Here is a 63,696-nt window from a genome sequence, read left to right as displayed (position 1 = left end):
ATCACCAGAGACGGAGGCTCGAAGCTAGAAGAAACCTGTGCAGAGCCTGATAAAATAATTCCTACCTATTTTTAGTCCCCCTAAATATTTTAATCTTCTACAATAGCCACTATTTTTTCCATTTATTTTATTATCTTTTTAATTTTTGGTATTTATTTACTTTTGAGAGGGCAAGACACACAGAGAGAGACATGAGTAGGGAGAGGCAGAGAGAGGTGGAGACACAGAATCCGAAGCAGGCTCCAGGCTCTGAGCTGTCAGCAAAGAGCCTGATGCGGGGCTCGAACTCACAGGGCGTGAGATCGTGACCTGAGCTGAAGTCAGACACTCAGCCAACTGAGCCAACCAGACTCCTTGCCACTATGTTTTTTAATGTTTATTTATTTTGAGAGAGAGAGAGAGAGAGAGAGAGAGAAGATCCCAAGCAGACTCCGCACTGTCAGTGTGCAGCCTCATGCCGGGCTCAAATCCACAAACCATTGATCATGAAACCAAGAGTCAGACCAACTGAGCCACCCAGGTACCTGCCCCTACAAATGCCACTCTTTGTTCAACTTAGTAGATAAATACTTGATCCTGCCAGTTCGCTGGGTTTTCATACTTCTTGTGAAGACTCCCACATACATGTAAAAATTTACTAAACAAAATCTGCATGCTTGTGTCCTATTATCTCTTGTGTCAGTTAGATCTCAGGCCAAGGTGGAAACGTTAAGGTGGTAAACGAGAAATTTTTCTTCCCCTTTAGTTTTTAAGTTTTGTTTGTAATGGCCTCAAACTAGAAACAAGCCAAATGTCCATGAGAATGGACTGTAGGATATCCAAGCAAGTGAATGCCACTCTCAGTGAAGAGAAGGAGGGAAAGAAACCACAAGAGACTCTTTTTTTTTTTTTTTTATAATTTTTTTTTTCAACGTTTATTTATTTTTGGGACAGAGAGAGACAGAGCATGAACGGGGGGAGGGGCAGAGAGAGAGGGAGACACAGAATCGGAAACAGGCTCCAGGCTCCGAGCCATCAGCCCAGAGCCTGACGCGGGGCTCGAACTCCCGGACCGCGAGATCGTGACCTGGCTGAAGTCGGACGCTTAACCGACTGCGCCACCCAGGCGCCCCCACAAGAGACTCTTAAAAATAGAGAACAAACTAAGAATTGATGGCGAGGGGAGGGGGGAGGCTGGAGATGGGCTAGATGAGGGATGGGAATTAAGGAGAGCACTTGTTGTGATGAGTACTGGGTATTGTGTGTAAGAGATGAATCACTGAATTTGACTCCTGAAACCAATATTGCACTGTGTGCTAACATTTAAATTTTTTTTAAAAAGTAATAAATTATTGGTACATCCAAAAATGTGGATGATCTCAGAATACTTCTGCTGAGTAAAAGATGGCAAAACAAAAAGGCTAAATAATTTACAATTACGTTTACCAAAAAAAAAATCTAAAAATGCAAAATCACCTATATTTACATAAAGCAGATCAAACAATTCCCAGAAAGTGCAAGAAAAACACATAGAATATTTACAACTTGGAAATCAAAACAACAAAAAAAAAAATGAAATGATCCTTACATGCAAATGATATGTTATCTAATGAAAAAAATCTCCACGAATCTGAAAAACAAAAGTTTAAAACAATTGTGAGTTCAGTAAGGTAACATGATATATGATTAATGAACAAATATTATATATAATATTATATGATATATTATATAATACTATATATTATATACAATAAGTATTATAATTTACATATATTCCAAACAAATAAAAAATAAAACATTCAAAATTCATCACGTATACTGAAATATGTAATTAGAAACAAGCAAATCATGTACAAGATCTATATGCAGAAAAGTACAAAGTAGTAATTAAAGAAATCAAAAAAAGATCTGAATAAATTAGAAGGCACATTGAGTTCAGAGATTAGAAGACTCAATACAGTAAAAATATCAATTCTTTACAAACCAATCTATAGATTAAATGTAAACTTAGCAAGATTTTTGTAGTAGCAACTTATACTGAAATGTACATGACAGTTCAAGGACCTAGCGGAGATGAAACACATTTTAAAACGGAGCATAATGAGGGTCTTCTGCGTGGCTTAGTCAGTTAAGAAACCAACTCTTGATTTTGGCTCAGGTCATGATCTCATGGTTTGTGAGATAGAGCCCTGCGATGAGCTTTGCCCTGGCAGCATGGAGCCTGCTTAGGATTCTCTCTCCCTCCTTCTCCCCCCTCTCGCTTTTTCTGAAAATAAGTAACCTTTAAAAAATAACAATAAAATAAAATAAAATGCAGCATAATGAGAAAGAAAACAATCCACTCCATGTCGAGATTTACTACGCAGCCACAATAATCAAGTCTGTGTGACTTTGGTGGAGATACCACCACATAAATGAATCTCACATAAATGGACAGAACTAGACCTCTATTCTGTCAACTAAACAGTTCAACTAAAATTTTATAAAGATGCAAAAGTTCAGCTAAAATTTTATAAAGATACAAAGGTTGTTCAAAAGAAGTGAATAGCCTTAAAAAAATAGTGGTGCTGTATTTGGGAATACAGAGGCAAAAAATAAACAAATAATGTTAACTTAAACCTTATACAAAAATTTAACAACAAAATGAATAGCAAGTTAAATGGAAAATGGCAAACTATAAAACATTTAGATAAAAATGTAGGGGAAAACCTGTATTAGGGACCTCAGGCCAGTGAAGAGCTTATAGACATGACATCAAAAGCATAAACTATAAAGACAGTAAAGCCTTGGTTTGCAAGCATAATTCTTTCTGGAAACATGCTTGTATTCCAGAGCACTTGTATATCAAAGTGAATTTCCCCATAAGAAATAATGGAAACTCAGATGACTCATTCCAGAACCCAAAAATATTCATATAAAAATGATTACCATACTGTAACATAATACAAAATAATAAAATACAAAATGTAAAGAAAAATAAACAAATTAACCTGTACTTACTTTTGAAAACCTTTGTGGCTGGTGTGAGGGAGACAAGGGAGGGGAAGGTTATTGTGCAGGATGACATTTCCTATCACTGATGGAATCCCTGCTGTATATTGGCTCAATGGAATCTTTTTCTTTTTGTGCAACTTTAACAATGAACCTATGCAATGACACTTGCTTTTGCCTCCTTTTGAGGATTTCACGGAAATATGGCATTGCCCTGTCATTAAACACATCCATCACTTGCACTGCTACAGCCTCATTCAGGTGGTGCTTTTCTACAAAATTTTGAAGCCTTTCCCACATTTTACAAGTCTCCCTAATCTCATTAGAAGCAAGGGATTCCTCCACCTTTTTCTCCTCCTCCTCTGCAGACGAGATCTCCTCTGTAACCTCTTCTGGTTGCTCCCAGTGCAGATCCATCAGTTCGTCGGTGGTCAGCTCCTGGCCATGTTCCTCCACCAGCTCCTGAATATCGTCCTCATTCACCTCCAGTCCCCTGGTCTTCTCCAAGGACACAATTTCACTGACAACAGGTGGCTCTTATCCATGAGCAAGACCCCTCTAAGACATATCCGAGAACACAATCAGGCCAGTTTTCTCCAAGTAGAACTGAGGGTTCTTGGTGGCCCCATCCCAGGCTTTTTCAATGATCTTGAGGCAGTTCGCAATGTGGAAATGATTTTTCCAAAACTCTCAGAGGGTGAGGTTTGTTCCTTGGGTTGCCTCAAAGCACTGCTGAAATAGTGCTTTGGTATAAAGCTTTTTAAAGTTCAAAATGACCTGCTGATCCATGGGCTGGAGGACTGGAGTGGGGTTGGGAGGAAGGAACTTGACATTAATGAATTGAATTCCTCCAGTAAGACATCATCCAAGTCTGGAGAATGAGCAGGAGCATTATCCATAACCAGCAAGGCTTTGAGCAGCAGATTCATTTCTAAAAGGTATTTCTTCCCTGAAGGACTGAAGACCTCATTGATCCACTCAGCAAACAAGATGGCAATGACCCAAGCCTTGCTGTTGGACCTCCACATCACGTTTAACTGGCTCTTCTGCACCTTGCATTTCTTGAAGCTTCATGGATTCTCAGAATGATACATGAGTCGGGGGTTGACTTTGAAATCCCTGCTTGCCTTAGCACAGAACAAGAGGGTGAGATGGTCTTCCATGGGCTTGTGACCAGGCACTGTATTTTCTTCTTCTGTAAGGTCGGTCCTCTTTGGCATCTTTTTCCAAAAAAGCCCCATCTCATTGCAGTTAAAAACTTGCCCCGGCAGGTAACACTCAGAAACTATGAACTTGTGGAATTCAGTAGCAAACACCTCAGCTGCCTTAGCATCTGAACTGACAGCCTGTCCATGCTTCACAACAATATGGATGCCACCTCTCTAAAATTACCAAACCATCCCCTGCTTGCCTTGAAGTCTTCTTTGTTTTCTGTTGATGTGCGTGGCAGTTTACTCATGAGGTTGGTGCACAAGGCCTTTGCCTTCCTGCAGATAAAGTTCTCAGTCATAGTATCACTTGCCAGTTGCTTCTTGTTCATCCAAACCAGGAGCGACTTTTCTACATCTTCCAGAACACATCAACATTGCTTTAATATTCTCATGACTCCTTTTGTGGCATCTAGCCCCCTTGTTTCTTCTTTCTTCTTTAATATTGTGCAAGTGGTCAACATAGATTTCTTATAAAATCTTGTAATTTCGGCCACTCACATACCTCATTTGTACTTCTCCATGATTTTCTTCTTAACTTCCACCTTGATCTTCTCCTTCTTCTCACCACCTTTCTTTTCAACTTTTTCTGCATGGGGACTATTGTATACTCTTGCACAATTATTGACTACAGTACAGTATTAATAAACTCTTGTCATATACTGTATCTAATATAACTGTCAACAAGGCAGCAGAGGAAAGGGTCTGCAGTCAGCCTGACTTAGAAGGAAGCAAAGCATTCCTAAGCTTACGCTTGTATGGAAAAGCAAAGAACTTCCCATAGGTTCTTTGAAGTGAGAATAAATGCACTAGAGCCAGTTGTGGGCACCTTCCAATGTTCTGAAAAATCACCAATGTTCTGCCAACACCACGGCCTGAGATTGAACATCCAAGCATGGAAGGCGATCACCCACAATCCTACAGCAAGAGATAAAGATAGAGATAGAGATAGAGAGAGAGAGAGACAGGAACCATTGGCTCAATTGTGATCATGTGATGTGTGGCATCACGTACTACTTGTTATGCAAGACATCACTCATTTATCAAGTTAAAATTTATTTAAAATGTTTGCTCTTCTTGGAGAACACTCGCAGAACAGGTTACTTGAAATCCAAGGTTTTACTGTACTGGTAAACTGGACTTGATCCAAATTAAAACAACCTATAAATCTCACTCTTGGATACCCATCCCAAGGGAATGAAAATCTGTGTTCACATAATCATGTTTAAGTGAACATTTACAGATGTTTTACTCTTAATAGTTGAAAACTGGAAAGAACTCAAATGCCTTTCAGTGAATGAATGATTAAATTAATCAATACTGTGCAATACTGCTCAGTAACAAGAAAGGAACAAATGATTTATATACACAAAATACAAGTGAATCTCAAGAGAATACTGGTGAGTTAAAAAATTCATCTAAAAAGATTAAAAATGGTAAGGGCACCTGGGGGTCTCAGTTTGTTGAGCATCCAACTTTGACTCAGGTCATGATCTCACAGTTGGTGGGTTTGAGCACTGCCTCCAGCTTGCTGCTGTCAGCTCAGAGCCTGCCTTGGATCCTCTGCCCCCTCTTTTTCTGCCCCCTTCACATATTCTCTCTCTCTCTCTCCCTCTCTCTCTCTCTCTAAAAAATGAATGAACATTTTTTTTACAAAATTACAAATGGATTTTTTTTTATTTTAGAGAAGGAGCATGAGAGTGTGCATGAGTGGGAGAGGGGCAGAGGGAGAGAGAGAATCTTAAAGCAGACTTCACGCCCAGGGCAGAGCCCCACGCAGGGCTCCCTCCCATGACCCAAAGATCATGACCTGAGCCAGAATCAAGAATGGAACCCTTAACAGATTGAGACCCTCAGGCACCCCACAAATGGTATATTATTTATAAAACATTTTTATAAAAGATAAAAATATAATGATGGAAAAGAGATCATTGGTTACCAGGAATTAGTAACAGTGGCAGAAGTGGAGGTGGGAGGTGTCACTATAAGGGGACAGCTGAATGGAATTTTGTGGCAAGGGAATAGATCTATTTAAGGTTGAGGGTTAACAGAATGGAATCACTGAAATGGTGCAATATGCAGTAAAAGGAAAAAAAGCAAAAATACAAGAGAACGATGAACAGACAGTTGGAAATTTGCAATAAAGTGAGGAATAACAGTAACTAATTTCTCTCCCTTTGGGAAAAGTAAAAACAATAAGAGCCACCAATCAAAGAAGCAGCATCTCATATTTGCATAATGTATTCTTTTGATTCCCTAAAAACTTAAAAATAAGGTCATAGGACGGTGTGTAAACACTTCTCCGCTGCGCTATTCATTTCAAGAGACCATTGTGAAAATGCAGATTCCTGTTGGGATGCCCTATAGATATGATATTTTAATCAAGAGTCCCATGTATACAAAAGGAAAGGTAACCAAGAGTAAAAAAATGGAAGGAAGGAAGGAAGGAAGGAAGGAAGGAAGGAAGGAAGGAAGGAGAAAGGAAGGAAGGAATTCAGAAAGGAAGTCAAAAAGAAAGAAAAGAAAGAGAGAGAGAAAAGACAATAAATACACATTTTCTCTGATAATTAAAGAACAACCTCCAGACATTTTGTTATGCTCACAAATACTTTTGGGATAATCTCCTCAGGGAGAGTCTCAAAAGCTGAAAAAAAAAAGCCATAAATTGCTCTCAATATGCCATGTAAGAAACACAGGAGGGAGTCAAGACAGAGGCTTCATTCCAGGTAAAATGATAGAAGATTTCATGGGGCATCTTATGTTACCAACACCAACAATGATCAAGTGACGTAGGAAAAGTTCGGCTTTAATTCAATAGCAAAGCTGTAGCAACAAGTTGCCGTTTATGTTTTAGTATTTTTTGTTTGGTTGGGGGGATTTTGTTTTGTTCTGTTTTCATTTTTGCTTTTATTACTCCATAATGCCTAAGCAGGAATAGGATGCCTACCCTTTTCTCTTCCTACTGTGCGAGTATTTTTACCTGGATCGACAAACTATTCATGGAAACATCACGCTATTGCTTACAAAATATTCATTTTACAGAATTAATTATATCTCCAATGCAAACCAAAACAGAGATCAAGTGAAGCGTAACTAAAGAGATACTCGTTTTTAAAACTGGACAAAATTAAGAGGCCGCAGGTGCTCCGTCTTTCGTTTTGAGGTCCTTCCAAACTCTTATTTAGTGACCCCAGGCTCTTTTTTGTGACCCTTTCCATACAACTTAAGATTTAGTGATTATTTAAAGAAAAATATAAATATGATTCTTTCCAGATCTCTTGATGAGACAGGAAAGGGAGAGAGGGTATTCTACCTCACGCTGACATGTGAAAAGCATTATTTGGAGACTTGCAGACTTTCAGGTACCCCATTTTATGGTAATGATACGGTGTTCAGCATGTGCTTCAATGTGAATGGAATTTAATGGGAAGCAGATATCATTATCTCAAAGAATACAGTTTAAAAAAATAACAATTGGTATTCAACAAAAATGTTACACTGTGAACAATTTGGTCCTTTCCCTAGAACTCTAAAACTTAGAGAAAAACAAAACAAAATGAAACAAAACGTGTTGATCTTTCCTTACCTTAGAGAAAACTTGGAACATACCAAGTATGCTTTTTCTTAGTCTTTCATATTTTTAAAACGAAACAAAACAAACAAAAGTTAAGATTGATACCACGCCTTATTGAATTTGCAGAAGATATTTTTCTAAAATTACTATCGACTGATACATGCTTCCGTCTTTATGATGGAAGAAAGGTGTGTGCATCAGGGCAAAGCAGGTTATCAGGATGTCACAATATTAGCAGCAATATTTTAAATGAGTTAAGTGCAAATTTTATGTACCCATTTTTTATCTAATGTTTTATTTACACTTGTATGTTTTTATTTTCGTATAGATCAGAGACTGCTGTAAGTATGTAATGTAACTACATTATAATGTATCGATTATGTCACAATGTATGTTTCATTATATCTAGTATCATTTCTATTTTTTTTTCTTAAGGAAGTATTCATACTGGCAATATTTTAAATTTAATACTTCTCTTGCCTTAATCTGCCATCCCCTTCTTACTGTTATATTCCTAATCTGTATATTGTTAGGGATATTTAGTTACATTTTTATTTGGTTAAAACGTATATCTGTGTTTTGTGTTATATTATAGTTTGGAGAAGTTCCTGTGGCCTTAAGGTCTAGAAGAACTTAAAGGAATATCAAAGAATCCATGTATATCTCATCTTTAGTGCATTTAATTCACCTCCATGGGAACTTTAAACAGTTTTTTAAAGTGCAGTGTCTCTTTATCCAAGGGAGTTTTTTTTTATGAATCTTTATTATATGAAAACAATGCCCACGGCTGCTCATTCTCCCAATGGGCCCAGATTTCCTCATCTCTTTGGGTTCTCGCATGATGAAGTGTATTTGATTTGTCACGTGCATGTTAGTACATGACTGTAATTGACATGAAAATGTTCCTTGGGGAAGATTACTTTTTTTAAGAAAATTTATATCAAAAGAAACTTATTTTTATATTTTGTCAAAACAGTTAAGGAAATTAGAAGACAAGTAATTAAAAGAATAGCACCTTGACTGTCCAATATAGTTATGGAGAAAGGGCTCAGGGTAGGGCCTGCATTAAGCTGCATTTGATCGTACTTGACCTATTCTGCACCTGTTCATCCTCATAGCATGGACAAAGAAGATATTTCATAGTCCAGAAGAGTTTACATACAAATATGTGATGAGACCTGCTTTGAGCTAAGTTAGTGCTACCATTAAAAAAAAAAAAAAAAAAAAAAGAAAGAAAAAAAAAACTGGGGCATCTGGGTGGCTCAGTCGGTTAAGTGTCCAACTGTTGATCTTGGCTCAGGTCATGATCTCATAGTTCATGAGTTTGAGCCCCACACAGAGTTCTAGTCCGATGACATGAAGCTTCCTTGGCATTCTGTCTCTTCTTCTCCCTGTCCCTCCTCTATCTCTTCCTGTCTCAAAATAAATAAATAAACTTAAAAAAATAATACAAGCAAACAAACACGACGTACATGATTTTCAAGTAGCATCAGCACAGTGAATCATTCAATTTTCATTTATCCCTCTCAAGAGCCCTACGCAAGGAAGTATTGTTTTGTATATGAGAATAAAGAGTTTTAGCTAAGTTAGATTACTGGCCCAGAGTAACCCTCATATATGCCATCAGTGGAAGTATAACAGACCTTATCTATATAAATCTACCTCCTATATTTATGCCACAAAGACAAATAATTCTGAGCTGTAATCCATTATAGTTTTTTTTTTAATTTATACACGTGCCCACACACACAGTGCCAATTGTGACAACCGTGTCAGCCTGTATCACCTGTAGGTGTAAAGGATTTTATGGGAATATGTATCGAAGTAGTGGGTTCTGTATATTTTTGAGAATTGGGGATTTTAAATTTTTATTGTATTTATTATATAATTGTATAACATAATTGATTATATATTGACGTGTATATTAAGTTATAGTATTAACTACAATTTATAAATGTCGCTGTGTAATTGCAATTATATCAACGACTAATTGAAAACTTTAAAACATTGTACCGTATGGTTTCTTTTTTTTTTTTTTTTTTTAATTTTTTTTTTCACCCTTTCTTTATTTTTGGGACAGAGAGAGACAGAGCATGAACAGGGGAGGGTCAGAGAGAGAGGGAGACACAGAATCGGAAACAGGCTCCAGGCTCTGAGCCATCAGCCCAGAGCCTGACGCGGGGCTCGAACCCACAGACCGCGAGATTGTGACCTGGCTGAAGTCGGACGCCTAACCGACTGCGCCACCCAGGCGCCCCTGTACCGTATGGTTTCTATGTGTTACAGTCAAATTTTTAACATAGTTTTGATTTAAAAAAATTTTCCTGTGTGTACCTATGTCTATATCTATATCTGTATTTATATACGTATATGTTTTTGTATCTACCTATGTACCTATTTTTCTCTCTCTTATTTATCTACTTATCTATCTATACCATCCTGGTCTCTCAAACTTGGCATTATTGCTATTTCTAACTGAATATTGAATATTGCAGGCTGTTTAGAAACAAAACTGACCTCTAATCATCACAAGCCCATAGAGCCCCACCTTCCAGTTGTGACAACCAAAATGTCTTCTAGATATTGATAAAACGACATTCGGTTACAAAAAAATTGCCTCCAGTTGAGGACCACTGACTGTCTATGTTTATGTTATACTAGCCTTGGGGGAGATGGCTGCATTTTCAAATATCTGAAATTGGAAAGTTTGGATGTATTTTATTTACATGAGTTTTGCATACTAAAATTCACCCAGGTGATAGTACATGAAATCTACTGACCATGCTGATATCTCTATCCAGAATAGGTTTCCTGATAAGTCTGCATGGAAACACATAATCTAACAATGATCAATGAATTCATTCTCATGGGAATCACAGACCGTCCTGAGCTGCAGGCTCCATTATTTGGGCTCTTCCTCATCATCTATATGATCTCAGTGGTGGGCAACCTGGGCATGATCATCCTCACCCAGGTGGACTCCAGGCTACAAACACCCATGTACTTCTTCCTCAGACACCTGGCTCTCACCGATCTGGGTTATTCAACAACTGTAGGACCCAAAATGCTGGTCAATTTTGTTGTGGATCAAAATACAATCTCCTATGATTTTTGTGCTATACAGCTCACTTTCTTTCTTGTGTTCATTGTTAGTGAACTTTTTATTCTAACAGCAATGTCCTACGACCGCTATGTGGCCATCTGTCACCCTCTGCGCTATCCAGTCATCATGTCACAAAGGGTGTGTCAGGTGCTGGTGGCCATCCTCTATCTCTACAGCACATTTGTGTCTCTTATAGTCACCATAAAGATTTTTAGTTCGTCCTTCTGTGGCTACAATGTCATTAGTCATTTCTACTGTGACAGTCTCCCCTTGATATCTTTGCTTTGCTCAAATACACATGAAACTGAAATGATTATTCTGATTTTAGCCGGTTTTGATTTGATTTCATCCCTTTTGATAGTTATTGTGTCTTACCTCCTGATCCTTGTAGCCATCGTCAGGATGAACTCAGCTGAGGGTAGACACAAGGCTTTTTCTACCTGCGGGTCCCACCTGACAGTGGCCACAGTGTTTTATGGGACTCTGATATTTATGTATGTGCAACCCGAGTCCAGTCATTCCTTTGACACTGATAAAGTGGCTTCCATATTTTACACCCTTGTTATCCCCATGTTGAATCCCTTGATCTATAGCTTGAGGAACAAGGATGTAAAATATGCAGGACAAAGGATGTGGAAAAAAATATGTATTTTTTTTTTCTTAAAATGCACTGTCTAACATGATTCCTATAAACTAGCTTATGGACTTTAAATTTTTCTCTCTGTGCCTCCGAAGAAAAGAGGAAACACAAATGCGTTCAACATATTTGAAGACAGTTTATAGATTGTCTTATGTATGCTAGGCACGTCTGACTGTTGTAAATTGATTTGTGAGCAAAATAGTAAAAAACGTTGCCTGCCTTCCAAGAGAAAGGTGGATTGTGTATGTAAATCAAGTAAATATTATAGTACAGTAGAATGTGTTAGATGGATATACACACAGAGAGACACATAAACACAAAACTATCAAGTCTTTCTGTGTCTTTCTCACCTATATATTGTAAAAATGCAGTGCCTATGTGTGTGTGTGTGTGTGTGTGTGTGTGTGTAAGTCCTTTCCTTCTGTGTTAGCCTTCAAACTCTTCCCTGGTATGTTTTGGAATTATTTTAATACTGGTTGTTTCTGTGATATCTGATGATTTGAAGTATTGGGTCATAGTAGTGTGCTCAAACACCTTTATTACAAGCATTGAGATTCCCCTTTCTTCTCCTCAATTTATGAGTCTATTGGCTGAACATACTTGGCAATCCAGCAATCTGAGTGGCCCGTGGTTTGTCTCACAAAGCCCCTTTGGTTGATATCTGAGGATATTCAAATTAAGATAAAGTTTTGAGGGCTCCCTAGTTTGTGCTTTTTCCCTCAACTGGTTGTTCTCAGTAATCTGGCTTGTTGGTTTAGTATATTATAATATTGCCTTATCTTTTTTAAGAAAAGTAATTACCCATGTTTAAAAAATATGTTCCACTTGTTTTTGTATCCTTGAGTAAGAGGACTATTCTACAATGAATTAATTGTATTGCTTCTCTTTTCTTGGATTGATGTTTCCCAAAATTTATCAATACTTTTTATGCACCATATGTTAATGGACTATCACCATTTACCTGCATTGATTGATTCTCTTACATGTGGGAAGCAAAGGGAAATGAACAATCCTGTTTTTGCACTCTGCCGTACTTCCTTTTTTTTAGTATTTATTTATTTTTTGACAGAGAGAGAGAGAAAGAGAGAGAGAGAGACAGAGCATGAGCAGGGGAGGGTCAGAGAGAGAGGGAAACACAGAATCTGAAGCAGGCTCCAGGCTCTGAGCTGTCAGCACAGAGCCTGAAGCGGGCCTCGAACTCACAGACTGTGAGATCATGACCTGAGCCGAAGTTGGCTGCTTAACCAACTGAGCCACCCAGGCGCCCCAAACTCTGTCATACTTCTAAGGTGAATGAGGATGGATACATGGCAAGGACACACAGATCTTGCCTCTCATGCATAGGTAATCTATGTCACTCCACACTTTCCCATGTGCTTATTTTTAATTTCCCCTTTGCCTACTTTTATTCTTCTTAGTATTTCTGGGATTTTACTGAAATTAGGAGTTAATGATAGTTGCTTTGGTCACCATGATGCAATAAAGTCTCTGTTTAGCCAATGGACATTGAATAAAATAATTCATTGGAATAAAATTTAAGAAGTGCATGATCATGGCACTTGCTCTGATAAGCATTGGGTGTTATATGTGAGTGATGAATCACTAAATTCTACTCCTGCAACCAATATTACCCTATATATTAAGTAGCTAGGATTTTAATAAAAACTTGAACCAAAATTTTTAAAAAGTAAAAAAAAAAAGGAAAAGTACATAATGCAAAACAATCAAGATGCCCTTCCGTAAGTATATGGGTAAGTAAACCATGACACATGCAGACAATGGAATATTATTCAGCACTAAAAAGAAATGATCTATCAAGTCACAGAAAGATATGGTGCAACCATAAATGACTGTTGCTAAGTAAAAGAAGCCAATCTGAAAACACTACTTACAGTATGATTCCAGCTCTACGACACTCTGAAAAAAGGCATAACTATGAAGACAGTACAAAGATCAGTGGTTGCCAGGAGTTAGGGAAGAAGAAGGGATGAATAGAGGAAGAGAGAAAAACTTTAGGGCAGTAAAACTATTTTGTATGAAAGTATAATGGCGGATACGAGATGTTATAGATTTGTCTGAAGCAATATAAAAGTACAACCCCAAGGATGATTTGTAATATAAATGATAGAGTTTCAGTGAAAATGATGTATCAGTGTAGGTTCATCAAATGTAACAACTGTACCTCTCTACAGGGGAATGTGGATAATGGGACATGGGGAGGCTATGCATTTGTTGGGACAGAGAATATATGAGAAATCTCTGTACCCTCTTAAGTTTACACTAAACCTAAAACTTCTCATAAAAAATAAAGTCTCAAAATAGAAAAAAACTATATTGCATAATACAGTATCATGTGAGGATCAATTTTATCAAACTGTTGATGTCCTTAAAAGGAATCTTTGTGATGGTCATAAAGACTTGTAGGTAATATTATCTCATCTTTGGGTACTGTATGACAGGCATTCTTCACGTCTTGAATTTTGTCCTCACAACAGCTCTGTGAGATAGATTGTATTAGAATTTTTATTTTTTAATTTATAAAATGGTGATTCAGAGGGGTTAAGTAAGCTGTCAGAGTCCACAACTCATTAGGTGTTAGAACCAGGCTTCAAAGCTGGGTGGTCTAGTTCATTACTAAGGTTTCATGCCCTTAAGACGTACCCTTTATTGTCTCTTAATGTCATTTTTATGTTTCACTGATGTCATCCCAGAGATGACAGAGAGTAAAATTTCCCGTAAGCTGATGTCAGACTAGAAAAGGAGAAATAGCAGAGAGATTCATAAAATAATGGAAGCCACGTCTGCACAGAAAAAGAATTCAAGAACGATAAAATCAGTTAATTATAAATAAATGAACTGACTCACAGTAATTAATTAATTAATTAATCAGGCATTTGGGGTTTTTTTAAATGTTTATTCATTTTGAGAGAGAGAGAGTGAGAGAGAGAAAGAGGGGGGAGGGGCAGAGAGAGGGGAAGTAAAAGAATCCCAAGCAGTCTCCACTGTCAGGCCCAGACCCCAATGCAGGAGTCAATGTCACAAAACCGTGCGATTATGACCTGAGCCAAAATCAAGAGTTGGATGTTTAACTGATTGAGCCACCCAGTCGCTCCTAATCAGGCATCTCGTAAGGGTGATTTTGCTCAAATAGACAGCCATAACAAAGTGAATGCAGGACAAAGCCTGAGCAAATCTCTAATAAATTGGAGGAGGGCAAGAATTAGCATTAAGTTATCAGAAACATCCTGAAAAGAAATAAACAAGGAGGTTTATATTTTTATATTTATGTTCAAAGTTTGACTCCTTTTGAGAAATAAAAGGTAAGGAGAAGCAGAATTACAAAAAAAAAAAAGCCAAATGTCATTGTTAGTGACTTGTAGTAGGAATTCTGCCAGGGACACTATAAGAGATAGATACTCTTTCCAAAAAAAAAAAAAAGTTGGGGGGGGTGGGGGAGGCCTGTAAGGGGACTATTTATTCTCAATCATCTTCTACTCCTTAGGCTTTGCTGAAATTTTATCCAAGCTTCACTCATTTGGAAAATTAACATAAGGTCAAGAGAATATATTGACTCTGATGTTGTTGTGCAACAGAGCTAGTGAAAAGCCATGAAGTTCAACAGTCCATCACTTTTTTTTTTTAATGAAAAACATGGCCCTCTTTCTTGAGCCATGATCTGTTGAGTGACCCATTAAATGCATGGGAAAAACATTCCTAAATGATATAATGGAGAAAGGTAGAGCATTACCTGCAGTTGTGAAGGCTGGGCACCATGTTATTTTAGGGTGTGCCATTCATATAGACTAAGATGTGAAAAACACCTCCCCAATGAAGTAGAATGCATTGGATATTGCCCTGATTCATGTTAACACCCAAAGGCTGTTCAGCACAGTGGTGACGCAGATAAAAAGAACAAGCTATAACTTTATCCACCTCATGAAAAAAAAAAAAAAAAAAACTTTATCAGTCAACCTACACAGTTTGTCATCAAAAGAGCTCCTGAAAATATGAGAAAGAGAGAGAGGGAGAGAGAGAGAGATAACTGAGAATCTTGCGTATGAAAGTTAAATGATATTATATTTGGAATAAGGAACGATCTATGATTCATTAAATATCTAATGACCTACAATAATCATAGTATTCCCAGATGTCAAATTGTATCTGCATATGATTTCTTAATTAGAGGAAGGCACCACTGGGAAAGAAGGATGTGGGAATTGACAACTGGTGCCACGTGTATCTCAGAATTCCCTGGAGAAAGAGGAACCACTTGGAGAGCTGAACAGGAATGCTATGAGGTAGAGAAATCTCAGAAGTCATATTACAGGAGAAACTCTATTCTAATTTCTAGTATGTGTGAGTGACTCCCTGGAAGGCACGAAGGGTGTGCCTTCCTATTCCTTACTGTGTTATATTTCAGCAGAAATTCATATTATATTTACACTCAGTCTTACCTTGATTGTTTCTTTCATGATAAGGATTAAAATACTTTGGATGATATTCTTTAAATCTCAACAAACTTTCATCAAATAGCACATGAAATAAAATAATAACAAAATATACGGTCAGAGGTATCTGCCTATTTATATAATGCACAGCTCAAAATAATAGAAATCAGTCAACCATAGAGTAGACAAAGTAAAAATTCAGATTTTGTTCTGTCATAGAAAATTTTGGCATTATTATTATTGTTGTTGTTATTAATTATTATTATTTAAAGTTTTTTTTATTTATTTTGAGAGAGATTATTAGTATTATTATTATTATTATTTAAAGTTTATTTATTTATTTTGAGAGAGAGAGAGGGAGAGAGAGACCATGAGCAGGGGAGAGACAGAGAGAGAGGGAGAGAGATAATCCCCAGCAAGCTCCACACTGTCAGTGCAGAGCACAACGTGAGACACAAAACCATGAACCATGAGATCATGACCTGATCCAAAATCAAGATTCAGATGTTTAACCAACAGAGCCACCCAAGCACCCCTGAAAATGTTGGTATTTTTAAAAGTTACCTCTTCATAAAATTTTTCCTTGGTCATCACAGTGCACCTTGATTCCATAGAAATTAGAGATTTATTTTCAAAAAATTGATTTAGAAATAGAACATTATAAAGATTTCTTTCAAGTTTTAATTTTTTACAAAGTCATTAAACTTTCACATGTTTTGTCTACCATAAAGAATTTAATACCTATTAGATAAATGTGATTTCTGTCTCTTGCAAGGTGGATTATACATAGATTAACCTCCTGATTTCAGATCTAGTAATAGTCACACAAATGGACTTTCTTCCCCTTGTCGCTATTTTTGTTTTTATAGCAGTCTCATTGAGACATAATTTACAAGCCATACAATTCACCCATTCCAAGTGTACAATTCAATGATTATAGGATATTCACAGAGTTGTACAACCAACACCACAATCAATTTTAGGACATTTTCATTACCCCAGAAAGAGACCTCGTGCCTGTTAGTACTTAGTAGTTACTCCTCATTCTTCATCAACACCTCCAAACCCCAGCCTCAAGCAACCAACAATCTCTTTCCTGCCTCCCTGATTTCATCCATTGGGGCATTTCCTGTAAGTGTATTTATACAATATGTGTACCTTTGGGTCTGATGTCTTTCACAGATCTGAAACTTGAACAGTTTTATATTATAAGTCAACGAATCATCTTTTATCTTGTCTGTTTAATAACCTTTCTCTGATAGTGCTTAGCAGAGGAAGGAGGAACTGCCTCATGACTGCCAGAGGGAAAAAAGAAGCCCAGATTCCCCACTCGGTCTCTGTTGACGTCTCTGGTTTTCAGTAGCTCTTTCGATGACAAACTGTATAGGTTGATCTGTGAAGGTTCTTTTCATGGGGTTGATAGATATTCCTGAGTTGTACCGTGTTCCTTTTATTTGTCTAATCACTGCGGTCAGCAGCCTTTGGATGTTTACATGAATCGGGACAACACTCAATATATTGTACGGGCATACCTTGGAGATAGTGCAGATTACTGCCACATTAAAGCCAGTGTTACAATAAAGCTGTATCACACTAAATCGAGAGAAACAAATGTTTTGATTCCCCAGTGCCTATATAAGTTGTGTTTACACTATACTAGTAAGTATGCAATAGCATTATGTCTAAAAAACAATGTACATATCTCAATTTCAAAAAATGCACTAACCATTATCATCTGAGCTTCCAGAAAGTCGTAATCTTTTTGGTAATGGAGAGTGTTGCCTCCATGTTGGTCGCTGCTGACTGATGGGGTGGTGTTGCTGAAGGCTGGAGTGGCTGAGGCAATTTTTTTAAAGCAAGATGACAATGAAATTCACTGCCTCAATTGATTCTTTCTTTCTCAGATGAATTTCTCTGTAGCATGTGATTCTTTTTGGTAGCATTTTACCCACAGTAAAACTACTTTAAAATTGGAGTAGATCCTCTCAAACCCTGACCTGACTTTATCAACTACATTTATCTAATATTCTAAATCCATTGTTGCCCTTCCAATAATCTTCACAACATATTTACCAGGAATAGATGCCATATCAAGAAACCACTTTCTTTGTTCATCCAGAAGAAGCAACTCTTCATCCAATACTGAGGACGGGAGGAGTTGTAGTAGGATGAGGCAATCCAAAAGGAAATGCTGACCGGATACAGTTCCTTGTCCTTCTTCCTTCTGCAGTTAGCCAACATTTCTCTATTCGACCCACCTCACCTCCATTAACTTTTTTTTATGAGATTGCAGCAGTTCAAATATAATGATAATGAAAAAGTCTGAAATATTGTGAGATTACCAAAATGCAACACAGACACAAAATGAGCAGAGGCTGTTGGAAACATAGTGCCAATACACTGCTCAATGCAGGGTTGCCATAAACCTTTGAGTTGTAAAAAAAAAAAAGTAGTATTTGCAAAGTGCAATAAAGTGAAATGCAATAAAATGAGTTATGCATGTTCTGTATAGGCATTGACATTATGCATTATTAATAATATTACAACTATGATAATTATTATTACATTGTTGGAAATAACTTTATAGCATTGGCTTATTATCCCTCTGAATGATTGTAGTATATATTTTAAATTCATAATTCCTGGGGTTTTTCCCTGTTTATGGAGAGAGATTTTTGTTAACTAGTTGAATATGCCTGGCTTGTCAGTTATGAACTAGCAAAAATAAAATCATTGGAATATATTTTCAAATGACTCATGGGCTTTGAGAATCCCAGATTGCATCTACTGACCTTCACAGTAGTAGAACTCAAAAATACATTGAAGAACCTGGGTGGCTTAGTTGGTTAAGCATCCAACGTTGGCTTAGATCATGATCTCAAAATTTATGAGTTTGAACATGGCATTGGGCTCTCTGCTGTCAGCACAGAACATGCCTTGGATCCCTTGTCCCTCTTTTTCCCTGTCCCTCCATCACTTGCACTTTCTTTCTCAAAAATAAATAAACATTGGGGTGCCTGGGTGGCTCAGTCGGTTAAGCATCCGACTTTGGCTCAGGTCATGATCTCATGGTTTGTGAGTTCAAGCCCTGCGTTGGGTTCTGTGCTGACAGCTCAGAGCCTGGAGCCTGCTTCAGATTCTGTGTCTCCTTCTCTCTCTGCCCCTCCCCAACTTGTACTCTGTCTCTCTATGTCTCTCAAAAAATAAATAAATGTAAAAAAATTTTAAATAAAAAAATTAACATTAAAAAGAAATGTTTAAAGAACTCAAAAATACACAAAATTGTACTTAATTTAATGTGAATGCAAATATATTTCCCTCAGATTTATTTTTGTTTGTTAATGGTAAAGGCTGGTATTATTAAATGAAGGAAAACTATCGAATCACTGAGTACTTACCGAACTAAGCCAGTAAGTGCGTGTCAAATTACAGAACCTGATTTTTAAATGTATTCAATGGAATTTTTCTAAATTGTAAGATTCCAGTATGTGAAGTATTTTCTTGGCATTTTCGTTTTGTTTTAAATCTTGAATGAAGAAAAAGAGGATACTTAAAAAGAGAGAAGGTTTTGAATTTACTAAATTACTCTTGTTTAAATTTTTTAATGTTTTATTTATTTTTGAGAGAGATAGAGCATGAGTGGGGGAGGGGCGGAGACAGACAGACAGAGAGAGAGAGAGAGAGAGAGAGAGAGAATCTGAAACAGGCTCCAGGCTCGGAGCTGTCAGTACAGAGCCCGATGAGGAGCTTGAACTCGGGAACAACAAGATCATGACCTAGGCTGAAGTCAAACGCTTAGCCACCTGAGCCACCCAGGCACCCCTACTAAATTAGTCTTTAAATGATCCTATACTGGGGACTAGAACTGAAATACCTGAAGCAGAAATCTTGAGGCTCCTGTTATAATCTCAAAAGTAGTCATTGGGCAGCCAGCTTCCCTCTTCAGAGATTAAGACATAGAAAAGAAAGAAACATGGACCAAATAACAAGCTTTGGAGTGGAAAGTTCTCATTACATTTGTATGGAGGTGCCACTAATTCTGTACCCAAATTCCAGTGTGTGTATGTGTGTGTGTGCACATGTGCACGTGTGTGTGTGTGTGTGTGTGTGTGTGTGTGTGCATGTGGTTTTCCCACATTTTTTTTCCTCAGTTAAATCTTTATGCTATTTCCAGCCAGAACACCACATAGTGTTGGTGAGAACTAACAGCCCCCGGCATTGCACAAACAAGTCTTGGCTGCCTGTTTTCCTCTCTTTTCCTTTTAGCCCTCCTACTGTTCTCTTTATGTTGCAATCCACGCAGCAGCAATGGCCAGCCTAACTCTGTTGATGCTGGTGGCAAGAAATTTCTAACAGCAGAGAGGAGTCCTGCAATTCAACTCAATATTGACTCCCTCTACCCAGAGATAGTGTCAGATCCTCCGGGTTAAGGGTTCAGTCCCACAGACTGCCCGCCCCCCTCCCGTCCCCCACTTCAGATGCCAACTCCATGACCAGGTTGTTTATTGTGACTCTGACCAGCTGAGTCCAAATCAGAGGTTCCAATGACCCCATTCCTCACGGTTAATACATTTGTTAGGGCGGCTCAGGGAACTCAGGAAACCGGTTTATTCACTCCAGAGAAAGTTAAGGCATAGAAGCAAGCCTTCATGAGTATAAAGAAAGAAAACATATAATATATATGGATTTAGGTCAATAACAGTTTCAGATATTTGAATAAGCATATATACATAGGACAAAATATACATGAATAAATGCAAAAACTAAAATTAATTTATTAATTATTTAGGGAAAGCTCATTATTGCATGTTGATGATTGTAACTATCATTTTCTCAAAATGAGGTCACTCATATCTAAGAAGAACAGTAGACAAGTAGCTGCTGTTTGGAAAATATCACTTGAAATAACACCTGTCTTTTTAGTCACCAGGGAGATTTTCCCAGATTTAAAATTTAATGCAAGTTTTGGGGTGCCTGGGTGGCTCAGTCAGCTGAACCTCTTGGCTTCCACCCGGGTTATGATGTCATGGTTTGTGAGTTCAAGCCTAGCATTGGGCTCACTGCTGTCAACAGAGAACCCACTTCAGATCCTCTGCCCCCCTCTTTCTCTGTTCCTCCCCTACTTATGCTGTCTCGCTCTAAATGAAAAAAAAAAATACATACATACATACATACATACATACATACATTTAATGCAAGTTTTACAAATAAAAGAAAAATGTATGCAGTTACCTTTCTGGGCAAATAATTTTTAAGTATCTTAGAAGAACCCCTAATTCTTTATATCTCCAACAGTATATGTCTATTTTTTTCTTTCCGTTTTCCAAACATCAGAAAATACGCAATTCTAGGAAGTGATGAAATAAATTTTGTTGAATTAATTTTATTAAAATTGATGCAGATACATATCTCACATGAGCTAAGCTTTGTTATCTGTTCTAAAATGCAGTTATGAATTCAATCACTTTCTACAAAAGTAGAAATACTTTTGTTTTCTCATGTGAAAATGAGTATGTAGAATATATGGTTTGTACTAAGAAACTACAGTTAATTAAATTCATGCAAAAGTTAGTTAAGTAAAGAAGGGACTGGTGGACTGTTGTACAATTCACAGGGACTTGAAATTAACAGGGGAAATGTTTCATCTCTATGGCCCTTTTCACAGCATCCTTTACCTCTTTGTTCCTCAGACTGTAAATAAGTGGGTTTAACATGGGAATCACTAGTGTATAGAACACAGAAACCACCTTCTCCTGCTCCACAGAATACTGGGAACTTGGCTGAATGTAACTAAAGCTTAAGGTACCATAGAATATGGTCACAGAAGTCAGGTGAGAGGCACAGGTGGAGAAGGCTTTCTGTCTACCTGCTGCTGAACTGATCCTCAGGATAGTGATAAAAATGAAAATGTAGGAAATGACCACAATCAAAAAAGTAGCCATGGCAATGACTCCAGAAAAAGTTAAGAGCAGCAACTCATTCTTGGATGTATCAGAACACGACAGCTTTAGCAGTGGCGGAACATCACAGAAGAAGTGGCTAACAACACTGGACCCACAAAAGGACAGTCTTCCCAAGCTTATTGTGTGTATCAATGAGTTGAGCACTCCACCTACGAATGACCCAGTGACCAGCCCTACACACTTCCTTTTAGACATGACTACACTGTAAAGCAAAGGGTTGGCAATGGCCACATAGCGGTCGTAGGCCATCAATGACAGCAAGAAGCCTTCTGTGGTGATAAACACCCCAAAAAACAAATGCTGCACTATGCAGGCAGAGAATGAAATGGTTTCCCTCACAACCAAGAAGTTGATCAGCATTTTCGGTGCAATAACAGACGAATAGCAGGCATCTATAAATGAAAGGCAGCTTAGGAAAAAGTACATGGGTGTGTGGAGCTTGGGAGTGATTTGGATTAAGAAAATCATGCCCAGATTCCCTGCCAAGGTAATTGCATAAATCACCAAGAACAACACAAAAAACATGATTTTCAGGTCAGCATTATCTGTCAATCCCAAAAGAATAAATTCAGTAACAGCTGTGAAATTTTCTTCGGCCATTTGTTAATTCCTTATCTTGAAGTCTGATATGAAAAAAAAATAAAGGAATTAGAATGAACAGGACAGTCTGGCATTTAGTAAAAACAAACAGAAACATGTTTAGAGTTGTGTCTTTAAATAAATCATTTTGCTGAATCTAAGTCTACTCATTTATAATAGCTGGAGCTTTATTAAATTGTTTCTTAATTTTTTCAGGGCTACTTATGATTCTATCCCATAAGAAAATATTGAAAAAGCATTTAGACTCTCAAAAATTTTAGTCTGTTTCTATAGTGCCCACCTCAATAGAAAGAAAGGTGATACCAGAATGAGGGACACTGATGGCAAGTGAAAAGAATTTGCAAAGTTAAATTTAAGCTATGGTCTCAACTCTTCTTATTCAGACATGAAAGAAATAAATTACAAGATCTAAGGCAGGGGTTGACCTTCAAGCTGGTGCCATGATACTTTTCAAAGTGCATGGATCCCTGGCCTCTTGTGATGGCTTCTGATGAGCCCTTGGAAGGACACCCCCAGTGAAATCACCTACTCTGAGACCCAGGAAATCACTTATCACTACTGACTTACTGACTTTGGCAAACTCATTTATCTTTTCTCAGACTGCATATAATTACATCTACGTCACATGATTATTGAAAAGAAAATAGGAGATATTGCAAGCAAGATGCTAAATATTGCTTTGAGTGTGTAATAAGTACTCAAATTACAGAAAAAATAGTAAGATATATATAACAGAAAAATGATAGATGTAGATTAGATAAAAGATAGATGATAGATGATAGATAGATGGATAGATAGATAGATAGATAGATAGATAGATGATAGGTAATAGATGATAGATATGTAGGTAGATAAGCAATATATTGATAGGCAATTGCTATGTGAGTTTCTTTAAGGGAAGATGTGGACAAATATAGATCATGAAAAAAATATTTTAGTCAACCAATTTACCTTTCCCCAATTTTTAATATCTGGCTCATTTTATTTAAAATGGCATTTAAATGTAAATGTAAATGGATGGTTTAACATTTCCTTTGATAAATTACTGGCCCATAAATTTTCACAATTTCTCAAATGTTGCTCAGAAACTATCAATATATTTGCCACAGTGCATGAGTGCTTTCAACAAATGATGTTAGGCCCAGACTTTTCATTACTGAATATAACATTAGTCTATCACGTCCCAAGTATCCTATGCAGTGTGATTTCATGAAAATATTTACACATAAAGTGAAACTGAATTAAATTTAAATTATGTGAACTAGTCCTCATTCAAGTGCTCAAGACCCATATGTGACTGGTAGTCAATACAGAAATTATAGACATTTCCATCACTGCAGAAAGTTGCATTGGTTAGAATTCTCATGGAACTGTCTGCTTCTTCTTTTCAGAACACCAACTAAAAAACATTTCTCAAGGAAAGATTGTCTATTGTAAACAGTTTTCATCATGAGCATACTTAAAAACACAGCACTTCCAAATGGAATTTAGAAATTCAATTATAGGGCTTATTCAGAGATACCCATCCTCTGCAAAATTTAAGATGATACTGAAGCAGAATTGAATAAGGTGTTGAGTTAGATGACATAATCTCTAATATTCTTAGCACTCATATGATTCTACGAGACTTAAAACAAATTTTTTAACTAATCTAATTATGAGGAAATTCAAAGAAAAAGAAAAAAAGCTTACAAAACTAATTGAACTTACCAAAAATATTTTAATCTTTCAGCTTTAGAAACTCTGTGTACTTTTCCATGTTTTTTTATTGGTGAAAAAGAGTTTCCGTTAATAATTATGTGATATACAGAGTTATTATATTAATAGTACGTATCTAAAGATAACTCCAGGTAAAATAATTGAAGGCAAATTTTATCTATTAATGTACAAGGAGCAGAATAACAAACTAATGAACAGTTTTAACATATTTAATACTTTTCCTCTAAGAGGACAAGTTTGTGCAGAAAGGACATCTATATATATACACACACTTGACATTGGCCTCTAAGGAGATCTATGACAGCTTGAATGTTTTACAGTAACTTAGGACACTGTCTCTCAAGGGAATATACACTTTCCCATGATTTCTCTATCTCCATAAAGTGTATAATTAACTAAAATGCTATTAATAATTTAAGAAAACATCAAAAAAAGATGGGGAGATTTTTGAAATTCAGTAGCATATAATAGGAACAATAACTGAAGATAAATCTGTTCAAAAAAAAGTGAATTACCTAAATGATAAATAGAGGTTTCTAGGCTTGTTACAAACTTTGTCTTTTTTCTTTTTTTTTGAAGTTTATTTATTTATTGTGAGGGGGGAGAGGAAGAGAAAGAGAGAGAGAGAGAGAGAGAAAATCCCAAGCAGGTTCTCCACTGTCAGGGCAGAGCCCAGGGCTCTCCATCCCATGACCTATGAGATCATGACCTGGACAGAAATCAAGAGTTGGTTGCTCAACCAACTGAGCCACCCAGGTTCCCCCGAACTTTGTCTTTATGCAGATGTTCAAGACACTGACAAATGTTACTACTTTAAAAGCAATGTACACACACACAGTAAACAAGCAAATTTCTGATGGTTAGGACACCTATCTCTATTCTTGGCTTAACATGCAGAATGATTTGGAAGAAATCCTGCTTGAAATCCGGCTTAGAGTCAGTGCTCACACTCACCAAAGTAATGTTTGCTGATGGATGATACACTCTAGGCATTATGGTACAAACTAGAGATGAGGGGTTATCAAAAATAATGGAATATTCGTTTTAAGAAAGATTGGAGAATAAACATCCTCCCAAAGACACTTACATCAGAGGGGCGCCTGGGTGGCGCAGTCGGTTAAGCGTCCGACTTCAGCCAGGTCACGATCTCGCGGTCCGTGAGTTCGAGCCCCGCGTCGGGCTCTGGGCTGATGGCTCAGAGCCTGGAGCCTGTTTCCGATTCTGTGTCTCCCTCTCTCTCTGCCCCTCCCCCGTTCATGCTCTGTCTCTCTCTGTCCCAAAAATAAATAAACGTTGGAAAAAAAAAAAAAATTAAAAAAAAAAAAAACACTTACATCAGAATATCTAGATATCTGTTCCAAAAAAGTAGATAATCATGGAGGGAAATAGGAGGATGCTAAAAATCAGGCTGATAAGGGAAAATTGGTGGCATGTCTTTCCTGAGCGCTTTCGCCGATCTCTGTAACTGGAATCTGGATTTTAATAAGCCTGCTGCGGAAAACCACTGAAAATTGGAGAACACACATGTGACAGATGTTCTCAGATATTTGATGATTGGCAGCACACTACTGTGATCTGTAAGGGGCACGTTTACTGGTTCCTGACACGGGGTGGTGGTTGGGAACACATGGAGAACACAATAGTCACATTGAAACGAAAAGACAAAATCAGATCAGGAAGGGCTGGGGTGCCTGAAATGTGGGAGCTTAGTCCTGGAGTAGACAGACCTAAGCAAAGTGATTAAGATGTTGACATGACGTTTGAGACTTTGGATGACTTGTGAAGTGCACATATTAAGAGAAGACCCCGTAAGTCCAGATCAGGAACAACCACCAGGGAGAAAGAAATCATCAGGAATCCGTATGATGAAAGCTACTGATTCACACAAGATATATCAGATATATTTAAATTCTGTCAACACTTACTGAGGAAATTTATTGACTATATAGGGCTTCCAGTGGAGATAGCAAAAGAGAAAAGAACTCACCCCAGAGGAAAAGATTCACTATACTCCATTTTAACATAGCTCAATATTAACTTCCAACAGGATTAAGTAGAATGACAAGTAAATAAAAGTAAACAAACTCCTTGCCAAAAGAAACCTCAACACTGTTTAAAGAAAGATGTAAAAATTCTCTACTCAACTGCAGAATGTTTGCAAGGTTTAGGATCTAAAGTTATATTTCTCTGCAGTTTGAAAAAACAGGAAAATGTTATCCATAACCCCAGGAAAAATAAATCATCGGTATTAGACCTAGAAATAACAGAGATAATAGAAATAGCAGATTAGAAATTTAAAACAATTGCAAATATTTGCAAGAATTTAGAGGAAAACATGGATATTAGAAAAAGAAACAGCAATTATGATAGAGGACCTAAATGAGTTACTAGGAGCAGGAGGTAATATCAGTCATAAGCATTTTATTGTTCTTTTTTTAAGTTTATTTATTTATTTTGAGAGAGAGAGAGAGAGACCACAAGCAGAGGAGGGGCAGAGAGAGGGAGAGAGAGAATCTCAAGCAGGAGAGAAAGAACCCCAACCAGGCTCTCAGTACAGAGCCCGACACAGGGCTCAAGCTCATAACCTTTGAGATCATGACCTGAGCTGAAATCAAGCTTCAGGCGCTTAACTGACTGAGCCACTCAGACATTTCTTATTCATTATTTTTTTAACAGCAAACTAGATACTGCATAAAAAACAATTAGTAAATTTGAAAACAAGACAATAGATTTTACTCTTAATGAGTACAGTTCGTGGGAATCAAAGATTGGTAGGATCTCAGCTCAGGAAACATTATACTTGAGGCAATCATTATGGCAACACATTGCATTACAATCATTGTTACAGGTTTGCCATATGAAAGGTCAAGGCATGTATATCAGTCATTTAAAGATGAGGCTTTAATTTCAAGTCTTCTACTTGTCAGCCATGTGACTTTCGGCAAGTTATCTGAGTTTGGTGTCCTTTGAATATGGAAATAGTAATATCTGTCTTACTGAGGTTAAATGATGTATTTTAACCCAGTGCCTACTGATATGCTTGTATTCTAATAATAAATTCCAAGAAAAATTCTTGTCCAATTACGATGCTATTGTCAAATGTATCCATGATTTTTGGAGCTATTCCAGTTTTACTGGGATAAAGCTGATGTCAAACTATTTTCCATTGTTACTTTCATCACTGACTCTGAATGAGTGTATTTATATCATGTAGGTCTCCATGGAGCTGTGCATTATCATTTACGTTGTTTTGTTCCTTTCCTTGAATTGTCCCTTACATTTTTTCACTAGGGAATATGTAGGATATCCTCGATAATTAGTAGGTACCACAAAGCAACTTAAAAATATCTCTCAGATGATTTGGGCACATCATCTGAATGAATTACATGTAACTTCCTCAGGGAGCATTGCAAAGAAGAGGAGAAACATAAATTCTCCCTGCCCAAAGGAAAAGCAAGAGTAATTTAGGAGAAGAAAATCCAGTCTATTAAAGGTGAGTAGTAGATAGGACTTGTTAATTTTGATTATCACTTGGATGCTGGTAATTTCCCATGGTTCCTGGCTTCTGATCATGGACACTCCCATAGTCACTGACAGCAGATTCTTTCTAACACATCACAAAAATTCATTATACTTTTTGTTAACCGGGGTTCCCTGGAGTAGAAATGTCTTTTTAGGGCACTAAATCCTATGAATTGACTATATGTCATAGATCCATTTGATCTGTGAGAGTTGATAGTGGAATTTGGATATTACAAGTGAAGAGGAAGTCAAAGGTATCTGAAAAAATCAATATTGGTCTCATCAACTAGAAACTGTCAAGGTTAGGATTTCTACATAAACTACAGAATGCCCAGTTACATATGGATTTCATATTAACAACAAATAATTTGTAGTATATGTCCTATGTAATATTTAATAATATTCTTTAGTTTGAATATATCCAATGAAATATTTAAAAAAGAATATTTTAAGATATATTATTACCCATGCAATATTTTATAAACTACAAATAATTTTAATATAAGGACTCCAAGGCATGAGCTTGTAAATATTTTAGTTGTTTGTTTTTTGTTTTTTGTTTTCCCTGACTGATTTGCTTCCTACTTGATTTCTTTATTCAGAATGGGATTTATAAACTAATTGAGTAGCCTGGGAAATAAATAGAATGACTTTTAAGAATTATGGAGAAAGCCCTGAACCCCAAATAATTCCTACCTAATATTACCATGTCTGAAGATTGAAAAGTCATTTTCAATATGTCATTTTTTATATCCTGTTTTAATGGTTAGCCCTAAATGGAAGTATTTAAAATATATGCATCAAGAAGTTCAAAACTGGGGCGCCTAGGTGGCTCAGTCGGCTAAGCATCTGACTTCGGTTCAGGTCACCATCTCGCGGTTTGTGGGTTCGAGCCCCACATTGGGCTCTGTGCTGACAGCTCAGAGCCTGGAGCCTGCTTCAGATTCTGTGTCTCTCCATCTCTCGGCCCCTCCCCTGCTCATGCTCCGTGTATCTCTGTCTCTCAATAATAAATAAACGTTAAAAAAAATAAAAAAAAAAAGATGTTCAAAACTGATCAGATATCCTTTTCAAAATAAGAATGGATAGGGTGTTAATATCTCTTTAACACCTTAATAGCCATTCTTTTTGATAAATACTCAGAAGCAGGGTTCCTAGATCATATGCGGAATTGCTAATCAACAGGTATAAAGTTTCAGTTATGTGAGATGAGTAAGATCTAGAGATACGTCATACAACATCGTGCCTAGTTAACAATGCTGTGTTGTAGAGTTAAAAATCTTTTAACTATGTAGATCTCATGTCAATTATTTTTATAATAAAATAAAAATTAAAAGAGAAAAAAACAGAATGAAAGAATCCAGATATCTTCAGAGAGAGGTAAAAACTGACACTGAAAGTGGAGAGAAACTCAATAAACATTAGACTAGTTCTTAGCAATACATTGACGACTTCTAAGTGGTGGGATTGGTACCAGCATTCTGAATCCCTTTGTTAAGACGGTGCATTTTCCGTTCTGCGGGAAAACCCATGACAGCAGGTCCGGCGACCCTTGGAGCTTATTCGTGCAAGAGGAAGGGCCCTGAAAGCAGGGAGGAACTCAATGGAGAAACAATAGACAGTATCATCCAGGAAAATGGGATGGTATCTCCCGTACTGCCTCTCTCGTCCATGCCCACTCCCGGGATCAAACTGGCTGACTCAACACTAAAAATTATCAGATTCTTAGAAATCTGCCAGCTGCCACCGGGTAGCTTCAGACTCCAGCTGGCCTGTGGTAGGCTCCCAGGAGTTTCATCTGATAGGTAGAAGTGTCTACCTTAACCCCCTTGGACTGCTAGTTGTACTGACTAAAGCTACACATCTTGTTACGTGAAAGTAATTCTATTGTGTATTTTATCTGACTGAATATGTTCAATTCCAATTCCTTCTCCACTTGAAAATCATGCTAACAGAGTTCCGAATGTTCACTGAAAAACAGTGGGAAAGGAAGGAATCCAGGTGGATTGAGCTAAAGCAGTTTCACTGTCTTCAATCACTTTGTTTCACTGACTTCCAATGTAAATTTTATGAAATGAAGGCGACACTTATCAGAGAAATATTTGCAAATCACAGTGTTGTGCCCTACGTATATCCCTTTGTGGAATTTGAGAAATAAATTGACATAATAAACACTCAAATAAACATGTTAAATGTTTCATAGACCTTATCATATCCACAGTGGAAGAATCAATCTATGCATATAAATAAGCAAAGCAGAGGCAATATAGCATGTAAAATTCAATATTCAAAATCCCTGAATATTGATATAAACTGTATATTTTAGCAGGAGTGGATCCAAACCTTGTGCATTTTGAGGCTTATCCTAATTTGAGATCGTTCTTTAAAAAAAAAAAAAAAAGAAATAGGGGAGCTTGGGTCGCTCAGTCAGTTAAGCGGCAGACTCTTGATTTCAGCTCAGGTCATGACGTCATGATTTGTGAGTTCAAATCCCACAATGGGCTCTGTGCTGACAGCTTGGAGCCTGCTCCCAATCCTCTGTCTCCCTCTCTCTGACCCTTCCCTGCTTGTACTCTCTCTCTCTCTCTCTCTCAAAAATAAATGAATGTTAAAAAAAAAAAATTAAAAGAGAAGAAATAAAACTATGCATGTAAGTTGCAATGTAAATGTGAATATTTATTTACAATGGAAACATAATCTTAAAGTTCAGCTCTAAAACTAATAATCAAAAGCATCATAAAATCTTGGGGTGCCTGGGTGGCTCAGTCAGGTAAGCCTGATTTTGGCTCAGGTCATGATCTCAGGGTTTTGAGTTTGAGTCCCACGTGGGGCTCTGTACTGACAATGCAGAGCCTGCTTAGGATTCTCTCTCTCCCTCTCTCTCTCTGTCCCTCCCCCTCCCTCACTCATGCTGTCTCTGTCTCTATCTCTCTCTGTTTTTCAAAAAAAAGCATCATAATATCCATAAATATGTTCTTATTAATGACATACATCTCAGCATATTGGGTGGTAGGAGTGTTCTTAACAGCTGTTCTTACACCAAATGGATGGCACTTTTCAGTGATAAATATCACTGATTTTGAACCATATAGATATATTCAGTAACCATCAAATAAAGTATTGTTTACTCAACCTCTCTTTAACTGGATCCCACAAATGTCCTCAGACATGACAAACTATCTTGACATTAGCTGAAGGATGATGGAGAAGTTGGAATGGAGAGAGAAAATGAGCTTAATTGATCAAGGTTAAAATATTTTACATTTGCAACATTTACAAAGATATATTACTTTGTTAGTTCATGCCTAAGGCCTCATTCATGGCCTTGAAAATGCAAATGAGGAACCTAAATCTTAAACTGCATTGCCTCCAGATTATTTCTGCTTCTTTCATTAAGAATATCAAAATTTCACTGGAATTATCATACAAAAATGGAAGTGTACAAAAGGAAAATTGATACCATTGTGTAGATGAAATAAAGTCTAATAAATTTGTATTAATGCTTATATGGCTTTTTACTTTTTTTATGAATAGACTTTTATTTTATTTCATTTTTTAAATATAAAATTTATTGTCAAATTGGTTTCCATACAACACCCAGTGCTCATCCCAACAGGTGCCCTCCTCAATGCCCATCACCCACTCTCCCCTCCCTCCCACCCCCCATCAGCCCTCAGTTTGTTCTCAGTTTTTAAGAGTCTCTTACGCTTTTGCTCTCTCCCACTCTAACCTCTTTTTCTTTCCTTCCCCTCCCCCATGAGTTTCTATTAAGTTTCTCAGGATCCACATAAGAGTGAAACCATATGGTATCTGTCTTTCTCTGTATGGCTTATTTCACTTAGCATCACACTCTCCAGTTCCCTCCACGTTGCTACAAAAGGCCAGATTTCATTCTTTCTCATTGCCAAGTAGTATTCCCTTGTATATATAAACCACATATTCTTTATCCATTCATCAGTTGATGGACATTTAGGCTCTTTCCATAATTTGGCTATTGTTGAGAGTGCTGCTATAAACATTGGGGAACAAGTGCCCCTATGCATCAGTGCTCCTGTATCCCTTGGGTAGATTCCTAGCAGGGCTATTGCTGGGTCATAGGGTAAGTCTATTTTTAACTTTTTGAGGAACCTCCACACTGTTTTCCAGAGCAACTGCACCAGTTTGCATTCCCACCAACAGTGCTGGAGGGTTCCCGTTTCTTCACATCCTCGCCAGCACCTATAGTCTCCTGATTTGTTCATTTTAGCCACTCTGACCAGTGTGAGGTGATATCTGAGTGTGGTTTTAATTTGTATTTCCCTGATGAGGAGTGATGTTGAGCATCTTTTCATGTGCCTGTTGGCCATCTGGATGTCTTCATTAAAGAAGTGTCTATTCATATTTTCTGCCCATTTCTTCACTGGATTAATTGGTTTTTGGGTGTGGAGTTTGCTGAGTTCTTTATAGGTTTTGGATACTAGCCCTCTGTCTGATATGTTATTTGCAAATATCTTTTCCCATTCCGTTGGTTGCCTTTTTGTTTTGTTGATTGTTTCCTTTGCTGTGCAGAAACTTTTTATCTTCATGAGGTCCCAATAGTTCATTTTTGCTTTTAATTCCCTTGCCTTTGAAGATGTGTCAAGTAAGAAATTGCTGCAGCTAAGGTCAGAGAGGATTTTTCCTACTTTCTCCTCTAGGGTTTTGATGGTTTCCTGTCTCACATTCAGGTCCTTCATCCATTTTGAGTTTATTTTTGTGAATGGTGTAAGAAAGTGGTCTAGTTTCATTCTTCTGCATGTTGCTGTCCAGTTCTCCTAGCACCATTTGTTAAAGAGACTGTCTTTTTTCCATTGGATGTTCTTTCCTGCTTTGTCAAAGATTGGTTGGCCATACGTGTGTGGGTCTAGTTCTGGGGTTTCTATTCTATTCCATTGGTCTATGTGTCTGTTTTTGTGCCAATACCATGCTGTCTTGATGATTACAGCTTTGTAGTAGAGGCTAAAGTCTGGGATTGTGACACCTCCTGCTTTGGTCTTCTCCAATATTACTCTGGCTATTCGGGGACTTTTGTGGTTCCATACAAATTTTAGGATTGCTTGTTCTAGGTTCGAGAAGAATGCTGGTGCAATTTTGACTAGGATTGCATTGAATGTGTAGATAGCTTTGGGTAGTATTGACATTTTAACAATATTTATTCTTCCAATCCATGAGCACAGAATGTTTTCCCATTTCTTTATATCTTCTTCAATTTCCTTCATAAGCTTTCTATAGTTTTCAGCATACAGATCTTTTACATCTTTGGTTAGGTTTATTCCTAGGTATTTTATGCTTCTTGGTGCAACTGTGAATGGGATCAGTTTCTTTATATGTCTTTCTGTTGCTTCATTATTAGTGTATAAGAATGCAACTGATTTCTGTACATTGATTTTGTATCCTGCAACTTTGCTGAATTTATGTATCAGTTCTAGGAAACTATTGGTGGAGTCTATCGGATTTTCCATGTATAATATCATGTCATCTGCAAAAAGTGAAAGCCTGATTTCATCTTTGCCAACTTTAATGCCTTTGATTTCCTTTTGTTGTTTTATTGCTGATGCTAGAACCTCCAACACTATGGTAAACAACAGCGGTGAGAGTGGACATCCCTGTCGTGTTCCTTATCTTAGGAGGAAAGCTCTCAGTTTTTCCCCATTGAGGATGATATTAGCTATGGGCTTCTCATAAATGGCTTTTATGATGTTTAAGTATGTTCCTTCTATCCCAACTTTCTTGAGAGTTTTATTAAGAAGTGATGCTGAATTTTGTCAAATGCTTTTTCTGCATCGATTGACAGGATCATATGGTTCTTATCTTTTCTTTTGTTAAGGTGATATATCACATTGATTGATTTGCAAATATTGAACCAGCTCTGCAGCCCAGGGATGAATCCCACTTGATCATGGTGAATAATTCTTTTTATATGCTGTTGAATTTGATTTGTTAGTATCTTGTTGAGAATTTTTGCATCCATGTTCATCAGAGATATTGGCCTTTAGTTCTCTTTTTTTTACTGGGTCTCTGTCTGGTTTAGGAATCAAAGTAATACTGGCTTCATAGAATGAGTGGAAGTTTTCTTTCCCTTTCTATTTTTTGGAAAAGCTTGAGAAGGATAGGTATTATCTCTGCTTTAAACGTCTGGTAGAACTCCCCTAGGAAGCCATCTGGTCCTGGACTCTTATTTGTTGGGAGATTTTTGGTAACTGATTCAATTTCTTCACTGGTTATGGGTCTGTTCAAATTTTCTATTTCTTTCTATTTGAGTTTTGGAAATGTGTGGGTGCTTAGGAATTTGTCTATTTCTTCCAGGTTGTCCAGTTTGTTGGCATATAATCTTTCATAGTATTCCCTGATAATTGCTTGTATTTCTGAGAGATTGGTTGTAATAATTCCATTTTCATTCATGATTTTATCTATTTGGGTCATCTCCCTTTTCTTTATGAGAAGCCTGGCTAGAGGTTTATCTATTTTGTCTATTTTTTCAAAAAACCAACTCTTGGTTTCGTTGATCTGCTCTACAGTTTTTTTAGATTCTATATTGTTTATTTCTGCTCTGATCTTTATTATTTCTCTTCTTCTGATGGGTTTGGGGTGTCTTTGCTGTTCTGCTTCTATTTCCTTTAGGTGTGCTGTTAGATTTTGTATTTGGGATTTTTCTTGTTTCTTGAGAAAGGCCTGGATTGCGATGTATTTTCCACTCAGGACTGCCTTTGCTGCATCCCAAAGCGTTTGGATTGTTGTATTTTCATTTTCATGTTTTCCATATATTGTTTAATTTCTTCTCTAATTACCTGGTTGACCCATTCATTTTTTAGTAGGGCATTCCTTAATCTCCATGTTTTTGGAGGTTTTCCAGACTTTTTCCTGTGGTTGATTTCAAGTTTCATAGCATTGTGGTCTGAAAGTGTGCATGGTATGATCTCAATTCTCTTATACTTATGAAGGGCTGTTTTGTGACCCAGTATGTGATCTATCTTGGAAGATGTTCCATGTGCACTCAAGAAGAAAGTATATTCTGTTGCTTTGGGATGCATAGTTCTAAATATATCTGTCAAGTCCATCTGATCCAATGTATCATTCAGGGCCCTGGTTTCTTTATTGATCCTGTGTCTAGATGATCTATCCATTGTTGTAAGTGGGGTATTAAAGTCCCCCACAGTTACCACATTCTTATCAACGAGGTTGCTTATGTTTGTGAGTAATTGTTTTATATATTTGGGGACTCCCGTATTCGGCGCATAGACATTTATAATTGTTAGCTCTTCCTGATGGTTAGACACTGTAATTATTATATAATGCCCTTCTTCATCTCTTGTTACAGCCTTTAATTTAAAGTCTAGTTTGTCTGATATAAGTATGTCTACTCCAGCTTTCTTTTGACTTCCAGTAGCATGATAGATAGTTCTCCATCCCCTCACTTTCAATCTGAAGGTGTCCTCAGGCCTAAAATGAGACTCTTGTAGACAGCAAGTAGATTGGTCTTTTTTTTTTTTTTTTTTTTTTAATCCATTCTGATACCCTATGTCTTCTGGTTGGAGCATTTAGTCCATTTACATTCAGTGTTATTATTGAAAGATGTGGGTTTAGAGTCATTGTGATGTATGTAGGTTTCATGCTTGTAGTGATGTCTCTGGTACTTTGTAGTCCTTGCATCAATTCACTCACAGAGTCCCCTTTAGGATCTCTTGTAGGGCTGGTTTACTGGTGATGAATTCCTTCAGTTTTTGCTTGTTTGGGAGAACCTTTATCTCTACTTCTATTCTGAATGACAAACTTGCTGGGTAAAAGATTCTTGGCTGCATATTTTTCCTGTTCATCGCATTGAAGATTTCCTGCCATTCCTTTCTGGCCTTCCAAGTTTCAGTAGATAGGTCTGCCACTCCTCTTATGTGTCTACCTTTGTATGTTAGGGCCTGTTTATTCCTAGCTGCTTTCAGAATTCTCTCTTTATCATTGTATTTTGCCAGTTTCACCCTGATATGTCATGAAGAAGATCAATTCAAGTTACGTCTGAAGGGAGTTCTCTGTTCCCTCTTGGATATCAATGCCTGTTTCCTTCCCCAGATCAGGAACTTCTCAGCTATGATTTGTTCAAGTACACCTTCAGCCCCTTTCCCTCTCTTCTTCTTCTGGAATTCCTATGATACGGATATTATTCTGTTTGATTGCATCACTTAGTTCTCTAATTCTCCCCTCATACTCCTGGATTTTTTTATCTCTCTTTTTCTCAGCTTCCCCTTTTTCCATAATTTTATCTTCTAATTCACCTATTCTCTCCTCTGCCTCTTCAATCTGTGCTATGGCCGCCTCCATTTTATTTTGCACCTCATTTATAGCATTTTTTAATTCCTCATGACTATTTTTTAGTCCCTTGATCTCTGTAGCAATAGATTCTCTGCAGTTCTCTATACTTTTTTTCAAGCCCAGCGATTAATTTTATGACTATTATTCTAAGTTCTTGTTCTGTTATATTTCTTAAATCATTTTTGGTCAATTTTTTTAGCTGTTGCTACTTCCTGGAGTTTCTTTTGAGGATAATTCTTCCATTTTGTCCTTTGGGTAGTCCCTGTGGTAGCTCCAACTTGAAGGGAACTTCCCCTGTGCTGTCTGGAGTAACTTGAGTTGGTGAGTGGGGCCGCAGTCAGACCTGATGTCTGCCCCTAGCCCACCACTGGGGCCACTGTCAGACTGGTGTGTACCTTGTTTTCCCCTCTCCCAGGGGCAGGACTCACTGTGGAGTGGCATGGCCCCTGTCTGGGCTGCTTGCACACTGCCAGTCTTGTGGTGCTGCTTAGATGGGATTTAGCCAAGGGCATATTAGACTGGGTGGATCCACAAGTTGCACAGGGGAGGGTGGGGCAGGCTTAGCTAGATTTGCCCTTTGTGGTCTTTTGTGGGAGGGACCCTGCAGCACTGGGAGGGAGGCACGCCCATCGGATGCATGGATCCACAGAAGCACAGCATTGGGTGTTTGCAGGGTGCAAGCAAGTTCGGTGATGGGAACTGGTTCCCTTTAGAATTACGGTTGGGGGATGGGATAGGGAAATGGCACTTGCCAGTGCCTTTGTTCCCCTGCTGAGCTCTGTCCTTCTGGGGCTCAACAACTCTCCCTGCCGGTGTCCTCTCACCCTCCCCACTCTCTGAGAGCAGAGCTGTTGACTTTTAACATTCCAGATGTTAAGTCCCATTGGCTGTCATAACTCACAGAATCCGGCCTCTTCTCTCTGCAAACCAGACTTCAGGGGCTCTGCCTTGTCCAGTGGGATGCCCCCCACTGCCCTAGCTCCCTCCCACCAGTCCGTGTAACACTCAACACTTTTCTGCCCTTCCTACCCTCTACGGTAGGCCTCTTGTCTACGCTTGGCTCCAGAGATTCCATTCTGCTAGTCTTCTGGCGGTTTTCTGGGTTATCTAGGCCAATGTGGGTGGAATCTAAGTGATCAGCAGGACGCAGTGAGCCCAGCATCCTCCTACACCAATATCTTTGCCAATCTTGTATGGCTTTTTAAAAATCAATGGGTATTTTCCAAATATTGTTGGCTCTATTTAAAGTTTAATCGGCTATCCCAGTACATTTGTTTCATGTGGATCTCTCGCTGAGAAGTAGAGAATTCTATCATTTGTTTTAGTTTCAAAATAAGATGTGGAAATTCTTCTTCTATCCCCACTACAAAGAAATATTTACATTGTGTCTACAAATATTGTAATTTATTTAAATGAACTACATGAAAGCTAATAGCAACCTCTCTGTGTCTTCCCAGAAGAGCTAACTGGAGTACATGGGCCAACAGAATCTAACATCACAGACGGAGTTCATTCTGATGGGAGTCACAAGGCAGCCTGAGCTACAGGTTCCCCTTTTTGGGGTCTTCCTCATCATCTATACAGTCACAGTGGTGGGCAACCTGGGCATGATCATCTTGACCCAGGTGGACTCCCGCCTACATACACCTATGTATTTTTTTATCAAACATCTGGCTTTCATTGATCTTGGTAATTCTACTGTCATTTGTCCCAAGATGCTGGTAAATTTTGTTGTGGATCAAAATGCCATTTCTTATTATGCATGTGCCACACAGTTGGCTTTCTTCCTTATGTTCATCATTAGTGAATTTTTCATCTTGTCGGCCATGGCCTATGACCGCTATTTGGCCATCTGTAACCCTCTGCTCTACAATGTTATTATGTCACAGAGACTTTGTCACATGCTAGTGGGCATTCCATACCTCTACAGTACCTTTCAGGCTCTAATGTTCACTATTAAAATTTTCACATTGACCTTCTGTGGTTCTAATGTCATCAGTCATTTCTACTGTGACGATGTTGCCTTGTTACTTATGCTCTGCTCAAATGCACAAGAAATAGAATTGTTGATCATACTATTTTCAGCATTTAATTTGATCTCTTCCCTGCTGGTAGTCCTCGTGTCTTACATACTAATTCTGATATCCATATTTCAAATGCATTCTGCAGAGGGTAGGAAAAAAGCTTTCTCCACGTGTGGGTCTCATTTGACAGTGGTGATTGTGTTCTATGGATCTCTACTATTTATGTACATGCAGCCCAAATCTGCCCACTCCTTTGATACTGATAAAATGGCTTCTGTGTTTTACACATTAGTGATCCCCATGCTAAACCCCTTGATCTACAGCTTAAGAAACAAAGAGGTAAAAATTGCCTTCCGCAGGGTCTTTAGGAATCAGCACAAACTTTGTATCTAATATTCAACATGGAATAATGTTCTAATAAACAATGATAAAGGCAAATGTCACTTGATAATGTATCTAATTCTTTTTGACTCCAGAACAAAGACTAATTATCACGTACAAAGCAATCTCTTCTATTTAACCAATATACTTATATATATATTCAGTTCATATTTTGGATCTTAATTAAATGCACTCACCTAAAACATTCCCTGCTTTTGATTCAAAGTTTATTTTAGTTATCCCATAGAACTTTACATTATTCCCACTGGAAACCTTATTAAATGCTGCATCAGTAAACTAAGTGTGTGTTTGTTTCTTTCAAGTTTTTTTTTTGGGGGGGGGCGAAGGGGATAGGGGGTAGGTATCTTCACAATCTTATTTACTCTGTATTTTCTGAACCCACAACAAAGTATAAACAAAGTGAATCTTTTGCAGATAATGTATAGTTGGATCATGATTCCTTAAAAATCCATTCCCCCAATTCCTACCTTTGGAGAATTGAATTTATTTACATTTAAAGTAATTACATTACAAGGTCTTCTTGAGTTTATGGCTCAACACTAACTTAGGAATGTTTATAGTAAAAGTCCACAAGTGATTAAAAGAACGAGCATGGAATTATGAGCTGAACAATTCCAGGGTCACATAAGGCAGGAAGACATGAAAATTTCCGAAAGCCAGAGTGTGGAATTCATGTTTAACACCTAGGCATCCAGTAGAGATCTGAGGTAAAAACTACTTCAGATTCCTGTTCATATAGTTTGAAAACAAATCTCAAAAAAAGCCAAGTAATACTTGTTTACAACATTATGAACATTGTTTAACAGTGTTTATAACTTAGCATTATCTTAGGAAGATAAAAAATATATAGTCTTCATTAACAGACAATTCACAATATTCAGCATCCAATCACAAGTACTAGATATGAGTGAAGGCATGTGAAGAAAGAAACATGTGATCCTACCCAGGAAATAATTAAAATAGGTTCTAAAATGACAGTGATGATAGAATTACCAGGCAAGGACTTTATAACATATGAAAACATATGCTCAATGTATTGAATAATTTAATAAAAACACTCACCTTTTGAGGACACAAATGAAAGATTTAAAGATGACCAAAGGGAACTTCTATAAATTAAAATACTATATTAGACGCAAACACATAAATTGGACGAAAGTAACAACAGCTGAAAAAGAAATAACTTCACTTAAGCATATCACAATAGAGGCTACCCAAAATGAAGCCAGAGGGAAAACAAAAATTAAATAAACACTTTGAAAATTGTCTAAGTGATCTCCAGAACAATAACAAGCTGTACACTATACATTTAAATGTAGGTCTAAGAAGAAAAAAGAGAGAATGTGGAACAGAAAACCCATTGCAAGAGATGTTGGGCAGAATGTTTTTTTTTCCAAATTCATTATAAAACATTAACTACAATCCCAAAGATTTAAGAAGCTAAAAATATTCTAAGCAGGGTAAACAGAAAGGAAAGTATACCCACATTACAATAAAATTTCCAAAACCCAATGATAATGAGAAATCCTTAAAAACAGAGATGAAAGATACTTCATGAACAGGGAAAGAAAAGATTTACCACTGATGCATTGGCAGAAACAATATAAGTCACAAAACATTGCCTTATGTTAGCCCATAATTATATATCTAGTAACAGTATATTTGGATAATGGATGCTGTACTATCCAATATCGCATTATCTTTTTCTAGGAAGTCATTCTTTCATTTACCCTTGCATAGTTGTGTGTGTGTGTGTGTGTGTGTGTGTGTGTGTGTGAGAGAGAGAGAGAGAGAGTATGTGTGTAATATAACTAATATGTGCATGAACTGAAATGCTGAGCATCTTTATGATTCCCAGTGTTCAATGATATTGTATAATTTATTCAGTTAGACACCCATACAAAACACTTCTGATCTTTCTCAATGGGATACTCCAGGAATAATTTCAGAGACCCATGGTACTCTCGCTCAAGTAATTACATGCATTTTTTTTTTTAATTCTGGAGTTGGATTAAAACTTTAACAGAATGAGTCTCAAGGGGGCAGGGAAATGTTTAAATACATTCTGCAGCAACCAGTGAGGATTAAAACAATAGGAAGTCAAAGTTGATTCTCCAGTAAGGTAAGTAGAAAACACTGGTCTTGGAAAATGTCAGGACGTACAGCTTAAACTGGGTCATCACCAAAGCCTTGAAGGGCATTATGCTCTGCAAAATTGCTTTTTCCTTTGCAATATACTTTTCTGCCATCAATATGATTAATGTGTAGGACAGATCTATTATATACTCTCTGGTACTCTGAGCTGTGCTATTAGATCACCTTTGTTGTCAAATAACTGCTTTTGTCATTTGTTTTAACAAGAATCTTCCTGTATCCTTATTTACCTCATGTTCCTCTTGTTCAACTATTCATTTCCTACTGACTCAGGGTGACCTTAATAGAGAGAAAGACTCCTATTGTGTTTATGAGAATATACTCTGAAGACAGAATAACTTTTTTTTAATTTTGACCCCACCACTTATTATCTGAGTGACCTTAGTTAAGTCATTTCCTTGACGTTCACATGGATACGGTCCTACCATCGATTTTCTAGAATTACTGTATGCATCATATGAGTTAATCTATGTAAAGTGCTCAGAAAAGTGTCAGGCACGTAATGAGTTCTCCATCAGTGCTTGATATCCATTTGTATTCTTCTTTCCACTGGGCCTCTTTAGATGTATCTCTATGAAGAATTCATAAATAATTAGATTGGCCAAATCCCTTTTAGTGCAAAAGGAGTGTATGATTGGAGGATCATTAGTATAAGTGATTCGCCAGGCAGAAATACCAGATGTGGCAAACGTGGACATGATACAAATAACAATATTCTGAAATTAATATAGTACAGCATTAGATTTTGTAGAGGGTAAATAGACTGAGCAGTAATGTGAGAATATTGAGATATATATTTAATGTCAAAGGTTTCCTGAACATCACCTTTTGCATCACTCCGTCAACCATTTGAAAAGTTTTTTTAATGTCTTGTTATTTTAAACAGATATGATCATTGTCAATAAGGTAAAGCTTATGGTTGAGGTGTATATGTTTGTTTTCTGGGCTTCAGAATTTTAGCAGACATATAGGGGTGCCGGGTGGTTCAGTCGGTTAAGCGTCCACCTTCAGCTCAGGTCATGAGCTCACCTTTCCTGAGTTCGATCCCCAAGTCAGGCTCTGTGCTGACAGCTCAGAGCCTGCAGCCTGTTTCAGATTCTGGGTCTCCCCCCCCCCCTCTCTGCCCCTCCCCCGCTCATGCTCTGTCTGCCTCTCTCAAAAATAAGTAAACATTGGGGTGCCTGTGTGGCTCAGTCAGTTGAGCATCTGACCTCGGCTCCGGTCATGATCTCAGGGTTTGTGAGTTTGAGCCCCAGGTCAGACTCTGTGCTGACAGCTCAGAGCCTGGAGCCTGCTTCAGATTCTGTGTCTCCCTCTCTTTCTGCCCCTCCCCTGCTCACGCTCTGTCTGTCTCTCTCTCAAAAATAAAAACATTAAACATTACGTTTAATAAAACATTAAAAACATTAAAAAATATTTGTAAAATTAAATAAATAAATAAATAAACATTAAAAAATTAAGTTTCCATCACTATGTGTTGTGTGTGGGTCTCAGTCTATCAAAGTGAAGCTATCAATTAGGAATGCCCAGGGACCCATGCTATTCTTGGTCTCAGAGAGGTGGGGGAAAGGACTTGGAGTTCTGCCTTGATTGGGGTCAAGGATGGGATGTCTGCAGTTTCATGGGTTTGCTCGTCATCCGTGAATTTAAAACCTAGGAGGCAGGAATTAAAGCTTGGGAAGGGAAATGCAGGGTACCTCCAGCAGTAGGCCCTCTAGGTCACCCAGGGCCTTCCAAAAGGGGGACTTCACGAGTGAGGTGGTCTGATCTTTCCCTAGTTGTGTACCTGGCAACGTGCTTATCTGAGAGGGATGTTTTTGAAATCAATGCTTTGGCAATCAAAAGCTTAATCTCAGAGATTTACGTTATAATACATTACAATTAAAAAAGCTGATTGTTAGGCATTTGCACTACAATGTGAGTGTAGGTGTGTGTAGTTTGGGCCTGAGGGGAAGAGGAGTTTTCATTTATGTTTCAAGGTAAAGAGAGTATATCTCTATCTCATGCACAGTATTTTAAATTCTTTTAAAAGATAGCCTCTCAAATATAATACATAGTGATTTTGTACCTTACACAGGTTACCAAGATGAATCCTATGGAGAAACAGAATCATTCTGCATTGATTGAGGTGACTGAATTTATTCTCCTGGGGATCACCAGCAACCCTGGGCTGCAAGCACCTCTCCTTGCAATCTTCCTTATCATATATTTGATCACAGTGACAGGCAATCTGGGCATAGTTATCTTGACCCATTTGGACTCCAAGCTAAATACCCCCATGTACTTTTTCCTTAGACATCTGTCAATTACTGATCTTGGTTACTCCACTGTCATCGGCCCAAAAATGATGGTAAACTTTGTGGTGCACAAAAATACAATTTCCTACCATTGGTGTGCCACCCAGCTGGCAGTCTTTGAGATTTTCATCATCACCCAACTGTTCATTCTTTCAGCAATGGCCTATGATCGCTACGTAGCCATCTGCAAACCTCTCCTCTATGTGGTCATCATGGCAGAGAAGGTGCGTTGGGCGCTGGTCCTTATTCCTTATTTCTACAGCACATTTGTGTCACTCTTTCTCACAATCAAATTATTTAAATTGTCCTTCTGTGGCTCCAACATTATCAGTTATTTTTACTGTGACTGCCTTCCTCTCATATCCATGCTCTGTTCAGACACACATGAATTAGAATTGATCATTTTAAGTTTTTCAGGCTGTAATCTGCTTTCTTCCCTCTTGATTGTTCTTATATCCTACATGTTTATTCTTGTGGCCATCCTCAGAATGAACTCAACCGAGGGGAGATACAAAGCCTTCTCAACCTGTAGTTCCCACTTGACGGTGGTGGTCGTGTTCTATGGGACATTATTGTTTATTTACCTGCAGCCCAAATCCAGCCATACTTTTGATATTGATAAGATGGCCTCTGTGTTTTACACCTTGGTGATCCCTATGCTGAATCCATTGATCTACAGCTTAAGGAACAAAGAAGTAAAAGATGCTCTGAAGAGAATTTTAACCAACCGATGCAAAATTTCCACTTAATATCATACAGTTCAGTTGCAAAGGTGGGTCCAAAAGTCTTTGTTTAATGCTCTGCCAGTTCAATTATAGCATCAAAAAGTAGAAATGTTTTACCTAATTGATCGCGTTCCTCCTTTTTTGGACAAAACTCCTCCTATATCTTCCTGTATTCTTCTCCATCCCAATTGAATAAATGAACGAATGAATTAATTAATATTATAGCCAGATAATTTAAGTTCCAAGTTATGTCCAAGGTCATATTGGAGGTTGTAGGCAAATCATATTGAACTTGGGTTTGTAGAGGTTAAAAAAAATCTTAGTCAAAATGGAATAAAACTTACCAGAAAATACTAATGTGTTTTTTATAGTAGTGATTTTGTATTGATGATAGGTAAGATTGTGTATGCTAGGCAGGAGGCAAGAAAGTAAGTAAATGTGTGATTATAACACAACATGATCAAATCGTTTCAAGAATCTAGGCTAAATAAGAAAGCATAACACTTCAGAATGATATTATCAGTTGGCTTGAGTTCATATTTTCTATTTCAAGGATACAGGGGTCATCTGGGAAGATTGTTTCATTAAGAACATGAGAAAAATATTGGCTGATTTTTGGTCCCCCTTGACAGGTCCTCATACTGTATAAGTAACTTTGATTTACCATAGGCTCCTGATAAGCTGATTTAGAATCAACAAACTCAAGATCAAGGAGTTATTTGGTCGTCTATCAAAATGACATCAAGATTTTGAAAAATCTATAGCAGTAATAGCAAAGATTAAAGATAAATAAGGCTATTTTTTAAGTTTATTTATTTTTTATATTTGAGAGAGAGAGAGAGAGAGAGAGAGAGAGAGAGAGAGCATGAGTGAAGTTGGGGCAGAGAAAGAGGGAGAAAGAGCCAAGCAGGCTCCATGTTCCTTATGCAGGTAGGGTTCAAACTCATAAACCATGAGGTTATGACCTGAGCTGAGATCAAGTAGGATGCTTAACTGACTGAGCCACCCAGGCGCCTGTGAAACTTTCCTGTCTATTTGGTCCCCTTCCTCAGCCTGTATATACAGTGATGCTTTTGCACGGACTATGCTAACGAGATGCTTCATTAACATTGTGCACTCACTCAGCGAATGGATGGACTCCTTACATTTTCGTATTATCTTTGTTATTTCATGGATATTTTTTAGACTTTTAAAATATGTACACTACCTCACTAGTGTTTGTTTCAATCTGCCCTCGTATTAAAAGTTAAAATTGTGGGAAATTAAATCAATACATGAACCATGCCTTCCTTGTGCTAAATCCATGCATTTTGCTTACTTTCCTCCTTTAATGTAGTTTACTTTGTTAAGAGAGTTGATCTCAAATTTTCTCACGACAAATAGAAAAAATAACTATGTGAGGTGATGGGTATGATAATTAGCCTGACTGTAGCGATCATTCCATGATATATTACAAATATCAAACCATTGTTTTATAGTTTAGTTTTATATAATGTTTTTATTGATTATAATCTCAATAAAGCTAGACTTTTTAATTTTTTAAATAAAGTGAACTGACTAAAATAAAACATAAATTCAATACAATAAAATGAATACAAAGTTGTGTTCTCTGATGATATCAACTTTGTTTACCATGTTGACTTTGGATCTTATCCATCAGCTTATTTGTTGTTATGAGCGCATTTTATTTTCTAGCATAACAGTTTATATTGTACTGCACAGTCTTTTTCATTTCCATTGTTATCCACAAAACAAAAAGTAACATCAAATAATATTAATAGCTTTCTCCAATACCATCCATTATAGAACGGTATTTTAAAAAATCATAATTCACCATGCCTCTGCAACTTACTTTCCTTACTTGATAATTCATCATCAGCATCTTTCTTGGTCAATAACTGTTTTTTTTTTAATATTAGCATTTTTTTTTAATTTTTTTTTCAACGTTTATTTATTTTTGGGACAGAGAGAGACAGAGCATGAACGGGGGAGGGGCAGAGAGAGAGGGAGACACAGAATCGGAAGCAGGCTCCAGGCTCTGAGCCATCAGCCCAGAGCCTGACGCGGGGCTCGAACTCACGGAGCGCGAGATCGTGACCTGGCTGAAGTCGGACACTTAACCAACTGCGCCACCCAGGCGCCCCTTGACACACACACTTTAATCACTGTGTCCCTGAGATATCAGGGAACTGAACTCACTTCATTAATGGAGGTTCCTAGTGCCACAAACAACACTCAAGGGATGTCTGGTTGAATTCCTGCAGGGAGGTCTTGTTAAGGAGCTATTTCCAAGTGGCATCTTCCCCAAGGATATAAAAGGCAATTTGTGGATTCTAGGATCACCTGTGCTTCAGAGTTAGGTATTTTATTGAACCGCATTTAGAGACTGTCACTAAGAGCCTGAAGCAGATTCTCCATTAGAGGTGGGTAGAAAATATTTGTCTTGTTTTTGTATAATGGCTTTTGAAAGATCCAAAACTCAACCTCAAACTGAGCTCCTTCACTTCCATTTTGGAAGGCACTCGACACTATGAATAATCCAATAAGATAATACGTTAATCTGTTTCCAAGATTTGTAGCCTTTGGGCGAATACATGTTGTTAAATATGATCTGGCTATTATGTTTCCAAATCAGGGCTGGTATTGTTATGTCTTATGTACCTAAATAAGTTATATCCCTACTGAAGTCATAACTTTTGCTCACTGAGTTTATGTATACCATAGTTTTATTTCTTCCATATTAGCTAAAAGAAAACTGCATATTTCCCCTGACAATCTGTGAGAAAAAGAATTCCAAATGGCATTCCTTTTTGAGAATATAAAATCACAAATTATCTTGAGAAAATTCCCATTGAATATGATAACATACAGATATACTATCTCATAGTAAAACTAATGTGCCAATATTATAGTTGAGAAGATCTCACTCATAAAGAAAAACTTGTCTTTGAGGAGAGACGCTGCATAAGTAGAAGTGAGACTTTAACAAACTGCAAACTCCAAGTTCCCTGGTTTTATAGGACAGAACCTCTATAACAAGGAAGAAAATGTTCACTTGCTGGGTTGCCCTTAGCTCACATGACCCAAAATAAGACGTTCAAAAATAAATTTACTTTTTAAAAAATTCTGCCTCATAATTTTATAGTAAAAGAAGGCTCTAAGTACATGGAAACTATTTCCATATATACTTTTTAAGGTTATTATTATTAGCCATGAAACATTGGTGTTAATGAAAGCTCAACTTTTTACCCTCCACGTTACTCATTAGTATTCATAAGAAGATTGAAAATGCCTAGAGTATGATCAGAGATGACATTATTAAATACTCCAAAATTCACGTTTGTTAGCTTCATTTGACACTACTTTTATTTCTATTTTCTGATCACATGGGGCTCCCTGCTACAAAGGATGAGCAAACTTCCTTCAGATAACATGTCACCTCTCACACACAAAGAATGGAGTCATCTCAGGAGAATCAACATGAGGACACAGACAGCCAGAGATGAAAATTATGTTCACTGTGTATCCGATAGGATAGTATGGCCAGAAAATTGGTATAGCCCTGAATGTGGAATGCACTGAAAATGAAGCTGAAGCATCTTTCAATTATTATTTTTTTAAAAAAGGCTCAGATTATACACCTTAATTACGCAAAAAGCTTTAACGACTGCCATTTTTTCTACCAGCTAACCTGAGAGAATTATGATAGGGAAAGCAAGGCAGATGCAATAGTCAAGTCCAGTGATAAAGAAAGCTTGACCTAAGCAAGTAGAAGAGGAAGACGCTTAGGATGGGGAAGTATTTAGAGAAACTGGCCAACAATGCATATGGAGTTTTGAAAGAGCAAATTGGAGGATGAATAGGATGTTTGTCTTTTAAATGGTTGCTTTTTAAAATGTATTTTTGCTCTTTAGTATGAAGGATATAATGAGCAACACATCAGATTCCAGCAGAAATGGAAGAGCTGATATAATTTAGATTTTTTTTTTTTTTTTTTTTTTGCTTAGAGTTGATGTGTTTGCCAAGGGAGACAATGCAGAGCCAGAAAGCTGTGAACAAAATATTAAAAGTCGTAAACAAAGAAGATAAGGTCATAAAGAGGCATGGAGGTGGGGACACAGAAGCAATATTCTGTAGTGTAATGTTTGAGGATAAAAGAAAAGCTAGAATCTCGAAACAGAGGGTTGTCCCTGTGTGGAAAAGGATGAAGATTGAGGAACATATTAGAAGTTAGGGTTTTTTGTTTGTTTGTTTGTTTTTTACAATTTTTAAAAAAATTCTTGAATTAGATGAAAAAAATGCTATCTTAAGTATCTATAAGACCAACCACACTAATTGCTCCAGACTTAAATATTAGTTTGTGTAAATTACTGTTTAAATGTCTCATAAGCCTCTAACGCTTACTATGTTCAAAATGCCACTGTAATCACTCCATCTTAAACCACATTCTCTAATATTCAAAAACGTCATGGCTATTGATCCAGTAGCAAAAACTTAAAAGAAAAAAATCACAAAGTCTTTCCTGATCTGGCCCCATCTGTTATTCCCTCATATCTGTCTCACATAATATGAATTATGTTGAAGATACCATTTTCTTTCTGCTATCAACTGTTAAATGTATCTCCTTCCCTCTACCTCCAGCTTCTCCACTTGAACCCAAGTCAACATTATCATCCCCAGGAGCCTTATAACAAATGCTTGACTCTCTTTCTAAATTTCTATTCATGTGTACCTCTTTCCAAACCTATAACGTATTATCTTCATGTCAGTAGGCGTTCTCATTTTAAATTTAAAGTTGATCATGTTATTTACCTACCTTAAAACTTCTTGTTTTTTTTTCATTTTTTTAAATGTGTATTTATTTATTGAGAGGGGAGGGGCAAGGAGGGAGGGAGAGAGAATCCCAAGCAGGCTCTGCACTGTCAGCTCAGAGCTCCATATTGTGCATGAACTATGAGATCATGACCTGAGCTGAAGTCAAGAGTTGGATGCTTGACCTACTAAGCCACCCTGGTGCCCCAAGTTCCCTTTTATTTTTTATTTTTATTTTTATTTGTTAAATGTTCATTTATTTTTGAGAGAGAGAGAGATAGCATGAGCAGGGGAGGGGCAGAGAGAGAGGGTCTTATCTGTCAGCACAAAGCCTGATGGGGGGCTTATACTCACAAACCACGAAATCATGACCTGAGCCAAAGTTGGACACATTACCAACAGAGCCACTTAGGTGCCCTCAAGTTCCATTTTAAAAATGAACAAAACACTGGGGCACCTGGGTGGCTCAGTCTGTTGAGCATATGATTCTGGATTTTAGCTCAGGTCATGATCCCAGGGACGTGGGTTCAAGCCCCACATGGGATTTTCTCTCTCTCTTTCCTTCTATCCCTCTCCCTGACTTGTTCTCTCTCAACCTCTCTCCTAAATCAATAAAAAAATAAATAAACAGGAACAAGTTGTAGTATAAGTTGTAAACAGAGAAGACAAGTTCTTTTCTACTCCTGTGAAGTATCTTCAAGAAATACATGCCTGCCTGAAATCCTGGAATGTTATTCCTGTGATCTATGAAATAGTTGGTTCCTTCCAACACTTTAGGTTTCAGTTCAAATGTCACTCTCTCAGAAAGGCCTTCTGCTGACATCCTATGTGATATCATCATCCCAGGTGATACTAATGTATGTTTTCATTCGATTTATTTATTGTGTTTATTACAACCTTCAATTATCTCATTTATAATTTCCATTACCAGCCTTTGTCTCTTCTTTATTATTGGAATAGAAGTCTCATGAACTGAGGGACAAGTAATTTATCTGGAGATTGAACATTCTCTTGCACAAGTAGGAAATAAACAAATACTTGGCAAATAAATAAGTAAGGAGATGGCTCAGGGTTCCTGGGTGGCTTGGTCAGTTGAGCATCCAACTTTGGCTCAGATCATGATCTTGTGGTCCATGAATTTGACTCCCATGTCAGGCTCTGTGCTGTCAGCTAAGAGCCTGGAGACTGCTTCATATTCTGTCTCCCTCTCTGTCCACCTCTTCCCCACTCACAGTCTCTCTCTCTCTCTCTCTCTCTCTCTCTCTCTCTCTCTCTCTCCCTTGAATAAGAAAATGGCTCAAAGAAACCAAGAAAAGAATGATGATGTAGTAAATACTCTACAATGTTAGACGTTATTTTGGTCTTGTTTTTTCTGATTCTTTCTATATTGTTGCTTCATTCGTTTTTTCTCACTGCAGAATGGTTCTCCATTCCATCCTATTGTAAGAGAGAAAATGTCAACAACTTGAGATTTAACAGTTCAGGCATTTATGACCTGTAGTCTTTTTTTTAGACCACTTTATTGAGGTATGGTTGACATACAAAAAGCTTATACATGTTTGATGGGTACAATTTGATGAGTCTGGAGTTACATCAGTGAATCCATCACCACAACATATCATAACCATATCCATCATGTCCGAACATTTCCTCCTACTCACTCTTATTATTATTATTATTATTATTACTATTAATTTTGTGTGTTTATGTGCAAGAATACTTAAACTTCTGCTAAATGGTGGATGTTATGTTATATGATGATATAGTCTTGATTCTCTAGAATGTAACACAAGGTCTTCATATAAGAGACAATCATGGTACTCTTTTGGACAGGTGCCCACCACTGGAACTATCAGTTGTAATTGGGAAGCGATTCTAATTGGGTTAGTTAGGAACAGATGACCATTCTCGAAACAAGCAATTCTAGGAAAATATTCAGTCATATCATAATAGCATGCTGATCCGTTGGGAAATATATGCAATGAAATTATCATAGAGGTTTTATAATGTAAGGATGTTTATTATCATTGCAGTAGTGAAATATGTCAAAAGTAGGAAAATATGTCAAGATAAAGTTCAACTAAAAACAAAGGCCAGATATATTATGTTTTTAAAATAATGTTATAATATTCTATAAATTAAAAATACTGATTAAAAATAACCATGATGGAACTTTATAACTTGTGAGGTAAGAAGGAAAAGTTCTGAGAAAAAAAAGGAAAAAGAAATAGTATCCAATAAAGCATAATGGGTTGTTTTACAAATATTTGTAATTTTTACAGGTCTTATTTTCTGAAAGCTGAAGAGAAAATAAGTCATCTAAAAAATAAAAGACATATTTCCAGGGCACCTGGGTGGCTTAGTCAGTAAAGCACCCAACTCTTGATTTTGGCTCAGGTCATGATCTCACAGTTTGTGAGTAGAGCTCTGCATTGGGCTCTGGAAGGACAGAGTGGAACCTGTTTGGGAGTCTCTCTCTCCCTCTCCCTTTGTCCTTCCCCTGCTTGTGTATGCTCTCTCTGTGTATTTATCAAATAAATAAATAAATGAATAAATAAACGTAAAAAAAAGACATATTTCCAAGTATTTTTGTCTGGGTTAATAAAATGGAAAATGAGAAAAAACAGTTAACAGATATGGATGGTAGAAATTGCAAATTCAATGTTCATCAGCTAGAAGTTATAGAAAGATAGGATAAAGAAAATGGGGCAGGATAGTGACTAGAATCATCCAATCTTACAATAAAGCAACAAGTCCCAGATTAAGAAATCACAAGGAGAAACTGGATTTTTTGAAGGCATACAATTCCTCAAGGCTTTTCACACTCAAGAGACATATAAGATAGAAATCATGGCTTCAAATACCTGGCAAGCTAATAAGATATTCAAAACTGAATAAGAATGTGAGGAAGGAAATCCTCCAATAATGAATGAAGCTGGGTCATCTATTTAATTTGCTGCACTTGCTTTTTCTCTCTTCCAAATGACTGTAGTTTATTTACTAGTCCTAGCACCTTGATTTCAATAACTGAGTTAGATTCATACATCATTCCAGGAAATCTCACCTAAGGAATTACCCTTACTGCCTAATGAAAGTCCTAAAAAATAAATCTTTAGAGTTTGTAACCACTTCTCCTTTTCTTCTCCAAACAGATGAGTTTCCAAACCCTTACATGGCTCCAGGGAACCTCACCCTGGTGACTGAGTTCATTCTCATGGGAGTCTCAGACCGCCCAGAGCTCCAGATTCCACTCTTCTTTGTTTTCCTGGTGATCTATGGGCTGACCATGGCAGGGAATCTGGGCATCATCACCCTCACCAGTGTTGACTCTCAACTTCAAACCCCCATGTACTTCTTCCTGCGCCATTTGGCTATCATCAATCTTGGCGATTCTACTGTCATTGCCCCTAAAATGCTGATCAATTTTTTAGTACAGAAGAAAACCACCTCATACTATGAATGCGCCACCCAACTGGGAGGGTTCTTATTTTTCATTGTAGCTGAGGTGCTCACGTTAGCTGTGATGGCTTATGACCGCTATGTGGCCATTTGTAACCCCCTGCTTTACATGGTGGTGGTATCTCCACAGATCTGCCTTCTGCTGGTATCCCTCACATACCTCTATGGCTTTTCCACAGGTATTGTGGTTTCATATTGTATATTTTCTCTGTCTTATTGCTCCTCCAATGTAATCAATCATTTCTTCTGTGATATTGTCCCACTGTTAACATTGTCCTGTTCTGATACTTACCTTCCAGAGACAATAGTATTTATATCCGCAGCTACAAATTTGGTCTTATCCTTGATAATAGTTGTAGTATCTTATTTCAACATTGTATTGTCCATTCTAAGGATGCGTTCATCAGAAGGAAGGAAAAAAGCCTTTTCCACATGTGCTTCACATATGATGGCTGTCACTGTGTTCTATGGGACCCTTCTCTTCATGTATTTGCAGCCTCAAACTAACTACTCATTGGATACTGATAAAATTGCTTCCGTGTTTTATACACTGGTGATCCCCATGTTGAATCCCATGATCTACAGCCTGCGGAATAAGGATGTGAAGGCTGCCTTACAGAGATTTCTAACAATTTCATGCTATTCCTTAAAATCAGTGTAATTTTAGAGCTCTATAGGTCAATGATGAGATGGTTAAGATAGGTTACCATATGTCGGAGAAAGCAAACAGGTGGCTGACATAGGTTTACAATTAATCCCAGGAATTAAAAGGAGCTAGGATTGGGGAAGCATTGAATTAAAAAGTCAACTCAAGTTCTTTGAAATGTGAGGTTGTTACAGAAACAAACATTGCTCACTAACTTCATACCCAATTTTAAAAGAAATATTTCGGGGCACCTGAGTGGCTCAGTCAGTTGGGCGACCGACTTCGGCTCCAGTCATGATCTCACAGTTTGTGAGTTCAAGCCCCGAGTCGGTCTCTGTGATGACAGCTCAGAGGCTGGGTCCTGCTTCGGATTCTGTGTCTCCCCCTCCCCTGCTCACGCTCTGTGCCTCTCTGTCTCTCAATAATAAATAAATGTTAACAGAAAAATTTTAAAGAAATATTTCCAGGAATTGGGAGACACATATGTTTAAAAAAAGTAAATAAACTTGAACAAAGTAATAAAATACAGCTGAGAGAAGTAAATTGATCCTTCTTATCCTTTGGTTTCTGTTTTTGCTTTGTACCTGGGTATGTTGGGGTATAGTGGATCACTGCGTTTTGAAGAACTATAATCCAGATAGTTAAAATCCTCTTCAAAGCCAAGTGAATAAAATTAAACTGAAAAATATATTTAAAATAAAACTCCTTACTATTGTCTGATTAAAAAAAAACATATAATACTGATGAATTTACATTCTGAACACTAAATATGATTGACATTATTTTATTTTATTTTTAATTAAAAAAATTTTTAACTTTTAATTTTTTTAATGTTTATTTATTTTTGAAAGAGAGAGACAGAGCTTGAGCAGGGGAGGGATAAAGACAGAGGGAGACACAGAATCTGAAGCAGGCTCCAGGCTCTGAGCTGTCAGCACAAAACCCAACACGGGGCTCGAACTCCTCAGCTGTGAGATCATGACCTGAGCTGAAGTTGGACACTTAACCAACTGAGCCACCCCCGCGCCCCTGATTGAAATTATTTTAATGAAATTAATATAATTTATATAACTTTTCAGTGAAAGACCCAGAGGACAGCCATTGATATTTTCATGTTGATTCATAAATTTACTGGAGGATTTTCTTTTTTCCCTACCCTCTCAGTCTTCTTTACTGTGTATAATATATGTCCTGTACTGTGATATCATTAGACATTCCAAGGATCATGTTTGTGAGAATTCCTTGTATCATTAGAGGGAAATTTTTGTTGTTGTAATAGACTTTTTTGCTGTTTTTTGAGAGTTTTTGATCAGTGAGTATACACCAATCTCTATTGTACAATTTTGAATAGAGGTAACCAGATGGTATTATGGACCTATTGAACCAGCATCACCAGAAAAAGGTTAATAAATCCATATTTTAATCAGCTCTATGGCTGATTTCGACACTTACCCTTAGGAATGAGTCTTGACAAATAGTCAAAGAACTAAACTGGAAGAGATATGGGCATCTGTCATTTCATTGCATTTTGCTTTATTGCACCTCACAGACATTCCTGTTTTTAAAAATGTTTGTGGCAACCCTGTTTTGAGCAAGTCTAGCAGCATGATTTTTCCAAAAGCATTTGCTTACTTTGTGTCTCTAGCACATTTTGGTAATTCTTGTGATATTCCAAACATTTGTTATGGTAATCTGTGGCCAGTGGTTATGAATTAGTGAAAGTTCCATTGATGGTTAGCATATTTTAGCAATAAAGTTTTTTAAATTAAGTTATGTACATTGTTTTTTAGACATACTGCTATTGCACACTTAATAGACTATAGTGTAAACGTAATTTTTATATGCCTTAGGAAAACAAAAAAAATTCATTTGATTTGCTTTATTGTGATACTTTATTTATAACAGTGGTGTGCAACCTAACCTTCAAAATCTTTGAGGTATGCCTGTATATGGAAAATCATGTTAACCTGCTATGGGTATGTTCACATTACTTATAAATGAATTCCAGTGTTGAAGATCTTCTTCAAGTATAGGCACTAAATATTTAGGCATAAGAATTATGATATAAGAAAAGAAATGCAATCCTACAAAACAAAATTAGACTCATAGACATGAAAGAATTGTAATTGAGGTATCCTTAGATTACCTGCCCCCAAATCCTTTTTAAACTCTTCCCTACTAATTTCCTCCCTAATTAAGTTAAGTTCTTTCTAAACTACCCAATTTGGGGAGAAGAAATTTGAGGCATCCCAGAGAAATGTTGGGGTTTTTTTTAAGTTTATTTATTTTGAGAGAGAGAGAGACAGAGAGGGAGTGGGGTAGGGGGGAGAGAGGCAGAGAGAGAATCCCAAACCAAGGTTAAGAGGCAGATGCTTAGTCAATTGAGACACCCAGGCTCCCTGAAAATGTTTTCTTTTATCAGTTATACTAACATCGTGACAAAGCCTTTAGTGGATACTTTGCATTGTCCCTTGTTTCCTTTAATTTGTTGTAAAATTATTGATGAATGGTCCTAGTTTTAGAATGGACAGCTAGAGCAGATGCTTTAGTAAGCAAGGAGACCACAAAGTCCTTTGGAATCTTCTTATTACCCTGAACTTAGGTATGGGAATGTATAGATCCACTAAATAATAGGAAAGAATAAAATTATGTAGTCTTTAATTTATTTTTTTAAGTTTATTTATTTATTTTGAGAGAGAGAGAGAGAGATAGAACATGAGCAGGGGAGAGTCAGAGAGAGAGAGAGAATCCCAAGCAGTCTCTGCACTGTCATCATAGAGCCCTACATGTGGCTTCAACTCTTGAACCATGAGATCATGACCTGAGCTGAAATCAAGAGTCAGATGCTTAACTGACTGAGCCACCCAGGCATCCCATGTAGAGTCTTTTAGTATGCACCCACTGTTGATGTTAAAATATTATTGATCTAGTCTAATGTTACAAGATGGAAATCCTTAATTTACTACACTTGTCTGATCAGCCAAGTTCTGTTCACTGAGCATGGTTTTATTATACATTTATTCACAGACACTATGCCTTATAAATCTTGTTTGTGATGAGACATGAGTGAGGAAATGGACGCTTAGGAGGAGCTAAGCCATGAAATACTTATGGATACTGACAGTGATTGCTACAAGTCTGAATAGGAAGGTATGGATTGACATTAAACAGGACCATCGGGTATATGTGCATGCAGGATTCATGTAATAAAGTTTCTGGATTCCCATATAAAATGTAGGTATGGTTTTCCATGACCGTTTATAAAATGTCTTCTATCGGTTGTATTTTATTTAATTGTTTTACCTGATACAATATATTAAGATTAAAAAAAAGAATTGAGGAATCGAATGTAATTTTTGAACTCTTTACATATTTCTTTTTATTTTTTAATGTTTATTTATTTTTGAGAGACAGAGAGAGACAGCGCATGAATGGGGGAGGAGCAGAGAGAGAGGGAGACACAGAATTCAAAGCAGGCTCCAGGGTCTGAGCTATCAGTACAGAGCCAGATGCGGGGTTCGAACTCAGGAACCATGAGGTCATGACCTGAGCTGTAGTCAGACACTTAACCGAGGTGCCCCATATTCTTTAAATATTTCTGATTCAGAGGTGCCTGGGTGGCTCGGTCAGTTAAGTGTCTGACTTTGGTTCGGGTCATGATCTCATGGTTCCCGAGTTCGAGCCCTGCATCCGGCTCTGTGCTGACAGCTCAGAGCCTGGAGCATTCGGATTCTGTGCCTCCCCATCTCTCGGCCCCTTCCCTGCTCATACTCTGTCTCTCTCTCTCTCTCTCTCTCAAAAATAAATAAACATTTAAAAAATAAACAAATATTTCTGATTCATTAGTAAGAGTGTCCTTTTAATTACATTCAGCATTGAATGCCTTGTTCAGAATCACTGCTCCTCAGGATTTTGTTAGTTTGTTTTTAAGTGTTGTACTGTACATAATGGACAAGCATCTCAATACCAAACCTCAAGTCGCAGCATTTTATAACAAGACACAAGTAGAGATGGGATATTTAGCCAATTGTACCAGATGTGCTCCCCAAACAGAGACGGGGAAGAAAAAGGCAGTATACATTCAAAGTATTATTTAATATCTGGAGCATGTAGTTCAAACACATACAATTCCCTATCTTGATCTTTCCCTAGCTTGATCATCATTTACACAATGTAAGCAGCATGTGATTTTTAAGCCTTTGCTATATTTTCTCCTTCACAGTGTCTTTTTAATACATCATGGAAAAGAAATGTAAGACTCCATCCCCTTCTTCATTATATCGCAGCCCAGTGTTATAGTTAACTTTTTGCTCAAAGGATAGGAGAAAATTTTAAATTCATAGCCAGTATATAAAATTCACATATCCACACTTCATTCCCCATGCACCATTGGCAACATATTTCTTATTCATCATCTAGGTCAAAGTGACTAGGGTGGAAACTAATGCCCAGAGCTTTTACCAAATGCCCTGTGCATACAGTATTAAGGGGGAGGTCCTTAAAGGAAATAGATACTCATATCACAGGAAGTTATGAGAGTTTTAAAAATGTAATTCACACCTGCCCTTTAAATCTCAAAGATTGACACTAATCATCTACTACCACAAAAATAATGTTTAAAAATTAACTAATCATAATATTTTAAGAGTTAGGAGAACCTTAGAGCAATAATACTATACTAATGGCAGAGATACAGATATGCAGTTCTTTAAAAACAGGGAATCACATCAATAAACCTTCAAAGCTTTCTCGAGGTATCAATTGAACAGGGACTGTAATTTTTCTAATAATCTTGCTTGCATCATGCTGTGAGGCAAGATCTTTTGGGACAGAGACACTAATAAATACGTGCAGTCACCTGCTATTCAGACCCATTGTGTGAAGAAAGAGGAGCGCCTTCTACCTGGGTAGATAAGAAGAATATATTTCAAAATGGTGGGCTTTGACTTATTGACTTATTAACAATCCTGTAGCAGCTCAAGATAAGAATTTTAAAAATTAAATAGAGGGTGCCTGGGTGGCTCAGTCGGTTAAGCATCTGACCTCAGCTCAGGTCATGATTTCATGGTCTGTGAGTTCATGCCCCACATTGGGCTCTGTGCTGACGACAGCTGAGAGCCCGCAACCTGCTTCGGATTCTGTCTCCCTCTCTCTCTCTGCCCCTCCCCCACTCACGCTCTGTCTCTCTCAAATAAATAAATGTGAAAATTTTTTTTAATTAGAGTATAACATGATGGACTAGTGCATTTTGTAAAATAAAAGTAAACTGTTTTCTCTGATTTTACATTAGATATATTTATATTTATTTATATTTATATTTATGTGTTTCTTTTTAGATTTAAATATATATTTATTTATACATATTTTTATTTTTAGATTATATATTTTATATGTATTTTATTTCATATATATAATTTCTTTTCAGATTAAAGAAAATAAAAATTTCAGTTCAGAATCTCTGAAGAAATTTGGAAAAATCAGGCCCGTGATTTATCGGATTATAATCTATGCCAAAACTGTGTCCCTGCATTTATTATAGCTAGAGAATTCACGCAGGATTAGTGGGGAGTATATTGGACAAAGATCACCAGTGTGTCTTTAGAAATATTTTCCAAAGCAATGACTGTAACATAAGAATAAGAGGAAGAAATATTCAAATATAATTATTATGATATTAATCTTAAAATAGTTAACCGAATGTTACTATTTATTTCTTTATTATATAACATGTAGAAGAGACTGCACTAGGAAATGACAAAAAACCATCATGGCTCTCAATTTTAAAATGTCTAACTAACATCTAGAAAAGGAAGACGTATGGATACAGATGGTCGTTATACACGTGGCGAGAACTATAAATGAATTATGTCTCAAGTGATTCTAGAAAAAACATATGAAATATGTTAACATGGGAAGTAGCTCTTCACAGAATAGATGATGTTTCAACAGGCATTAAGGATAAAAGAATGTTCCTTTCATCATCCATTTTTCTTGTAAAGAAGAGTACGGTAAAGCCTTGGATTGCAAGTAACTTGCTCTGTGAGTGTTCCACAAGATGAGCAAACATTTATAATAATTTAATTTGATAAATGAGTGATGTCTTGCAATGCAAGCAGTACATGATGCTGAAAGTAACATGATCACGAATAAGCCAAAGGATCTTCAATCTTTCTCTCTCTCTGTCTCACTGTGGGATTGTGGGTGATCATCTCCCATGCTTGGATGCTCAGTCTCAGGCTCTGGTGCCTGGCAGAAATCAGTGATTTTTCAGAACGTTGGATGGAGCCCACAACTGGCACTAGTGTATTTTTTGTCACTTCGAAGCACCTACGGACAGTCCTTTGCTTTTCCATACAAGACTAAGCTTGGGAATGTTTTGCTTCATTCTAGATCATTGGATAAGTTCTTTGTTAAAGTTGCAGGAAAATAAAAAGATTGCATCGAGCCAATAGATAGCAGTGGTTCCGTTAGTTATAGTGAAAGTTGTCCCAGACAATAACCCTCCTGTCATTCATCTCCCTCACATCAACCAAGAAGGTTTTCAAAGGTAAATGCAGGTTAATTGTTTATTTGTCTTTATATTTTGTATTTTCTTTATTATTCTGTATTATATTACAGTATTGTAATTCATTTTTTATATGAATATTTTGGAGTTTGACAACAAATCATCTGAGTTTCCATTATTTCTTAAGGGGAAATTCACTTTGATAAACAAGTGCTTTAAATTACAAGCCTATTTCTGGAATGAATTATGCTTGCAAACCAAGGTTTTACTGCACTGGAAATGGCAAGAACAAAGTAGAGAAGTAAGGAAGGGCATGCTGTTATTGACAAGTGGAGACCAGTTTGATTAACTGGACCAGTGGATGTCCACTGCTCGTAGAGAGAATTGAATGGAATTGCGATTATAAAAATATTAAGGGATGAGATTATAAAAGTTTACATATACTTTTAAATATAATTCATGCTTTACTTTTAATACAAAGTAAAATGGTTTGTCTGCACAAATGTCAGAATTTTGTGTGTTGTAATGAAGCAAAACAATTGAGAAAAAAAGAGACCAGAAAAATAAAGGAAATTGAGGTAAAGCTTTCTTTCCAGTCTAGTCTACTGCCTATTCTTTGGCTGCTCGGTTTTCAGACAGTGGTGCTTGGAAATGAATGGTTCTCAATATATATTATTGAAAGAGTGAATGAGTTAATTGAGATAGGCTCCTAAGGGAGTAGCAGTTGGACATAACCAAGAAAAGGGTGGAATGTGCACAGTCTTGCTTATTGATCAGGATGGGAGGTGTTGCTTAGATCTGTTTATAGGTAAGTTGCTCATCTACTCAGATTAGTGAGATTGGTGATGGTGTGTGTTATGCTAGCGTGTAGCTTTTGGAACTGTGTTGTAACTACTAGTAAGTAGATCATGATTCCATTTTTAGAATCTTAACTGTAATATTTCAATTAATTAGAACAGGTTCTTTGTTTGAAATATTTTTTGTAGTTATATATTTTTCTATTTTTTTAAATTTACATCCAAATTAGTTAGCATATAGTGCAGCAATAATTTCAGGAGTATATTTGTTAATGTCCCTTACCCATTTAGCCCATCCCCCCTCCCACAACCCCTCCAGTAACCCTCTGTTTGTTCTCCATATTTAAGAGTCTCTTATGTTTTGTCCTCCTCCCTGTTTTTACGTTATTTTTGCTTCCCTTCCCTTATGTTCATGTGTTCTGTGTCTTAAGGTACTCATATGAGTGTAGTCGTATGATATTTGTCTTTCTCTGACTGACTAATTTCACTTAGCCTAAGTTCCATCCACATGGTTGCAAATGGCAAGATTTCATTCTTTTTGATTGCTGAGGAATACTCCATTATATATATATATATATATATATATATATATATATATATATACCACATCTTCTTTATCCATTCATCCATCAATAGACATTTGGGCTCTTTCCATACTTTGGTTATTATTGATAGCGCTGCAATAAACATTGGGTGCATGTGCCCCTTCGAAACAGCACACCTGTATCCCGTGGATAAATGCCTAATAGTGCAATTGCAGGGTCATAGGGTAGTTCTAGTTTTAGTTTTTTGTGGAACCTCCATACTGTTTTCCAGAGTGGCTGTACCAGCTTGCATTCCCACCAGCAATTCAAAAGAGATCCTCTTTCTCCACATCCTCACCAACATCTATTGTTGCCTGAGTTGTTAATGTTAGCCATTCTGACAGGTGTGAGGTGGTATCCCATTGTGGTTTTGATTTGTATTTCCCTGATGATGAGTGATGTGGAGCATTTTCTCATGTGTCAGTTGGCCATCTGGATGTCTTCTTTGGTGAAGTGTCTATTCATGTCTTTTGCCCATTTCTTCACCAGATTCTTCGTTTTTCGGGTGTTGAGTTTGAGAAGTTCTTTATAGATTTTGGGTATTAACTCTTCATATGATATGTAGAACAGTTTCTATTCGAACACAAAAGAACATGCAAGGTAAGTGCATGCCGGGTAATGAGAGTATCATTCTGGATATATTTATTAATTTCATTGCCATCATGTAATAACTATTTATTTCTGTGGTTTCTGACACAAAAAATGTTGAGTCTGAAAGCTAATATTCTACAGAAAGATCTTTTATGAGCAGACCAATAAATAAAAATTTTATTTTATTGCCTCCCCCCCCTTTTTAGAGTGTGGGGGGAGAGGGGCAGAAGAAGAGAGAGAGAGAATGAATCTTAAGCCCTGAGCATGGAGCCCAACTCAGAGCTCAATCCACAATGCTGGGATCATGACCTGAGCCAAAATCAAGAGTTGGAAACTCAATCAACTGAGCCTCCAGGCACCCCAGTATTTTCCCTTTCTCGTTCCTTTCTCCGTTTAAAAAAACATTTTGCTTAGATTGACTTTCATTTTTAATATGAAAATTAGATATCTGGAATAGATGGGTTGCTAATTCTTATTTATATCAATTTCCATCTTGCTGTAATTAGACATTAAAACTCCATGAATATTAATGTTTTAGAAAGGAATATACAATTTATTTATGATAAAATTAAAGTAAATAAGTATTTCTTAAAAGTTTTTACTTACCCCACAGTGTTTCCCAATAAACATACTGATTGAAACAAACAAAAAATAACTAAAATGCGTTTTTGGATAAGTTGAATAATAGTTGTAAGAGCTACAAAAGAGCTATTAGTAAACTCTGGATAAAATTTGAAGAAACATAAGTTTTTATTAGATTTGTATATTTATTCCCTGTTCAATTTCCAGAGTGTATAAAGCAGTTTGCATGAGTTTATCTAAGAAAGATTTGTTTTCATTTCTCAGGTATAAAGATGAGACAGAGAGATAGAAGGAGAGAAAAAGAGGGAGAGAGGGAGAGTGAGAGACAGTCAGAGAGAGAGGGAGAGAAAGAGAGAGGGAGAAGAAAAGGAGAAGAGAGATGACATTTAACATTAACAGTATGAACACAGTTCTATAATTCTTATGCTTTCCTACAATAGATTTCCATAAATTATATTTAGATGTTCAATAGTTCAATTAGGAAAGTCAGTCAAAATGAATAAGAAAAATAAATATCCAACCTAAAGTAAGAAAATGAGGATGAATACAAAAACATAATTTAAATTTCTATTTCCTTAATAAAAGGTAAAAAGAATTGAAAGAAACATAAATTGACTTATAAAGAGACATACATTTTCAAATCTCTTGGAAAGCAAATATCAGTTTATTTTCATTCGAAATATATTGTAAAATTTGTGAGGGTTCATTCCCTTGGATCATGTAGGTTCATGTTTCAGAGATAGTGATGTGTGGGCAGTATGATAGAAAGCAAAATTTGAAAATGATGAGATATGGTCTCCTGAGTTAAAAACATACGAGTGTGAAACCAAACTACCTATACTCAGACCAGTTATCTGCTTTTGTTTCAGGTGTTACTACTTCAGTTTCCTCTTCCTCATGTGTAAAGTGGGCATTACAATATGGTTTTTACATAAAGGTCTAGCAAGATCAAATGAGACCAATAAACATCTCATTGTACCCTCTCTACCCATTTTTAGTATTTGAATTGTTAATATAACTATGAAGATTATTCTGCAACCTAGAAGGGACTTTAAGTGACAAATTATTAAAGTAAGATAAAAAATACAAACTATTTTTCTGTCAGTTTTGGGACAACAATGTGGACTATTCCATGGGTCCCATCTTTCTATAGACAATGGATTTGAGAGAAGGGAAATATGCCTTTCCCGCATATATTTCTTTCTGTTCTCCATCTCATTCCCAGAATCACAATATGCTAACAATCACTATTTTGGCAACTAAACCTCTTCACAAGACAGTAAAGTATAAAATTACTACTCATAGGAGCAGCAACTTGAATTTAACTCTTTTCTCTGCTTTCCTATGCAGAAGCCTTGGAAGGATATGGCTCAGATAAATTGCACCCGCGTAAAGGATTTTATTCTCACGGGCCTCACAGATCGAAAGGAATTAAAGACGCCCTTCTTTGTGGTTTTCTTATCTATCTACCTCTTCACAGTAGTTGGTAACCTCGGCTTGATCCTAGTCATTAGAACAGACTCAAGACTCAACACACCGATGTACTTCTTCCTTAGCAACCTGGCGTTTGTTGACTTTTGCTACTCTTCCGTCATTACACCCAAAATGCTTGGGAATTTCTTGTACAAACAAAATGTTATCTCCTTCAATGCATGTGCTGCTCAATTAGGCTGTTTCCTGGCCTTCATGACCGCTGAATGCTTGCTACTGGCTTCCATGGCCTATGACAGATACGTGGCCATTTGTAACCCTCTCCTCTACCTGGTTGTCATGTCCCCAGGAATCTGCATTCAGCTTGTGGTTGTCCCCTACAGCTATAGCTTCCTGGTTGCACTATTTCATACTATCCTCACCTTTCGCCTCTCCTATTGCCACTCCAATGTCATCAATCATTTCTATTGTGATGACATGCCTCTCCTCAGGCTAACCTGCTCAGACACTCACTCCAAACAGCTATGGATCTTTGTCTGTGCTGGGATCATGTTCATTTCTTCCCTTCTGGTCGTCTTTGTCTCCTACACGTACATTATTTCTGCCATCCTGAGGATGCGC

General features: G+C 37.1%; 6 protein-coding genes across 6 annotated transcripts in view; 5 read left to right on the top strand and 1 right to left on the bottom strand.

Moving 5' to 3' along the window:
• Nucleotides 1-10,564: 10,564 nt before the first annotated feature.
• LOC112865138 (olfactory receptor 8K3-like) lies at nt 10,565-11,533 on the top strand. Its single transcript, XM_025928180.2, has one exon. The coding sequence runs from the start codon at nt 10,577-10,579 to the stop codon at nt 11,531-11,533; it is 957 nt and encodes a 318-aa protein (XP_025783965.2). The 5' UTR covers nt 10,565-10,576.
• Nucleotides 11,534-21,567: 10,034 nt separating this feature from the next.
• Nucleotides 21,568-22,515, bottom strand: OR5J2 (olfactory receptor family 5 subfamily J member 2). The gene has a single exon (XM_025927932.2). The coding sequence runs from the start codon at nt 22,504-22,506 to the stop codon at nt 21,568-21,570; it is 939 nt and encodes a 312-aa protein (XP_025783717.1). The 5' UTR covers nt 22,507-22,515.
• A 5,098-nt stretch (nt 22,516-27,613) lies between these two features.
• On the top strand, nt 27,614-44,157 carry LOC112864938 (olfactory receptor 8K1). Its single transcript, XM_025927947.2, has 2 exons — nt 27,614-27,718; nt 42,724-44,157. The coding sequence occupies exon 2, from the start codon at nt 42,733-42,735 to the stop codon at nt 43,690-43,692; it is 960 nt and encodes a 319-aa protein (XP_025783732.1). The 5' UTR covers nt 27,614-27,718; nt 42,724-42,732; the 3' UTR covers nt 43,693-44,157.
• LOC112864878 (olfactory receptor 8K5) lies at nt 37,542-38,483 on the top strand. The gene has a single exon (XM_025927879.1). The coding sequence runs from the start codon at nt 37,542-37,544 to the stop codon at nt 38,481-38,483; it is 942 nt and encodes a 313-aa protein (XP_025783664.1).
• Nucleotides 44,158-51,652: 7,495 nt separating the features above from the next.
• LOC112864975 (olfactory receptor 8J3-like) lies at nt 51,653-52,600 on the top strand. Its single transcript, XM_025927995.1, has one exon. The coding sequence runs from the start codon at nt 51,653-51,655 to the stop codon at nt 52,598-52,600; it is 948 nt and encodes a 315-aa protein (XP_025783780.1).
• A 10,388-nt stretch (nt 52,601-62,988) lies between these two features.
• Nucleotides 62,989-63,696, top strand: part of LOC112866164 (olfactory receptor 8U9) — a 981-nt gene continuing 273 nt past the window's right edge. The window contains exon 1 of the mRNA XM_025929210.2: nt 62,989-63,696. This exon is cut by the window's right edge and continues 273 nt beyond it. Coding sequence (XP_025784995.2) covers nt 62,989-63,696 — 708 coding nt within the window.

The sequence above is a fragment of the Puma concolor genome, chromosome D1, assembly GCF_028749965.1.
Source record: "Puma concolor isolate L17-30 chromosome D1, mPumCon1.1.hap2, whole genome shotgun sequence".
Taxonomy (NCBI): domain Eukaryota; kingdom Metazoa; phylum Chordata; class Mammalia; order Carnivora; family Felidae; genus Puma; species Puma concolor.
This window is presented reverse-complemented; position numbering and strand designations above follow the sequence as displayed.

Bases quoted from the DNA above. Each gene is read 5' to 3' on its own strand.
- LOC112865138 (XM_025928180.2), top strand. From the start codon at position 10,577: ATGGAAACACATAATCTAACAATGATCAATGAATTCATTCTCATGGGA.
- OR5J2 (XM_025927932.2), bottom strand. From the start codon at position 22,506: ATGGCCGAAGAAAATTTCACAGCTGTTACTGAATTTATTCTTTTGGGA.
- LOC112864878 (XM_025927879.1), top strand. From the start codon at position 37,542: ATGGGCCAACAGAATCTAACATCACAGACGGAGTTCATTCTGATGGGA.
- LOC112864938 (XM_025927947.2), top strand. From the start codon at position 42,733: ATGAATCCTATGGAGAAACAGAATCATTCTGCATTGATTGAGGTGACT.
- LOC112864975 (XM_025927995.1), top strand. From the start codon at position 51,653: ATGGCTCCAGGGAACCTCACCCTGGTGACTGAGTTCATTCTCATGGGA.